Source organism: Quercus robur, chromosome 7, assembly GCF_932294415.1.
Source record: "Quercus robur chromosome 7, dhQueRobu3.1, whole genome shotgun sequence".
Lineage (NCBI taxonomy): Eukaryota > Viridiplantae > Streptophyta > Magnoliopsida > Fagales > Fagaceae > Quercus > Quercus robur.
The window spans coordinates 39,794,957-39,867,045 of record NC_065540.1 but is presented as its reverse complement, the minus strand read 5'-3'; the positions used below and the strand labels follow the sequence as shown (position 1 = coordinate 39,867,045).

Here is a 72,089-nt window from a genome sequence, read left to right as displayed (position 1 = left end):
ATACCAACTCATAAACAAATAGCATTTTAGAGTAAAAACATTGCTGGCTATAGTCTGAAACCCGTAAGCTCGATAGATCAAGACAAGTGTCAAGCTTTAATGAATCTCAACAGATCAAGCTTTTGTTGAGGAGGTATCGAGACCTGCAAATTGCACTTTTCTTGAACAGTTCTTGAGTAATCTTCATGTCTTCAATTTAACCACTTGTAACGATCATCTTGAACCTATTTGGATTTACCCAAATACAAATAAAGTACGTTTTGTTAGAGGATATGCCAATTACATAAAAATATGTCCTTAATAAAGCTCAATGTACATAATGACATTAAGGGAAGGTAATTTAGTAATTACACTCACACCCCATGGGCAATTAAATCAAGACACATGGACACATGAGCCAAAGTGTCACACCCACCAAATTCCTCTACTTCCAGCCTTTATGTATAAAAGGAATAGAAGAATGGAGAAAATTCAAGACTTCCTTGGGCACTTCTATGGATAAAAAAAGAGTTAAAGGTGAAAAGCTCAACACATTTCTTCTGCAGAAAGACTTCAGCAGATTGAAGCAAATTGGGTCAAAGACCCTTTTGATCAAATAAAGAGTATTTGACCCATAAAGGCCTATGTCCTTTTGCATAAAAGGATAAAAGCGAGAGAAGCCAAACATATCCCTAGCAAAGAGACATGTGGAAAGAAAACAAAAGCAACAACGATAGACAATGCATGAAGGAGAAAGAAACCAAAATTAGAGAAAAGACAAAAGTAGCAAGGCAGGTGAATAAGGTAATGTCTAGGCTTTGCCCTTCTACATACATCCCAATCATGTAAAAGAGTAGGGCCTATAGCCGACAAGGTACAAAGGGTGTGGTTTGGTTGGGGGGGGGGGGGGGGGAAGACTTATAGTTGGTATCTTACCAAGCCCACTTTTGGGAATCTACCTTGTTGGGAAGATATCTTTACCAAAAATGGGAAGAAAGGTAGGTGGGAACCATCTGATCCATGCTAGAAAGTGAGGACAAAATTAATTGGAGTTTTTGCCATTTTTGGGAGAGAGAGAGGTGGTGGCTTCGCGGCAGATTGACCTTTATCCAAAATGGGAGGGTCCTTTGTCATAAGGCATAGACTGAAACTCCCTGGTGGGATTGTGTCCAACTGAACACAGTCAGAAGATAGTGGGAAATATGTTGAATGAATGAATGCTTACAGCAGACAAAATGGTTGGTGAAAATAAGGGTAAAAAGGGAAAAGAGCATGGATTGAGTTGTGGTATAAATAGGAACAGTACCCATGAATATGGAAAAATCAACAACACAGTAACCAATGCAATCTGAATAGTGAGTTGAAAGTGAAAAAAAAAAGGGAAAAGAGAAAGAAAGTGACATTTGAGAGAAGAGAGAAAAAGTAGAGTTTATACGATATGAGAGAATAGCATGCATCACTAGGAATCCTTTCCCTCCCTCTGACTCATGTTCCAAACCACATAACTTTATAGCCTTATTTGGTAATTAGGTTGGGTGAGTTGGGATTGAGATCTTTTTAGTCAACATCCTACTATGAATACTCTTTACCCATGATTATTTCTACATAAGTATTGGAGAAAGATCGCTCTAAATTAGTTTTAAGCCAAAATTATTCATTTCTTCTACCCATTTTAGTTCTTACAATATCTGAAAAAGGAGGAAAGATATCTATACCCTCTCCTTACTTAATCTTTAAAACATCCAAATAAGGAGGTGAGATAACCATTCCTCTTTCCTTTTTCTCCCCCATCCTCTACTTCCTACTCATACCCTCTGCTGTCATCTGCCTCCAAAACCTCCAGACATATTTTTGAACTTTAAATATTTGTATTGTTGTTTTTAATGAAACATATAAAAATTTTTTAATTTCACATTATATATGTGTGTGAAATTTATTTTATATAAATATATATATATATATATATTATGTTCACATATATAAGAAAAAATAATTAGTTTTATATATATAATTCAAGAAGATAAATATTTTAATTCATTAAGTCATGAGTTTTAAATTAAATTAATCACAATTAATTTTATATAAAAATTTAGATCAATTTTTTTGGTTAAATAAATAAAAATTACAAATTGGACTATAATAATGCTTTTAAAACACATCAAATGTTTATAAATTAAATAATTTAAGATAAATATGTAATTATAATAATAATAGCTAAAATTTTTCTTTTGTTTATGAATGACAAAGTAAAATATATTCCAAACTTTTAACCATAAAATCCCAACATATCGAATTTTAAAATTATTTTATGCTTGCACTTATATTCTCACATTTCTCTTGTCATCTTGTTCTTTTATATTATTTTTTTAATTTTAATTGTTATTTTTTTTCTTGTGTGAGTTTTTGTGAATAAAGCTTCCTGTTTGAGATGTAGAACTACAAGTCCACGATCAATTAACTAAAACGGCAAAAAATATATAAGTAATAGGAATACATTGTAGAGTCTATAATTATAGGTTAGCAATCATGGACAAATGTAACCTTTTAAAATTTAGCTTTTCTAGTTGATTAGTGATGAATTAGTCCTTGGATCAAGACAAATCAAGTTCAGAACAGTTGAAGACTCAATAATACAGATTGGACTGCTGGAAGACTATATTTCAATAATACAGAAAACTGGACTGCTGGAAGTCTCAATAAAGCTTCCTGTTTGAGATGTAGAACTACAAGTCCACGATCAATTAACTAAAACAGCAAAAAATATAAAAGTAACAGGAATACAGTGTAGAATCTATAATTTTAGGTTAACAATCATGAACAAATGTAACCTTTTAGAATTTAGTTTCTCTAGTTGATCTGATGAATTAGTCCACAGATCAAGACTAATCAAATTGGACTGCTAGAAGACTATATTTCAATTGTAGATTAACATGTCGAAATTCACTTATCTCAAACGATTGAGATTCGTGCAGAACATATTCTCAGCAGTTTGATCTAGAAATTTGATGGAACTTAAGTACATATAAATGCAAACCCTACAGCACATTTTTAGACACACAAGAGGGCAGTGTTCTGTACACAAATCTTGAAATTTTCCAAACCCTTTTGACATTACAACTGGAGAATATGTGAAAACATCAAATCCATTTATTAAGCAAAGTTGTTGCAATTGGTTAACTACAGTTGCTGACTAAAACCTCTGAGCAGAGATCTTCGAGTCAAGAATAAGGCAGTTTGTGTGTAATAGTCCATTATATAGAAGAGTTCAAGTATTCGGAGTTACATGTGGTCACACCAGTAAGTACTACATATTGTAACAGTAGATTTAAGGTTAAGTATATTGTACAGACTTCAATTCTATTTAATGGATATGTTGCCTTAAGAATTGTTTAAGTTAAATCTTCCCAAGGTTTTTTAGGGTGAAATAGATAGCTTCATTGGTTTTCCTAAGTCATCATTATATATTTCTTATATGATTTTTATCTATGTGATGTTTAATTGATTCAGATCTAATGCATAATTAATATAATTAATTATTTGACTAAGGATTGATAAATATTGCGGCAACTGGAGTCTAAAAGCCAAACATATAGGATTGTTAAACTAATTAATAATGTGCAAATTGAAGAAACATTTGGAAAAAAAAAAAAAAAAGTTACTACTTTTGTTACATATCTTTGTTACATACATTACACTTCTGTACTCAATCTGTACTTTTGACTGTAGTAATAAGAAACAAACAAACAGAAAAGCATTACGATAGAAAAATTCAGCAGCAAGTCGAGCTCAAAAGATGTTCAAGATATATCAAAAGACGTAAAAGTTTTTAAGACATACCTTTGCCTTCTATACAAAGCAAACTAGTGTAATTTATAGAAATTGAAGTCCAGGTTTGAGTAGCAGGAGCCAGGAGATGTTAGAAAACAGTAGCAGAGCGGCACCAGCGAAATATTAATGAGCAAGTATAATTAAGGAAGAATCACGAGGAAAATAGACAACAAGAAAGTAATGTTATGAAAAGGAATATTATTGATCACCCTTATCTAGCTAGCAGCGTCTGGAACGAAACGATTTCAATATCATTTTTCTCAAGTCAACTTTTTGGAGAACTAAATGGAAAAAAGACAGGGAAAATTCTAGTAACACGATATTGTACACAACTTTAGGCCAACGCCACGTGGCGGGTTGTGAATGGAATATGTGTGGACCACCACCACACTTCTACTATACACAACGTACCGCATGGCAAAATTTGGCCAAAATTGTGTACAATTACATGGTTCTAGCATTCCTCTGAATGTAATGCTGGATTGAGGGACCAGTATCATTTTCTCAAGTCCACTTTTAGGAGAACTGTCAAAAAAAAAAAAAAAAAAAGTCAACTTTTTGGAGAAATAAATGGAAAAAAAAAAAGCCGAAACTATAATATTGGTCCCTCAAGTTTACCCTATGTGTGCAATTGGTCCCTCAAGTTTGAAGCGTACATAATTGGTTCCTCAAGTTTTCAAATTGAGTAATATAAGTCCTTTTACTAACTGCCATTAATGGTGTTACTTATGTGACTAACGGAACAATGACTTGACATTTTGTTTTAATGATGTGGCATATTTTTAATTAAAAAATTACAAACTAAAATTACACATGAGAAACATTATTTACCAAATTAAAAAAAAAAAAAACTATTTTCTACCAATTGTAAACACCCAGCCACGACTTAAAAAAAAAAAAAAAACACCTAGCCACGAGACAGAGAAGGGGAGAAAGGGAACAAAGCCCCAGTCGCCGCAACGCTACCGTACTGCAATGCTATTATGTCACCCTTTCCAAACCTACAACGCTACCATACACCCAATGATTTAAATCAGCACCCAACTTAGCACTTCAAGCACAGTCCTGTTGCTTTTATAGGTCTCGCCAACTATACCATTTAGCATACCTATAGGCAAGCTTGAATTGGATCTTAGAGGAGCCTTCCCTTTCAAAACTCTACTTATTGTACTACTTGAAGTAGAATCAAAAGCAGAAAAAGAAGAACCTTCTCTTTCATCAAAGCTCAACTGTCTATTCCGTAACAATGAAATCTCTCCCCTTCTTTGTCTCGTGGCTAGTTGGGTGTTTGTTTGTTTTTTTTTTTTTTAAGGCTGTAGATGGGTGTTTACAATAGGTAGAAAATAGTTTTTTAATTTGGTAAATAATGTTTCTCATGTGTAATTTTAGTTTGTAATTTTTTAATTAAAAATATGTCACATCATTAAAACAAAATGTCAAGTCATTATTCCGTTAGCCACATTAGTAACACCGTTAATGGCAGTTAGTAAAAGAACTTATATTGCTCATTCTGAAAACTTGAGGGATTAATTGCGCATGCTTCAAACTTAAGGGATCAATTGCGCACATAAGGTAAACTTGAGGGATCAATATTGTAGTTTCGCCAAAAAAAAAATAGACACATAAGGGTAAGGAAAGTTTTAGTATCATATAATTGTACAAAACTTTGAGTACAACACATCACGTGGCAAGTTGAGAGTGGTAAAAAAGTTGACTCACATAAATTCAACACTACACCTCAATTACTCATAACTCACCACGTGATGACTTGTAAAGCTGTTAATGTGAAAATGTTATTGTTGTAGAAATAATCTATTTTAATCTTAAAAAAAAAGTGAAATGTTTCAAAAGAATAATTGGATTTTCTTACTCAACTAAATAGTTCTTTACAATACTAAATGTATGTTTGGTAACTGTTTTTTCTTCTTATTTTCAGTTTTCAAAAACAATTTTCTATTTTTGAAACTAAAAAACTTGTTTGGCAATAAAAAATGGACAAAAAACAAAAATTGTTCTTAAAACTCAATTTGTGAAGAAAATTGAAAACAAACAAAATGATGTTTTTAGTTTCTAGTTTTCAAAAGCTAATAAAGACACGCGCCTGATTTAATAAATACATCCCATTTAATGAGTTAGTGCTAGAGTTCGTATCCTAGTAACAACATATTTCAATATTTTTTTTTAATCTTTTTTCTTCATAAACCCTTTTTTTTTCAACTAACCAAACGTGTTTCTAATTTCAAAAATACAAGAAAATATTTTTTTTCTTTTATTCCCAGAAACAAGTTTTTTAAAATACAAAACAAAAACTATTACCAAACATTAACTCATCAACCTTCTTCTTCTTCTTCTTTTTTTTTTTTTGAAGAACTAACTCATAAACTTAACATTATGATGACTCATAATTCATACTTATTCTCAATTTTTATCACCCAAAAATTGAGTTATGGGAACAAAACCAAAAAAGCTGAATTGTAGTGGGGCCCATAAATTTTGAGAATTGAGTGATGAAAATTGAGTTTTGAGTGATGATTTTGCCTAAATCAAATGCCCCCTATGGATAGAATAACTAGTCATTGTTTACTAGTAACTCTAAACTTCCTATTCAAAAAAAAAAAAAAAAAAAAAAACTCTAAACTACAAATCGTCAATTCTTCAATCTAAAACGACACACAGTTGACAAGATACTATCTAACACAACATGTCGTTTAGTACTAGACTCTTTTATTTTTGAACAACAAAGACTTGTCACTAAGATTGCCTATTTGGTCAAGTCACAATCAGGGACGGAACCAGGATTCATACTTTTTGGGCCGGGGGGGGGGGGGGGGGGGCAAAGCTTAGAACCAAATTTTTTTTTATGAAAATAAAAACTAACATCTATTTCATATTCAACAAAATACTACTTACAAAATAAGTATTTCTTAAATATTTCATATTATAAAACACATCAACAAAGTATAACATACAAAATAAGTGTTTCTTATTTTGTGTGTGATTTTTTTTTTAGTCCTTTTTTTTTTGGTTTTGTAGTTAAAGGGGCATGAATTTTATTTATTTTTTTGTATGTCAATATCTAAATATTTTAGAGGAGAAGAGACAAATATAAATAAATTTATATATATATATATATATATATATTTGTAACCTATTTATGCTTCCGCATTGAGACTACCCAGAACGACACTCTCCCCCCCTGTCTGTAACTTACCCCCCTTTTGGTATCAGAGCAAAGTTTGGCCGATAGTAAGTGTTGTAAGTTACTGTAATTATTTTCAGATTTCAATCAAGTTGGCCGGTTCAATCGCCATAGTTATCCATTATTTTGTGCATTATACATTATTTTGAGTATGTTATCTCTTACAAACATTATTTTGTTTTACATCTATTTTCTGATAGCACTTCCACTCCCATACATTGCATTCTTCTTCTATTACTTCATCTTAGTCAGTGTTTACTGTTCTTTCTTTTGGTGGTAGGCTGAGCCTCCCGTTTATTCTTTCTGTTTATTATCTTGTGATTACCTGTTTAAGCTTATCCTTTACTTCCCAGTTATCTTCTTTTTCCTATCTTTGTTTCTTGCCCAAAGTTTGTTGCAGATGTGTACTATTGAGAAGTGTCAGTCCGGTTCTATGTCAGTTTTGTTGCCCAATAAGACTAATATCCTAAGTGTGTCAATACTCGCGGCCAAGCAGTAATTCCCGTTAAGCCAGGAGAGCGTTAGGGTTTGCGTACGGTGGAGTTGTAGTACACTAGAATAGGAGTAAGCGGCTGTAAGTGGTAACAAGAGTCACAGAAGGCATCCGTCTCTTTGAACACCCTGTTTCAAATCTAAGGTTAGATCCAGAAATTGGAAGATAAAGGTAGTCTAGGTTGTAATTGATTTCTTAGGCTTTTAATCCAGAATGATAAATAGGATGTTTAGAAGGAGTGATTCATCCACCAACATTAGAACTAGTAGTACAACCCTCCCTGAGATTCTACAAGAAGATGGAATGATAAACTCGGAGTCGTACCAGCTCTCAGATCTAGATCAGAAGTTAGGAGATTAGAACATACCCAAAGTTCCCATAACCCAGGTCTATAAGTCATCATCGTGGTCCTTGAAAAAGACTTTCAAAACCGACTACCATGTTAGGACTATAAAGCAAATTTACAGCATCAACAAGGAGTATGAAACATGCTACTTGTTATCCCCTGCAGCAGTGAAAGCCCACAGGGAAAAAGATCACAAATTCCTCCACATTGGTCTTGTCCAAGTAGGAGTAAAACCATTGATCAGAGAAGGGTTGAACAACTCAATCCTTATGGCCCTTAGAGATACTCGTCATCTTAGGTTTAATGACAACCTCTTAGGTACCATGGAATCCAGTTTGAGCGGCAGACCAGTTCACTTTGACTGCTTCCCCAATCTCACTGTAGCATTTGACGACCCTCACATCTTGAAGGTCCTCACCCTCAACATCAAAACCCATGGAACTCTTGTGTTGCATGGAACCAGACAGCTCGCCCTTATATACAAAGTGTATTATAAGTGCATGAGAACAAACATGTCTATCCACGCCATAGACAAGAGAAAGGCTAGTGAAACCACCCTTATCCAAACTCCAAACGTTAGATCCACAATTCAGGTACCCAGAACCCTGAAATGGTCTAAAGTTACCTTCCCAGCACATTGGACTATTGATAATGAAAATTATCAACTACAGATCCAAAACCCTGTTAGGAACCTAGGTCTAGATTTTGTCCAGCAGTTAGCCGATGGAACAATTAGACTTAGCTTTGACCAGTCTAAGTATAGGTCACCTTTAGAATATGATGAACCCGAGCCCAGATCTTCGGTAGATCTGTACCAGGAACCAAGGTCTAGATCCATAGATCTACGCCAACCCTTTAGGCAGCCAACTATCCAACTGAGAGATAGACCTACATCCCACTTTAGTTTGTCTAGAATGCGAGCACCCTTTTCCTACGTCTAGAAGAGACCTAGATCCACAGTTTCAAGGAGTTAAAAACTACTCTCAGGTTAGTACCCCTTGTTACACAGCCAAGCAAGACTCAGTTGCTGATCAAGAAGAAGACAACACTAGTCAAGACAGTCAAAAGCCTCCTTCACCATCAGAAACTGATATGAGAAATCCTATTTAGCAAGAAAATGAATATGATTATCAGTTCTTAATGTTGACAAAAGAGTTCACCCCTAATATGGATGCTCTTGAAGAGGATTTTAACTCTGAAAGAAACAGAGCTAAGAGAGAAGCCTATAGAGCCAACTATACCAGAGAACAAAAAGAAGAAGTTTTGAAGAAATGGAAACTATTCATGAAAGAGGTATCAAGTGATTATCCTTTCTTTGAATACTTTGAGAAACATTTCAAATGGCATAAAAAGTCTTGTGTCAAAACCAAACTTCCTGCTGATCTTAACCAACCAACAAACGTTAGGAACCCACTACAAGAAGTGGACAAATCAATCTCCCCTTCACCAAATATGTCACCCAAGATAAATGTCTTAGAAGCTCACATATCCTCCAGTAGTTCTAGTTCACCCTCCTCAGAAGATGAAAAGGAGAAAGAAGAACTTGATGACCAGCTTCAAGATACACCCCCAATCCCTCCTAAGAAAAGGATATCCAAATATAGAGGAAAAGTAATGATTTCCACAGGAAGAAAACAGTTTCCAGACAATATAGAAAATAGAAGTTCAAAAACAATGATTTCTATAAGAAAGGAAACCCTAAGTCCATAGAAAACCTCAAACCTAAAGCAAAAGAAAGATGCTTTAATTGTGGAAAAAAGGGACATTTCAAGAAATAATGTCCAGGCATATCCCCTACCCACTCCCTAATTAGTGAAGAATTCTCCAGGATTTTAGAACTTGACCATCCAGAGTGTGAGTCCCCCAATAGTTCTATTAATCGAGAAATTTGTCAGATTCACCAGTTTCCATCCTCTCCTAGAGCTTTGACTAGCTCCTCTAGTGGCACAGACGAAATCCTAGCTTGCCAAGACAGTTGTTGCAGAAACAAGACTGTTAGTGTTCTTTCTAAGCAAGAAGAACTGCTCTTAGATCTTATAGAACAGATCGACGACCCAGTTGAGAAAGCTCAAAGACTCAGTGAGTTCCACAAAACCCTAGTTAAGGAAGCCAATACATCCAAACCTAGGATTCAAGAACCCAAAGTTGATTTGGAAAAAATCTACGATAGGTTTACCAAATCTAAAAAAGAGATAACTGTCCAAGATCTCCAGAAAGAGATTAAGGATACCAAGTCAGAAGTGAGAAGCCTTAAGCAAGAATTAACCATCCTTAGGGTTGATCACAGTCTCATGGACCATAGAGTCAAACAGTTGGAAAACACTTCTCATCAAGGCAATGAGGAAAGCACCTCATTACAGAACTCTTCTGATGAGGAAGAAGATGAAACAGTTAACCCTACTGCAGATATGGAGCCAGAACCATCCAATGGATTGTTCTTGCAAACCATCAGTAGAATTAACTTCCAGAAATGGCACTCTAAAGTCAGGATTGTCATAAGCAGAGATTTTGAATTTGAGGTAGTAGCTCATCCCCTCTAAATACTTCTGGAAAACCAAAGAAAGGTTAACTTCCACAAGTGGAGGAAAAATGCAAATTGAATTCAAAATCCCAAAAGCACAAGTTTCTCAAGACAATACGTGTTTCAAAATCACATTTGTTCTTGTCAAGAATATAACAGATAGGGTCATCTTAGGAAACCCATTCATGTGTTTGTTGTATCCTTTCATCACGGATAGTGAAGGAATCACTACTCATCCTTTTGGCCAACCAGTTAATTTTAAGTTTCTTAGGAGCCCAGAGCCTAAAGACATCAACAGTCTCCAAGGAGTCTCTATCTCCAAGACCCTTAGCCTTATCAAAGCCAAAACACAACACCTTAAGTACCTCAACAACGAATTGAGCTACAAAAGAATTGATGAGCAATTAGCCTGCAAAAGCTACCAAACTGAAATCAGAAAGTTTGAAGAAAAACTTAGGCAGGATCTCTGCTCTGATCTCCCCACAGCCTTTTGGCATAGGAAGAGGCATGGAGTTGCTCTACCTTATGTCAAAGATTTTAATGAAATGAACATCCCTACCAAAGCCAGACCTATCCAAATGAGCCAGGAACTCATGGATACTTGCAAGGCAGAAATAGAGGATCTTCTTAAGGTATAATTAGAAACTCTAGGTCACCATGTCTTGCCCAGCCTTTTACGTCCAGAAAAACGCTGAAATTGAGAGAGGTGTCCTTAGACTTGTCATCAATTACAAACCCCTTAATAGGGGTCTTAGAATGGATAAGGTACCCTATCCCCAACAAAAGAGACTTAGTTAACAGGCTTAACAAAGCAGTGGTTTTCAATAAGTTTGACATGAAGAGTGGTTTTTGGCAAATACAAATCAAAGAATCTGATAGGTACAAAACAACCTTTACCACACCCTTTGGCCATTACGAATGGAATGTAATGCCCTTTGGCCTTAAGAATGCACCTTCTGAATTCCAAAACATCATGAATGAGATTTTCAATCCATTTTCCAGTCATACCATTGTGTACATTGATGATGTACTCATTTTCTCCGAATCCTTGACTCAACATTGGAAGCATCTTAGAACATTCTTCCAAACCATCAAACTTAATGGTCTCGTAGTCTCAGCTCCCAAGATTAAACTCTTCCAAACCAGTGTTCGATTCTTAGGTTTTGATATAAGACATGGTGTCATCAAACCCATAGATAGAGCCATTCAGTTTGCAGATAAGTTTCCAGATGAAATCTTAGAAAAGACCCAACTTCAAAGTTATTAGGATCTCTCAATTACATTTCTAATTTCTATCAAAATCTCAGGAAAAAATGCAAACCTCTTTTTGATAGGCTTCGGACAAATCCTCCTTCTTAGACCCATGAACACACCTCTATTGTCCAAGAAATCAAAAAATATGTCAAGACACTCCCTTGTCTTGGAATCCCCTCAGAAAATTCCTTCAAGGTAGTCCAGACAGATGCCTCTAACATTGGTTATGGCGGCATTCTCCTCCAGCGTGCTAGTCCCACTTCCCCAGAACAAATAGTTTGTTTTCATTCAGGAATTTGGACTCTCACTCAGCTTAATTATAGTACCATTAAAAAGGAAATTTTATCTATAGTACTATGTATTTCAAAATTTCAAAGTGATCTTTTGAATCAAAAGTTTTTATTAAGGATTGATTGCAAATCTGCAAAACATGTTTTAGAAAAAGATGTTCAAAACATTGCATCAAAACAGATTTTTGCACAATGGCAAGCCATCCTTTCAGTTTTTGATTTGGACATAGAATTCATAGCCGGAACTTAGAATAGTATCCCTGACTTCCTAACTCGTGAATTTTTGCAGAATCCAGTTCAAAATGTCCGGGAAGAAACCCGTGCAACCCCAACCCCCAAAGATGCCTAAACAGCAAACCACTAGAAGTACTAGTCAGGCAAAGAACCCTAGCCCTTTAGTACCTTTTTCCAGTTCACCAAAGACCTTACCTGTGTCACCATCCATTGTTGCCAATCGTTATTTGGTGTCTACCATTCCAAAACCAAATTACCAAAGGCACCAAGGACAACACAGTTATAGTTCTGCTTCAGCCACACCCCCTCCCAGGGCAATTTCTCCATACACAGTGGAAGAACCCTTTGGCCCAATAGTGCCCAAGCAACCTTCTTCTTCTTTTCCTCCTAGAACAGGAAAAGCTTCTTACATCAGAAAGCCTTTTGTCTAGTACATCTCTTATATTGAGCCACATTTGGTTCACGTAACAGATCCGTTGGCATTAGTAATGGAAGTACTGCCCCATGAATGACATTTCCTTCCTAAAAGCCCAGAAAAGAATATTAAATTCTATAAAGGCATTCTCACCCAAGAAAAGTCTGCCAGAATAGAAGATATCAGAGACAAAAATAACCTTTCAAAGGTTGTGTACCATAAATTCATAATTCAGAGTTTTGTGAGCTGCGAAGATTGGGGACACCCCTCCACACTCAGAACACTTACAGTACTCAAGGGATCAGAACCCCTGTATAACTATTATGATTATATGGATGCTTTCGAAAAAGTGTTATTCTTCCAGAATGAGAACTATGATCACTCTTGGTTCATGCAGTTTGACAAGAAATTCAAAGGCCAGATACCTTCATGGTTCCTCAAGTGGTGGGAAATGTTTGGATCAATTCCATAGAACTTCGCAGAACCTCTCCAGGATGCATTAAGGTATTTCAGCTCCAGATTCCAAGTTGACAGACATTCTTCCCAGTTTCCAGCAATCTTACACATGACAGTTTTGTACAAGATTCATTGGATTAGCATGTGGAATTATGTTATCAACCAGAACCTGCTAGATAAGGAATTCTTTGTGAAATGGTGGGATAGTTTCAAAACCACTAACATCATCTCCAAATTACACAACGACTTTCCTCCTCCAGTTCTAAGAGCCATTGCTCGTTGTACAAGATCGCAATCCAGTCTAGACTCCGTCCAAACCGCCAGAAAATCTAGCAAAGAGCTCAAAGATCTTGCCCAGCAGCTACTTCTCCAATCAGAATAGTTAGAGTCAGAAGAAAAGAACTCTCCTGCCTCTTCAGAAGCATCAGTTAATCGTGCTCCAATTGACCAATTTCAGGACTCCCAAGATCCCTATGATGGTTATAATCTGGATAGCGATTAAGAATAGCTCCCAAATGCTCCAGAACAGCTCCAGAAGCCCCAGAATAGCTCAAGAACCACCTTTGCAACCCGGCTACTATTTCAGGAACAGTACCCGCATTATCAAAGCTGCCGACAAAGTACTATTCACTACACAGTACCAGAACACTGTGCAAGTTACTATTCAGAAAAGCAAGGGAACAGAACACTGTTCATGAACAGTAACCGTTACTGTTCACTAAACAGTACCCCTGACAGAATCATTGAAGTTACTGTTTACTTTCGGCTGAAAAGATATTTACCTGAGAGTAAAAGCATTTTACCTTCCGTGATTTCCGCAATCTCCTGAACGGATCCAAGGCTTCCTCCAGCTATAAAAGGAACCCTTTGCTTCAGTCTTCAGTAGGTTCAGTTTGTAGGTCCAGTTTACACACTACCTCAGAGCTTCAGTTTGACTCTGTAATAGAAATACTTAGTAAACCAAATGGCTCTCTTCTCTACCTTAGTTTACACTTGTAACAAAAATACATTTGTAACCTATTTATGCTTCTGCATTGAGACTGCCCAGAACGGCACTCTCCCCCCTGTGTCTTGGAATCCCCTCAGAAAATTCCTTCAAGGTAGTCCAGACAGATGCCTCTAACATTGGTTATGGAGGCATTCTCCTCCAGCGTGCTAGTCCCACTTCCCCAGAACAAATAGTTTGTTTTCATTCAGGAATTTGGACTCCCACTCAGCTTAATTGTAGTACCATTAAAAAGGAAATTTTATCTATAGTACTATGCATTTCAAAATTTCAAAGTGATCTTTTGAATCAAAAGTTTTTATTAAGGATTGATTGCAAATCTGCAAAACATGTTTTAGAAAAAGATATTCAAAACATTGCATCAAAACAGATTTTTGCACGATGGCAAGCCATCCTTTCAGTTTTTGATTTATATATATATAAGGGCAAATCTTAATTTTTTTATACTAGTTTTTTTTTTTTTTTTTTTTTTTAAATTTGGGGGGGGGGGGGGGTGGGGGGGCAATGGCCCTCCTCTTGCATAGTGTAGGTCCGTCCCTAGTCACAGTAGAAAGAGATACAGTGACTTGATTCTCAAAAAAAGAAAAAGAAAAATACGATGACTTTGAAGTGGTGGCTGGAAACTGGAAATAGATTCTTGTGTCATTGACATTTCATACACTATGATTTGATTTTAATTGACTTGAGCATCTCTAGTAATTTAGTCAAATTTTTCACACTGTTTGGAGAGCAAACAATTTATTTATCTACTTTTTCTAATACATTTTTCAACAGACTTTCTATCTGTGCATTCTCTATCAAATTTAAATATTATTTTTTCATTATTTATTTAATATATATTTTTTATTCTTAATGCACACAAAAACAAAGAAAGAGTGGTAGGATATTTAAATTAGTGGAGAGAGAGGGTTGAATATTTTGGCCAAAATGGGCTTTTGCCCCCTTTTTTTTTTTTTTTTTTTTTTTTTTTTTTTTTTTTTAATATCTAGCAAAATGCCCCATGTCTAAAATTAATTAGGGAAATACCCCTGTTTAGAAACTCGATTTTCTAAAAATCGAGTTTCAAATGTATAACTCGATTTTTGGAACATCAAGTTAGCGAACGTGGACTTGAAATTTTTTTTTTTTTTTTTTGGGAACTCGAGTTCCATGTAAAGTACTTGAGTTCATGGAACTCGAGTTCCACTTGAATTTTTTCAAGGAACTCGAGTACTTCACATGGAACTCAAGTTCATGGAACTTAAGTTCCTTGAATAGAACTTGAGTTCCAGAATTTTTTTTTTAATAGTTTGCTATAACTCGATTGTCCAAAAATTGAGTTTTAAATTGAAACTCGATTTTTAGAAAATCAAGTTTCAAAATAGGGTCATTTCCTTAAATAGTTTTAGATATGAGTCATTTTGCTGAAAAGTTTTGGCGAAAGGGGTAAATACCAATTTTCTCCTGAATATTTTAGTTATAAAAATTCATTTGGAGAGCAACAGTAACTCTCCATGTGTACACATGTGGAGAGTATTGTAGCTAATCTACTCTATTTTTTACATTTTAGAGAAATTGTTGGAGTTGATTTTGTGGATTTGCTCCCCAAACTTGGCTTTAGAGAGTTTATTGAAGATGCATTCTAGATCGTCTAAGATTTTAAAAAAAAAAAATAAAAATAAAAGGCTGAAATGTTGGTTTTGTCTCTAAATTGTACATGAAGTTCTGATTTTCGTCCCTAATTTTTTTTTTTAAAAAGGTTTAGAGTTAAGCTTTTTTCTTTTTTCTTTTTTTCCTTTCATCGGAAACTTCCAATTAATTAAACTATTAAAACTATTAAACACCTGTGGCTAGAAACTTTTATACATTTTTGTTATTCTTGGTAGTAATGAAATAAAGAAAAACAAAGAACTGTTGATAAAACCTTGGCACTTCACATAATTAACCAACTTCAATCTTTTGGCATAGGATATTTATTTTCACCTTTTCACACTAAGTGATGTTTTTATGCTCTAAATGTAGTTTGTTCAGACCATTGTTATTAATTCCGTTCCGTTCCAGCTGGAACGGCCGGAAAATACCATTCTAGGATGCAAACCGGAATGAGAAACCCCCCTATTCCACCTTGGATTAAATTTTGGGTCATTCCGGTCAATTTTGACCATTTCGGGATATTTCTGTGAATTCCAGCCGAAATTGAAGTTTTGGCCGGAATGAAGTTAGCCTATTTTTTTTTAAATTCCTTCACCATAAATGTGAACTCCAGATCAGATCTGCTACCAAGTCATTTCAAAGAAAAAAAAAAAAGATAAGAAAAAGAAGAAGAGACCAAAAGCTCAAGTTTTTTTTGAAGTAACCCATTTGAAATTGGTCTTCTTCACTTCTACAATCTGCACTACTTTGAAATTGGTCTTCCTCAGTTTTGCAACCTGCATTGCTGCTGCGTCTCTAAACTTTCTAAGACATAAAGTGAGGAATGAAATATAAGTGATAAGTTTTGAAATGAGGAATAGGAGTAGAGACTCAATGATGCACCTGGCAAATGGTGAGTGGAGCTTAGATTGAACGGAAGCTTCTAGGAAGCTTCATGGTTTATAAGTATCCCACTATGTTTGTTTATTTACCAAAAAACCCCAAACTTTATTTTTTTAATAATTAACCCAATCACTTTATATCTTCTCAAAAAAAAAAAATCACTTTAATATTATGATTTTCTTTTAAAAAATTATATTAAATTCATTAATTTATAACATTTGGCTTAATAATAGAAATGAATAATAAATCTTTTTTTTTATTAATTACTATATATATATATATATATATATATTTATAAAACGGTAAATTCTGAAACGGTACTCGAAATAGGCTGATATCGAAATATTCCGTTCCAATAGACAAACCGGAATGGGCACCAAAACGGTATTCATAAAATTGGTTCAGACTACTCTCTCTGTTCAATAGTTATAAAATTGATTTATGAATAAGCCTATGTCAAATATAGAGTTTTTATCAATAATTGTTTATTTTCTTTGCTTTGTTTCTACCTAGAATAATAGAGATAAATAATGACAATGAACAAAAAATTTTAATTGAAATGATTTCTTAAGTTTAGGGAAAAAAAAATATAAACTTGAAACCTCATCTAAAAATATAGTATAGACCTTGAGCCTTTCTAAGTAAGTTCTCCTAAAAAATTTATCTATAAGCGAGAAGGAATGGAATAAGAAAATTTGAAAATAACTTTTTAAGAATCAACTAAATTGAGTGGCTGAGAAAATGGTCATTCCATTTCGGTCATTTTATAATTGTAGGGGGTATTTTGGTCATTTTTAGGTTTTGGGGATATTTTGGTCATTTTAAGTTCTGGGGTATATTTTTTGTAATTTTTAGGTTTTGGGGTTATTTTGGTCAATTTTTAGGTTTCAGGGTTATTTTGGTCATTTTTTATGTTTCGGGGGTATTCCGGTCATTTTCTTAGGTTTATGGAGTATTTTGGTAATTTTTAGTTTTCAGGAGTATTTTGAACAGTTTTTATGTTTCGAGGGTATTTCGGTCATTTTTTAGGTTTCAGGGGTATTTTGCTCATTTTTGGGTTTTAGGAGTATTTTGACCAATTTTTAGGTTTAGCGGGTATTTTGGTCAATTTTTACCATTTTGGGGGTATTTTGGATAAGTTTTAGATTTCATGTGTATTTTGGTCAATTTTTAGGTTTCGGGGGTATTTTGGTCATTTTTTAGGTTTCAGGGGTATTTCGATCATTTTTTTTTTTTTAAAGTTTAGGGGGTATTTTGGTCATTGGCAAGTTTTGGGGGTATTTTAGTCATTTTAGAGATTTCGAGGATATTTTGGTCAATTAGGTTTCAGGGATATTTCGATCATTTTTTAATTGATCATTTTTAGTGGTTTTTTTTAGCATATTTGGTCTTTTTTAGGTTTAGGGGGGTATTTTGGTAAATTTCAAGGATTTTATAAGTCCTTTGGTCATTTTCATGTTTTAGTAGCATTTTTGTAATTTTGATTATTAAGTAATTGGGTGGATTGGGGTTTACCCATAATAATTGGGTTGAGTTTGAGTTAGAAGTAATTAGTTAAATGAGCAAATGGGTTTTATATATCAAACTCAATAATGCTCACCCCAAATCCACTCACTTGACACCCCTGTACACTCATCACTTTTAATTATTTTTAGAAAAATCAAGTATAAGATGCACATACATAACAATAAAACCATCCATTTAATAAAGGTTATAAGTTTTCTATAATGAAATCCTTCAATCCCAATTGTTTTAAGTCCTTTAAAGGCTCAAACCCTAAAAACTTATGTCTTATTGCCTTGGGTTTTTTATATTTTTTATTTTTATAAATCATAAGAATTATTTTTGTAAAATAAAAAGTTTGGTTATAAATTGTGGTTGTGCCAAGTAGGTATTTCCTAGCTACTTCAGTAGCTAGAGGCGAGTGCTTTAATCAAAGTCACTGAATTTCCTTCCACAATTACATCAAAAGGGCATATATATAATTAATTAAGCAACAAACTTAATAGCAAGGAGTGCAGCCAAAGCTTCTGCATCTTTAGCATCTGAACCCATCACTTCCAGTGAACACATTGGTGTCTTTGTTTGTCTAGATCTTGTTGACCCCTGTACTGTACTGCTTTATATTCCCCCAATTCCAAATTATCTATTCTCATGCTTCCTTCGCCACAACCGACAGAAAAACAATTGGCCCATAAGGGCCATTGTATATTTTTATTTATTTTTCACAAACAAACATACTCCTTTCCTTTCATCACCCTCCAAATGGTTTACTTTACCATTACTCTCTTTCTCTCTCTCTCTGAGTCTATGTGTTTGTTTTTTCTAAATTTGAAAGGCTTCACGGAACTGTAGTATGAGCAGGCCAACACCCGAACACACATTAGCGCAATGAGGGAATTAAAACAATCTTGTTGTTTCTCTTTTAGACATTAACACTACAAAAAGAACCAAAACCGAATCTGATACATCAAGACGACAAGAGTCAAAAGGTGATGTCTTTAGAGTTTATGACATCTAATAAATACCTCTAAGTAATGCTGCTACGTAGTAATTTGATGCTAAAAGTTAATATATAATGCCCTTCCATTAATTGCATATGATAATTCTTTAATAAGAACTATCTTTGCTTTTGGTATTGCCATGTGAGAGTAATATTGCATGTACGTACGTAAGAAGACTTTCTTTTTCATCGGAAAGCTTGGCTTCTTGATGCAGATTGGTTAAGGGAGAATAAAATATTTTAATATTTTATGTTGTTTTCTTTTTCCTTGTTGAATTAGGATTTTAATTGTTTTTCTTTTCCTAGTTAAATTGTTTTTCCTTTCTCAAGTAGAAGTAGGTTTATTATTTCTTTTCCTAAAAGGAGTAGGAGAAATTCTATTCCTATAAATACTCTTTATAGAGGGGTTGATTATTTTGTTATGCATCGATTAATAAAAGTTTGTTAGAGATGTTTTCTCCATTATTTTGCCTACTAGCCTAGTGTTCTTGTGGAACTTAGGTTTCATGGAAGAGTTGTAGTAATTGTGTGTTACAGATTCTGCTTCTACACGCCTACGCTGCATCAGTTGGTATCAGAGCAAGGCTAGGTTCCTACCATGGCACAAAGAGGAGCATGTGGGGGAAGACTTGTTGCCATAGATGACGTGTATGAATGCGATGAGGTTGCACACGATACGCAATTAGAAGCATTCTTTCAACGAACAGAGGAGTGGTTTGATGCGCTTTCAAAGTAGCTTGCCGCCTTAACCATTGAAAACCAACCTCAAAACTGCCATCCAAATCCATGTTATGTGGAGGAGGAGGAGTATTTTGATGTTGAGGACGAGGACTACAATATCAAAAAGGAGGATGAATACATTGAAAGAGTCTATGTAATAAATTGGGATTCTCCACCAATTTATGATGACTATCCTGAAGATTTTAGTCAAGAAGACAAGATTGAGCTTGATAAAAATAAAGTCATATACATACAAGGTGAGCCCATAACTCACACCATTGATGAGACTTTCGACGTTCAAAGACAAAAGGTTATTGATTTTACTGATTACAATCATAGGTTGGTACAATCAGTTTGTTTAGTAGTAGACGAGTTCTCAATTGATGAACAAAGTTTCAATCTATTAAAGCTTGAACTTGAACACATTAGACACTATGATTTCATTGGGGTTGATGAGCTTCTCTCAAATTTCTTCGGTAATACAGTTAACATCAATTTGGAAAGATTAATGGAAAATGTTATTGATCCCTTTTGGGAGGATTTTATTGAACAAGAATTGATAGAGGTCAACAAGAGGCGTGAACAAGTGATATTAAGTAATCTTTGTGGAATAGGCAATATGAAGTTTATGGATGTGTGCATGGATTTTTTTTTAGTACTTGCTTCATATATCCCACCGTTGCAAAAGAAGTCAAGAATAAAAATCCGTACATCAAGATTTATTATGAGTGAGAAAAGATTGATAAGTAGTATACTGATTCGTCTTGTCTTGCACAGAAGAATAGGATGGAGAGGATTATTCGGGGTTCCAATTGATCGTGGAAGATTGCCACAAAACTCGAGGACGAGTTTTCCCCAACCCCGAGAGAATGATGCAGATTGGTTAAGGGAGAATAAAATATTTTAATATTTTACGTTGTTTTCTTTTTCCTTGTTGAATTAGGATTTTAATTGTTTTTCTTTTCCTAGTTAAATTGTTTTTCCTTTCTCAAGTAGATGTAGGTTTATTATTTCTTTTCCTAAAAGGAGTAGGAGAAATTTTATTCCTATAAATACTCTTTATAGAGGGGTTGATTATTTTGTTATGCATCGATTAATAAAAATTTGTTAGAGATGTTTTCTCCATTATTTTGCCTACTAGCCTAGTGTTCTTGTGGAACTTAGGTTTCATGGAAGAGTTGTAGTAATTGTGTGTTACAGATTCTGCTTTTACACGCCTACGCTACATCACTTCTCTTTAACGGTGACTTTAAGTTTGTCATTAAGCACTAAGCAGCATGAAAGTGGCTTCTGATTTCAGTGACAAATCAAACTAGAAATCTGGGGATCAGAAGGTAATATGATTTAAAGAGTATATATTCAGATAATGTCAGATCAAATATGGTTGCAATATGTTTACTTGTGTTTGAAAAAAATTTTTAGCAGACCAAAGTACGCGAAGGCGAAAGGAACCTTAAGGCGCCAAGGCCTTGTATCCCAAGGCGCGAGGTGCCAAAAATTTGCTAGCCCGAGTAAAGTAAGGTGCCAAATTCTAAATATATTTATTATACACAGAACTTAAATCATCTGTATATAGTGTATTGAAATATTATAATAAAGTGTTTTCAAATGTGTTGCATAAAGAAATTAGGTCTATCAAATGATTTCAAAATAGAAGTTACATGGTTTAGGCTCTATTAGTTACTCTAACAATAGGTTTTACAACAAGATTCTACTATTAAATTTATTAATCTAACAATTAGTTTTACAACAAACTTTTGTCAATTAATTTATTTAACAATAGGTTTTATAACATGTTCTTTAAAATTAATAATCTAAAGATAGGTTTTGCAACTACCTTCTATTAAAAAATAAAAATAAAAAAACTCTCACATTAGTGCATGGCTTAAGGTGGTCACCTTGCTCGCCTAGGCTCTAAAGGTGAACTCCTCACTAAAGACACCTCGGCTTAGAGCCTTGAAGGTGCCTTGATGGTGCATTGCCTTGCCCGGCTCGTCTTTGACTACAATGAGCAAATGTTATGCTGGCTTGCTCAAAATCATAGGCACTTTTTTGTGATCTGTTCTTTTTTCTTCACAAACATTGTTGTTACTGTTATGTTGTTGTGCCATTAATTTATAGATTAGTTGTTGCCTATTCTGGAATGCTAGCTGCTCTATCTTTTAATAGTTTGTGTATAAGATGCAAAAAATTGGTTTTCAAATTTTCATTTTTTATTTAAAATCTTTTTTTAATTCATTTTTTAGGCACATTTAACAACTTGAGAGAAGCCGCATAAAGTTAACTCAACTAGAGCAAGAGCTCCAGCGAACCCAGCAGCAGATTTGACAACTTTATCTTCTGTCAAGTGCTGTACTTATTTTATCCTTTTGCCTTCTTTATTTATTTTTTTTTTTGTGCCTTCTAGGGCATTTTCATTTTTATCTTAGGAGACCAATCCCATTCCAAGTTTGGAAATGGTATTTGACCTTCTATTTACTTTTGATTCTATAAGGACGTTGTGCTTGGATTTGAAAATTTGATCACAGAATAAATGTCTCTAATTACCTTAGAATCATATTTCTTAGTTTTTTTGTGTTTAGGTCCTCAAAACTGAGTTTTATGATAAAAAATAGCTTAAATTCCTAGTTGCATGTGCATAATACGCCATAGGCAAGCTCAACATACAATTTGATATAATATGGGCACCTCAATTGGGTTGCTAATCTTAACCCACAAGGGTTTTAAACATTCCAAGATTTTCATGGTCATTCTATTTTGTAGCTCATTCAGATTTCTTTGATGTGACTAGCTGAGATGAACTCAAACCTGCATTGCAGCTTTATTTTGAAAAAAAAAAAATCTCAAACAGTTTGCAGGCTTACCTACTTGAAATCAGCTTGACATGTAGATTCATTTAGATTTTTTTTTTTTTTTTTTGTCTTAATTGGGGTATGCTCCAAAGGCCCATAGTTGGCAAACTAATTCTGTCACAAGAAAATTCTCTGAACATCTATCTTGATGTCACTGTGTTTGTCCTTCTTTCATGACCTTCATGGGTTGCTCAACTGGAGTCTCTTTGAATCTGAACTCTTTTTCTGGCAATGAATATTTAGCGATTAGCTTTTCCCCCCTAAATAAAGGTTAGAAATTTAGAAAGATTAGTTGTTAAAGTATTTGTAATTAGTTAATTAAACATGAATTGATCTTATGAATCATTTATGCTCATTGAATCATTGACAAACATTTCATGTGCTATATATAGTTCAGATTCTGTGTGAGATTATTTCAAGATATTTTCATTTTTTTTTTCTCTACATTTATCGCCTTTTCTAATTCTATAGCATTTTGGGCTTCTGGCTTCAATTATGAACTTTTTTCTTGAGGGGGCAATAAGTAATGGTAAATGCTTTTCCAATCTTGACTATCTCTATTTGCTCACTCTTGACCTAATGGTAGCACATGTTTCTTTTTACTATTAATTCTTTGTTTTTATTTTATTTATTTTATTTTTTATTGGGCTTTGATGTAGGTGTTTGGTTTTTAGTCTGTATAGGACTGAAGTTTGGCTTTTACACACATAGCATCATGTCTTAGAGATGAATGGAGCACCCTATGTCAATTTGGTCTTCCACTGCAATTGGATAGATTCTAATATATTCAATCTAGGATTAAATGATCTAATTTAATATCTATCTGCGTTTGAGACATCTACTTGACATTGTTTTGCCATAGATATTGATAAACTTCCACTTGTTCCAAAATCTTTCTCTGCTAAAACGAATTTAATCACTTAAACCATTATTTTAACACTTTCCCTAACGTGGGCTCTTATTTAACATGTGGAATCATTTGGAGTCCTTAACTGAGCAACAATTGGTAAGAACCTACATCTAGCAGCAGTCATCCCAACAGGCTGGAGATGCTCTGTCACTATTCACTTGGCATGGAGGCATTTCATCAATCCCTGGCTGAGAGATTGGTCAATGGCTCACCTAGCCCATCAGGATCATTTGGGAATGTGGCAAACTATGGGTCAAATGGCCATGGCCATGGGAAAGCTTGGAACACTTGAGGGATTCCTTTGTCAGGTAATTTTCTTTTCTGATTTGATCCCACTTATTTGCATGTTTAGTTCCTGCACTCATTGCTAGGAAAGGAAAGAAGATGAAATGGAACTCATTCGTGAAACAGGCTGGATTTGAAGTGTTAGGATAATCCTTACATGTAATAGAATATTGCTTCCTAGCACTGCTTTAAAATTCTTTTGGCTTTGATATTGTCATTAAAACTGTGTGAAATCTGTTAATCTAATTGTTTTCAGTATTTTATGAATTGCACAATTATAAACTTTTAATTCAAGTTCTTTGTCCATAATTAGCCAATTTGTGTTCGTCCCATAGCATTAGGATTAGTGTTCCTAGATCTGCACTTTTCTGAATGATTGAATACTTTGGTCTGTTTTCTGGTATTTGGAATCTGAGGAATAAATCAAATCCTACATGTAAATGTTTTATTTGTATATGTTCTTCAATGCTTTATGCATTTAATTTTTATACTTTTCATTAACTTCCCTTTATTTATAAATAAATAAATAAATAAATTTGCAAAAACATTGGAACATGGAAGACTTTTTCCAATCAAATAATTGTTCACCTGCTGCAGGGGGGAAAAAAATCTTGATGATAACATCAAATGAAATTATTAGTAGAGTTGGCTATGGTTGGTTTCGTCAAAATTATTTAATTCTTTCCTGTAATAATGAATGTACAATATCTTATGTTACAGTCACATTTTGTTTGTTTGTTATTCTGTATTAAATTAGTAAAAGAAAAAAAAAAAAGGAAGAAGTGACTAAAAGTTCGGGCAATGGAAATATGAAGTTATGAACAAGACATAACCCAAAAAAGAAGGAGAAGGGAATGTAGAGGTTGATTAATGGTTTCGCAAAATATTGATCTTATTAAAAACTGTCAGGTGGTGTGACATTCTAAATGATCTGCACCACATATAACTTGATTCTATCTCAAGGATACTAAATAACTATAAGATTATCAAGAAGATAAACTAGTAGGAATATGAGTGTATTTACTTGAGAGTTAAAAATGAAAATAAATGTATGACATTCACATATAGAACCCATAGACACATTTAGTTTTTGGGGTCTTATGGATAAAATCTTGAACATAGACAAAAACAATAAGAATATTTTCACACATAACAATGCTCTTTAAATACATGTTCAAATATAGAAAAGAAAACAATGTAAGGCCCTGCACGAAATGAGTGTAAGCTTTAGATGGGTTTTTCATACGCTTTGTGACAATGCTTCCTAAAACTACGCCAGCATTATAGTCTCTTATTAACTTGAAGTTGAAAAGCATGCAGTTGATACCACCTGTTATCATATAAATGCAAATGAGACTTCATCACTTTTATAAACATATGATCAAGGAAAAATAAAATCTATAATTTAATGAGTTTAATTAGTATCCTCTTTTAAAGATTTCAACTTAATTTCTAGAATGTGGTGTTTTTGTTCTTATAATAAATGTAAAATTGAGAAAAATGATCGGGATGAACCTGTGAATCTTTTCTAGACAATGGAATGAAAACTATTAACCTACCAAAAAAATAAAAAAAAACTATTAGCACACTAGAAGTTGGTGCACAAGTAATGATATTATGATTAGCCACATCTGTCTTTTTGTTGAACAAGTTGTATTTGGGCTCATTGTTCATAAGATATTTTTTAAAAATTACTATGTATCATAAATATAAATTGGTTCCAGTGTGTATAATAATTTGATAACCAGAGTCAAGTTGCATTGTATTTGTGTGGTTTCCACTGCAAATGTGTTTGGGAAGGTAAATAGATTTAGTCAGTAATTAGTATTAACCATAAAGGCAGTGGAATAAGTTTTGATTGAGTCGATGATCAGCAACCTGCTTGCATGCCTTCCTTAAACAAGCTCACATCTCTTAGACACCTTATATATGTTAGTTATGATACTTATTTGTCTGCTTGGTTGATGAGCACCACAGAACCACCAATGCAGTGAAATATGGAAACTTTTTGGGTAGAAAATCACCCCATTAGTATATGATATTGCAGTAGATCAAAAGAAAGCCACATACCTAGGCTTTGAAAACCGTAGCTCTTTCAATAAGTTTTGACATTGTAAGCAATTGAATAATATATATTCTCACTTCATCATTGAGCCTACAAAATACAGGTAGTTCTAATTAGCATCTTTCTTTCTCAGGAAAATAAAAACGTCTTTCTTAACAATGAGTGATTTCTAATTCTACCAAATTCTACATGCTTTTATCTTTAATGGTTAGCTGCTCACGAAAATATTTCTTGTTATAAAATCGTATGTGTTTTTAATTTTCTGCATTTTTTTGATGCAAAACCAAATACGTAATTGATATAAGAAAAGGTAATATGCTCACCAAATGTCTTGTCCAGCATCACATATCCTCCTCAATCTCAGTGATCACCATTTGCTCTTGTTGTTGTGTCTCATGATCCACCTGTTTTTCCTGTACGAATAAAAAATATATATGTGACTTAAGTAATTATAATATTTGCAATTGGCAAAATGATAGTAGCTATGTGATTACTATTAATGCTGATATAATTGATCGAAAGAGAAAAAAGTTACTGTTTGTCAAAACATTTTCTAGGTAAACAAATCTTTTTTTTTTTTTTTTAAAAACAAAACCATTGTCTAATTTCTGCAAATTTTTATATTGAAATATATATATATATATATATATATTTTTACATTAGTATTGAATTCTCCCCATAGTGAGATATTTGTAGTCAGAGTGTGCCATACCTTTCCTTTGTATATGTGCTCTATGGTAGCATTCAGGTTTCCCTCCCATTGGCGTGTTTTGAATTCTTTGTCTGCATATACACCTTCCAGCTCAGGTGTGTTTAGATTGGCCTGAACAAATGTCCTTAAATTGGGACATCTAATTATTGTCATTTTCTGTAGGGATGGCCACTCAAAAGCATTGGCTTCATTGCAAAAACACTTCAGATTCGGCAAGTCCTCGAGCAAGATCGAGTTCACTTTGTAGAACAAAACCTCTTCTTCTTTCTCTTCTTCTCTTGATCTTGCAAGGATTTCTTGAATTTTTTCACACTCAAGAACTTTTATTTGCTCTAACATCACAAGCAAATTCGCTATAGATGGTGAGAACAAATTTGTTAGATTGTTACATTCCCTTACTTCTAACAATCTCAGGTTCTGGAAGCCCATGATCCTTTCTGGACCGCTCTTCCATATGTGCATCAGTTTATCTAAATGACATAGATTCAGTTCCCTTAACTCCGTAAGTACTGATGCCATGTAACTTTCCTCAACATTTAGTTCCTCAAGTTGAAATATAACTTCTACTGAAGTACACCATCCCAAGTAAATTGATTCTAGATTCTTTAAGCTCGTAATCATATGGAGTGGAAAAAGAGACCACATATTTGAGGGGTTGTCAATAGAATCATAAAATCTTGGATCCTTCAATGCAATCGAAGTACCCTACAAATAATCAAATACTGTTAAAGAATCTACCGTTTATTTTATATATTAAAAAAAAAAACCTTTAAAGAAGAAAAAGAATAAAAATAATCATATCCATCAAAATTATTTGGATCCATGGGCTTAATAGCAAAACCTAACAAAACATATCCGTCTACAAAAGAAGATGGTATAAACAAAGTGGATAAACAAATAGAAAATCAATCAATGTTATTGTTTTTTCATCACTATGTTGAATGCGTTAAGGTTAAGATATACAATTGATTAATTGGATACACTGGGATAACTTGTTAGATGCATACCTCTTTGTTCACCGAGGAGCTTTCTTGGGATTTGTTGGTGGTTCCTCGGTCTGACTCTGACACAACTATTGGGCCATTATTCTTTCGACGTGGTACGCACTCAAGGCATCGTGCAAGAATACCAGGGGAATCCCGTACTAAGGAGGACTTCAGTCCAGACTCTTGGGGTCTTGAAACCGATTCCCTAGTACTGATTTTCTTTTGCTTTCTTGGGCTCCAAATTTCAGAACCAAATGTTTTCAATTTGGGACATTTATACAGATGTATCACCTTAACTTTAGGGAACACAATGATATCTGCTGCCTCTTCTTCTCCGTCTCTTTGAACAATGTTTTCGATTGCGGAACACTTTCTTATGTCAATGCTTCGAAGTTCCACAAGTAGTTTTGCTACAGATGGTGGGAATAAATATCTTAGACGGTCACAGTCTTCAACTTCAATTGATGTCAGGTTTTGAAAGCCCTGAATTCCTTGTGAAACATTATTCCACACATGCATCAATTTATATAAATTCCGTACTGTCAAAGTTTTCAACCCAGCAAATACTATGGTTTGCTGGTAGTGGTGGTCGACCTTTAGTCCTTCAAGATCAAATACCGCTTCTAGTGAATTAGCTTCATCCAATTCAAGTTCTTCTAAATTTGGTGCCCACAAGTTGGTCTTGGATGAAAAGAATTTATGAGAGACGGGTGTTGATTTAGGAAAGGAGACGCTCGCATGCTGCTGAATGTCCGTCATCTCATGCTTTTCAAGACTAGTCACTTCATGATTGTCGATTTTTCCAACCTAATGAATCAATCAAATTACTATTATATTTATATCAAGATCAGGACATGAATATTTTCAAATTTTCTAGTTTTATTAGCACTAGTAATAGACTCAAGCGTTGTGCAGGAAAATTTGATATGATTATTTTTTATTTGATAATTAATTAATTATTGAATTAATATATTAGATTGCATATTTTTTAAAATTCAATATGTGTAATTTGAAATTATGTTTTAAATTGGAAGTTTTTTGTAGTGTAAGAAAATATATTTTGTAGTCAGGAATTGTATATAGTGAGATATGTATGAAAATACAATACAATAATTTAAAAAAATATTAATAATAATAGTATGAGAACTATTAAACCAAGTTGTCACTATGTATTCTTTGTTTATTACTATAGAGATGTATGCAATTCAACTCTTATAGGTATATTTTTCTCCAAAACATAGATCCACATATCTTTCTTGCTCACAATTGAAACTAAGTGAAAAAGTAAATAAAGATAGCTATGCAATAGATCATTATCAATAAATCATATATCGTAAAGTGGAAATATAAAATAAAATAAAAATGCAAACAGAAAAAGCTTACCAAGAAAGTTCAAATTAACTAAAAATTTGATGGTGGAGATGCTAATTATTTGTAATAAATTGATCAAAATAAAAATAACAAACAGATTTGAGAAAACACATAAGATTTCTAAAAGAAAATTTACCAAACACATGAGATGCAACAATACAAAATTACAACACTGGATAATTTTTGACTTTTTTGATACTCTACAAATAAACGAAGAGGCAAGGTTGTGAAAATCAAAATTTTGGAAGAGGAAAAACTAAGAGGCACTAAATGCATCTGGTAATGATTTACCATTCAAACCATTGGTAGACACATTCAAATTTGTAGCCATGTATATTTTTGTTTTGATATAAACTCAAATTTCTATTAAAAAAAAAAAAACTAAGTATTAATCCAAACCAAAATTCAACCAAAGCTATAAGAGTGATTTGTGGTGGGAAATTTTAAAAACACAACACAAAAAATTAAATTAAAAAAATCAACCTAAATTAGAGTTATAAGAAAGAACAAAAATCCACCGAGAGAGAGAGAGTACTCATAGTTTTTGTGTTGAAAAAATATGAATTGAATGAAATAAATGATATCAAATTTATACAAAATAAAATGGGGAAAAGAAGAGTCAAAATACAAAAAAAAAGATGAAATGATGAAGGAAATTTAACAATAAAGTAAAGAGTATTAGGGAGATAAAGAAGCAAAAAGGGTGGGGAAAAGTTGGAGGATGAGAAGAAAAGGGTGTTTTTTTTTTTTTTTTTCTTCTTCTTCTTTCTAAGAATAAGAAGATGAAAAGTTTAAATATTCAATTTTAACAATTACTTGATATTAAAAGAAAAAAAATGAAAAGTTGAATCAATTTGGATTGCTAAATATAGTAAAAAATTTGCATATATCTACTAAAATGATAATGAATTATTCAATTTTAACAATTACTTAAAATTAGAAAGAAGAAAATGAAAAGTTGATATCAATTTGGGTAGTTGAATAGTCAAACATTTACATTTAAAACAAATGAATAGTAACATGTTGAATAGTAATGGAGTGGATTAACAGGTTTGTTTATGAACTATATTTAATTATTATATATAAAAAAATAGAAAAATCATAAAGGAAAATTTTTTTTTTTATAAAAAGTATGACGTGGCTGATGAAGTAGTTCAATGGGAGTATGACAAGATTAAATTCTACGCTATTATACCAAGAAAAAAAATTATAAAAATAAAAACATTCAATAAGCTTGACATAGGTTGGCGGCTAGTTTATTATTGAAAAAAAAAATAATGATATGACAGCTGATGTGGTTCAATAAGAACGTAGTTGCAATAAATAATACATGTAGCTTTTTTTTTTTTTTTTTTTTTTGAGAAACTAATACATGTAGCTTTTATATATATATATATATATATATATATATAGATAGATAAATTAAATCCATACCAAAGCTTGAAAGGTTAAAAAATTGAAAATTTTGTTTGATAAACGTAAAATAAAAAGCTTTTAAAGGGTTAACTATCCCACAATTTATAAAATATTAATATTTCAGAGGATTCAAATCATACCTCCGGATTCAATGACTGTTGGACAAGCTCAACAAGACCCACGTCAGCACAGAAACCAATGAGTCTTGGTAGAGAGGATAGCTTTATAGATCTTAATGTCGGAAACAGGATATTTTCAACTACATGCTCATCTCCTCCTTCCTTTGGGAAAATTTCTTCCATGTCTTCACACTTTTCTATATGTAACTGTTGGAGTTGAACCAAATCTCTCGCTATGGACAATGAAAAGACATTTTTCAAACGGCTACATCTCGATAACACAAGAAATCTGAGGTTGCCAAAACAATCAAGTTGTGCATGGCTTAAGGATCCCTCTGGGAATTGGCTATGATATACTATTTCTTTCAAATTACCCAAATCAGAGAGTTGCAGGGAATTCAGGATAGGGAAGGCAACATGAGGTGTCTGATATGATGTGGCATCGATTACATATTGTACAGCTTCACTTTTTGAAACTCGCAGAACCTTCAAGCATTGAAAACCTTCTTGGTCTAACTCAAACAAAATGTTTTTTAAATCTTTTATTTGTTCCAAATATAAGATTCCAGATTTCGCTATCAGTTGAAGAAGCGTCCCACTCTCCAAAATATTACTTGCATCACTTCTTCCAAGTACCAACTTATTTTCAAACAAATAATGACCGGTTTCCCTAGAAACAAAATCATCATCCATTCCCCCAATATCACCTGCAAATATCTGAAATTTGATCATTTGATTTCTGAAGAGCAAGTCTTTTGGCAAGACCTCAATATTTGGTATATGAATCTTTAAAGCCATCAAATGGTGGGGCAAATCGATCACTTTAGCAAGGCTTGTGTTTCCTCCCTCTTTATTGATTTCCATTGGTTCCCAATTCACATCGACTCCGAACATGTACAACTCTTCTAGTTGATTTAAACTCGATAAAAGATCAGGTGGAATTTTTTGAAGAGTGGAGCAATTTGACAGATCTAATAACTTCAAATGACTTAGATTTCCAATTTCACCTGGCAATTCCTTGATTTTAGAACCAAGAAAGCTCAATATTTCTAGATTACCAAGTGCTCCAATTTCTGATACATCGTCAAAGCTACAATACTCCAAATGTAGTGTCTGAAGGTTCTGAAGGACCCGGATTGATGGTGGTAGTGCCTGAAAGGACATACCTTGCAAAGACAAAACCTTTAATTTGTTCATCCCTTCAAAAAAATTGTCTTTGAGTGTCGATGAAGTGAATTTGCCACATGATAGCTGTAGAAGCTCAAGTTTCGGACACTCCAAGCCACCAGGATATCTTTTCAATTCTCGAGATACAAGTGAAATTGCAGTAGAATGCTTGTATGGATCTTTCTTTCGCCATTCTTCCATTTCATAATCAAATTGTACCAAAAAGCCGTGATTATCAGCAATTGACATGGCCACATCCCTTACAACATTATGCATTTTGACACATTCTTCTTTCTCGCTATACAACAATAGAGATGATCTTTTAAGATACTCAACCATTGCATGGACTCTATTTCTTGCTTCTGCCACAGTATCAATATTTTTCAACAACCTTTGTCCCATCCCATACCTCACTAAATATTCAATGAGTATATCACTATCTTCCGGAAATAAACAGCATAGCAAAAAGCATGACTTGGCTTCATCACTTTTTAAAGAACTATAACTAAGCTCTATACTGGAATACACCACTGAATCCAGACCAGGAATATTATCAGGGATAGCTCTTTTAAGCTGTTCAAGTGCATCACTCCACTCAAATACCATTTTGCTTGCTAGAGCTCTTCCAACAGTTACAATAGCAATAGGTAGACCTCCACATTCCTTTGCAAACTCTTTTGCTATTGAATGTCCATTGGGACCAGAATCAATAGAATCAGCTACCTTCTCCTTGAAAAGATTCCATGCTTCTTCTTCAGATAAGACTTCCATTGTAAAAATCTTTTGAGTTTTCATCTGAGTGCAGACTACTTCACTTCGTGATGTCAACAAGATTTTGCAACTATTGTGTTGACCTCCATAAGGAATTCCTAGAGCCTGTAAATCAAGTGCATCCCAAACATCATCTAATATTACAAGAACACTCTTACTATCCACTAGTCTTTTTCTTAATCGAAATGCTCTTTCTAGACAATCTTTTTCAATGAGATTCAGACCTATCATCTCCGCAATTTGAAACTGAATCAGTCTGAAGTCTCGATTCTGGGACACCACTGCCATCACAATTTCATCAAATAACTTATCATCTTTTGCTCTTTTCGCTACCTCTTTTGCCATCATTGTTTTTCCTATCCCCCCCATACCGCATATCGCAATCATGTTGAGCTTGTCATCTCTTAGTGCCTCTAAAACTTCTTTCATCATTTTTGTTCTTGATGACATATTTTCATCTTGATGTTGTGTCTCTTGATCGACTTGTTTTCCCTGTATGAATAAAAAGAAAATTTATGTGATTTGAGTCGTCATATTTGAAAGTGGAAAAATGACAGTTGCCATGTTGAGTGAATCAAATTACTGTTTCTCAAAACATTTTCTTGATATACGCAAATTGATTTTTTCCTTTCTTATGACTTTTTAAATAAAATTGGGTTCTAATTTTTGCTAATTAATAAAACTGAAATATTTGTAAATTCTTTGATGTGGTGAGAATGAGCCATACCTTTCCTTTAAACATGTGCTGTATGGTGGCATTGAGGTCTCCCTTCCACGGAAACATTGTTCGTTGATCCCATTCAATTTGATCGTAAACTCCCTTTAGCTTAGGTGTATTTAGATCAGATGGAACAAATGTGCTTAAAGCAGGACATCTAATTACCGTTATTTCCTTCAAGGATGGCCACTCAAAAGCATTGACTTCATTGCAAAAACACTTCAGCTTTGGTAAGTCCTTGAGCAAGATTGATTTCACTTTGTAGAATGAAATTTCCTTTTCTACCTCTTGTTCTCTTGCTCTTTCAAGGATTTCTTCAATTTTTTCACAGTTACTAACTTTTATATCCTCTAACATCACAAGCAGTTTTGCTATGGATGGTGAGAACAAATATGTCAAACTGTTACATGCCCGTACTGCTAAGAATCTCAGGTTTCCAAAACCCGTGATCCTTTCTGGACCCTTCATCCATATGTGCTTTAGTTTTGGTAGATATGACAGATCCAGTTCCCTCAACTGATCAAGTACTGATGCCACATGAGATTCCTCAGCATTTAGTTCCTCAAGTTGAAATATAACTTCTACTGAATCACACCTCCACAATTTAATCGATTCCAGATTCGTTAAGGACTCAATCATACGGGATGGAAAAAGAGACCATATCTCAGTGGGCTTGTCTGTACCACTAGCTCCTGGATTCTTCAACTTAATCAAAGTACCCTACAAAAAAATCAAGTACCATTAAAGAAGAATAATCAAAATAATAATTTCTATTAGATCCATCAAAATTATTTGGATTAATGGGCTTGACAGATAAACATAACATATCTATCCACAGAAGAAGAAGATGGTATAAACAAAGTGAATGAACAAATAAAAAAGCAATCAATTTTGTTGTTTATCTTATCACTGTTAAGTGAACGTTATGACTTACAATATTTTTTATGATATTAATGTGATTGTCGGTGACCGTTGTGATAAGTGCATAAAAAATGGGGAAAGAATTTATTATTGTTCAGATGCGTACCTCTTTGTTTACCGAGGAACTTTCTTTGGAATTCTTGGTAGTGCCTCGATCTGACACAACTGTTGGATCATAATTCCTACCAACACACTCAAGGCATTGCCCAAGAAAACCAAGGGAATCTCGTACTGAGGACGACCCAAGTCCAGGTTTTTGGGGTCTTGAATCCAAAGCCCTGCTAATTTTCTTTAGCTTTTTTGGTCTCTGAATTTCTGAACCAAATGTTTTCAATTTGGGACATTTGGCCAGACTGATCTCCTTCATGGATTGCCATCTAAAAGAATAAGCATCAATACAGAAACTCACAAGATTTGGCAGATCTTCTACCGTGAAGGAAGTAACTTTAGGGAACTCCATGATATCCTCTGGCTCTTCGTCTCCGTCTCTCTGAACAATGTTTTGGATCACGCCACACTCTTTTATCTTAATGCATTGAAGTTTCTCAAGTAGTTTTGCAACAGATGATGGTAATAAATACCTCAGACCGCCACAATTATATACTTCAATTGATGTTAGGCTTAGAAAGCCCTGCATCCCCCGTGGGACATTCTTCCACATGTACACCAAGTTAGGTAACTCCTGTACCTTTAAAGTTTTCAATTGACCAAGAATTGCATTGTCAACCTTTAGTCCTTCAAGATTAAATATTTCTTCTAGTGAAGAGTCTTCTTTGAATTCAAGTCTCTCTAATTTTGGTGGCCACAAGATGGTCTTGGATGAAAAGAATTTATGAGAGCTGGATGTTGATTCAGGAAAGGAGCCAGTATGCTGTTGAATGCCTGTCATCTTGTGCTTTTCTAGACTAGTCACTTCATCATTGCCGATGCTTCTAACCTGATGAATCAACATTCAACTTTTTAAGTATTAATGCAAGAAGCATCATGTCCAGACCAAGAGAATCTAAGAAGCATGTAGTGAGCCTCTCACAGCACATGGGTGGCCCACATGCTGTGGTAGGCTCGCCACATACACCTGCTACACATACTGTTCAATGATAGTCAAGCAACAATACATATAGACACTAATCTAGTGTTCCATTAGCGTCTAGGAAGCACGGGTGTGGATTCGGGTTCAGGTACAGGTGCAAGTGTGGTGCGACAATTGGATAATTTTTGAAAAAGTTGGGTGTGGGTGTGACGGGATACCGGGATACGTTTATTAACAAATTATTAAATATATTTTTATTTATATTTTCTATATATTGCTAAACATATTTTTTCATATAATATTAAACATATACTAATTTAAAAGCAATAGTAGATAATAAAGTGTGTTTTGACAAAATTTTTACCTTTTCTTTTAAACACTTATTTCAGCCAAAATTTTAAATTCTGTTCAACAGGCCGTGCCAGATTGGCTATTGGAATGGAATATTTCAGTACCGGCGTGCACCGGTTCACCATTTTGGGATTACGCACCAGAGATTTATATATATATATATATATATATATATTATTTTAAAAAAATTCAAATAAAATAATATTTTCATTTTTTAAAAAAAAAAAATTTACCATGTTTTTTTGTAAGAGAATTCCTAGCAAAAGAGATATAAAAACTATAATGCTATTTTAGCAACTAAACATTAAAATGCATGCTACAACAAATATGCTATACTTAAAAAAAAATAACAACAGAGCTATAACAACTTACTGTAGCAACAAACTTATAATAAAATATAATATTTCTTTTTCTTTTCTTTAAAAAATTATTTTTCTTTTCTCTCTCTTTCTTCTTCCTCTTTCTTAGAGCATCAGCATTGAAGAATGCTACTCTATCTTATTTTACCATCCCAAAAAGCTACTTTATCAATTATACCATACCATTTTACAATACACCATACATCCAAAAACTCTATTATTTTACTTTTTCATTAAAATATTATTTTTTAATCTTTCTTTATTATTTCTTTCACATCATCCCTTTTTTTCAACTAAGGATCTGATTCCAACGAAAAAGGGGTGGAATAAAATATATAATTTTTTTTTTTTTTACCATAGTGCTACTGTACAATTCTACAGTAGCACTATTGCAAAAAATTTTGCAATAGTGAGGTATACCATTTTTTGATGCAAATGTTTTTGAGCTATGAAATGCCAAAAAGGCCTTAGATATAGCATTAGCATTCTTCAATGCTAATGCTCTTATCTGTTTAGTGTAGTGTTGTTTTTCTCTTCTTCTTTTTTCTCCTCTTTTTTCTTCTCCTCTCATTCACTTCATTCTCTCCTCTCATTCACATTGGTGTGCAGCACGGAGTTTTTGAGTTGTTAAAATCCGGTTGAGATTCAGTTGATGCAGCATTTTGGATTCATGGGTTTGGTGGGTGGTGGAGTTTTGGATTCGATTGAGATTAGCGTTGGTTTTTAGGATTTGGTTGAGATTGGCGTTGGCATTGGATTTCGGCGTTGTTGGGTTCATGGATTTGGTGGGTGGTGGAGGTTGCTGTTTTATGGGTTGTGGGTTTTGAGAGTTGTTTGGTGGAGACGGTGGATTTCGGTGGGTGATGGTGGCAGTGGTTTGTGATGGGTGTTTGTGGGTTATGGTTGATGGTGTCAGTGGGTTGCGGTGGGTGTTTGTGGGTTGTGGTTGATGGTGGCAGTGGGTTGTTGAGGTTGATGGTGGTAGTGAGTTGTGGTTTATTATATTGATTTTATTAATTTGTTTATATTATTTTAATGTGATATATGTTAAAATAAAAGTTTTGATGTTAGGTGTATTGTAAAGTATGTTATTAAAATAGATAAAATAATTTTTTAAGTTGCTAAATACTAAGGACCTATTTGACATCCCTATTCAAACACTAAACTACATATTTTAAATAACATCACATACTTTTTTATCCACACGTATATCAAAAACACTCAAACAATATTACTCAAACAAACTCTGCCTAAAAATTTTAATTCCTTTACTTTGAATGCTCTAAATAAGACTCACATATTAGAGCATCCATAGCAGTGGATCTATAATTTTAGCTATTTAACACCAATAAAAGTTACTTTATTTATTTTACCTACACATATACTACAGCAGTGGATCTATTTTAGCTTTCAACACAATAAAATAATATAAACATCATAATAAAATAATATAACCACTACAATAAAATAATATATCCCACTAGCCAAAAAACACATACATAGCACCAACCACCTCTACTATCAGCCATAACTATAGCCGCCACCACCACCACCGGCCACAACCACCACTCTACTTTGGCAACCACAACACAACACAGAAAAAAAAAAAAAAAAAAAAAAAAAAAAAAAAAAAAAAAACAAAACCACAACCACAACCTCATCACCACAGGTCACCACAAACTCATTGTCAAAATCATCCACCACCACTACCATAGCCAAAATCAACCACCACCACCATAGCCACCAAACCTATATGAAAATACATTTAAAAAAAAAAAACAAAACAAAACTCAATCACAGTAAAGAGAACAGAGAGATGGTGTGGGTCTGATGGGAGGACTGGGCGGAGGCGTGGATCGGCGGAGTGGGGAGGATTGGGCGGCGTGGGTCTGATCGGAGGACTGGGCGGAGGCATGGATCGACGGCTTGGGGCTTGGGCCGGTGACGTTGAGGTCGGCGAAGGGGCACGGACTAGGCGATGGGGCTTGGGGAGATCGGCGATGGGGCTTGGCATGGGTCGATGAGCTAGGTCGGCAGAACAGGTCAGCAGTGAGGGAGCTGGCCGGCGAGTTTAGGGATGAGGGAGATGAGGGAGGCCAGTGAGCTAGAGAGAAAAAAAAAATTGAGGAAGAAAGAAGAAAGAAGAGAAGCTAGAGAGAGAGAGAGAGAGAGAAAAGGAAAGAATTATTTTAATGAGAGAGGAGAGAGAAGTGTAATAAAAAAATATTTTTTTAGCTTTGAGTTACAGTGCACATCTAAAGATAGATGTGCACTGTAGCTGAGGAGCTAAATCTTTTAGATTTAGCTCTACTGCTGCATCATGGTTTTTTGGTGTTTGAGAGCTAAAAAAATACTATAATACTTATATAGCATCACTACTGTGAGTGCTTTTAGATAATACTAAACAATCCAACTAATTACTTTTTCCTAATTCCTAAATGCACCCACGTGAAAAGCACCCACGTTCTGACATCCTCACCTGCTCATTTTCTTTACTTAAACTTGTAACCTTGGTCTTTCTTTACTCCCTAGTTTCTTCCAGCCTTTCTTTTTCTAACATCTTTAGAGCATCCACATCAGTTAGTGGATACTCTTCTATAATACAAAAACTTCCTCATTTTACACATTTTGGCCAAAAAACCTCCCACATCAGCTCATGTAAACCTATGTAAAATCATCTAAAAATTTCCATGAGCTACAGTAACCGTGCATATATACACGGTTACTGTAGCTTGTCTATACATTATTATAATAATTTCTAATTTCGCTCGTTTTTTTCTCTCTCTTTTCCATCTGCACAACCAACACCCTCATCATCATCTGCTTCTTCCTCTGATACACACACTCCCATAGTCAAAATCAAAAATCAACCACAAAATCAACAACAAAATCACCCAGAAACACCACAAAACCAAACACACCTACACACGGACACACCAACGGAGACAGAGAGAGTGGATCGGAACTTGTGGCAGATCGGCGTGCTTGGATCGGCGTTCTTCTCGCCGTGCTTGGATCGGAGACAGAGAGAGTGGATCGACGCTTGTGGTGGATCAGCATGCTTGGATCGGCGTTCTTCTCGCCGTGCTTGGATCGAAGACAGTGAGAGTGGATCGGCGCTTGTGGCGGATCGGCATGCTTGGATCGGCGTTCTTCTCGCCGTGCTTGGATCGGAGACAGAGAGAGTGGATCGGCGCTTGTGGCGGATCGGCGTGCTTGGATCGGAGTGCTTGGATCGGCGTTCTTCTCGTCGTGCTTGGATCGGAGTTCTTCTCAGCGCCGCGCTCCCTGCTTGGATCGAAAGTTCAGAATGTTTGGAATAGAGAGGAGTGAAAATCTTGGAATAGAGAGGAGTTTCAGAGAAACTCTAGAACAGAGTCTCGTGAGTGGAGAGAGAGAGAGAGGCTCGTGAGTGGAGAATGGAGAGAGAGGGTATGGAGAGATAGACCGAGAGGGAGAGACCGGGTATGGAGAGATAGAAGAGAGAGAGAAAGAAATCAGAAAATATGATAGAGAGAGAGAGAGAAAGCACGTATAAAAACGGGTAATGGGTTAGGTGAGAAATAATAAAATAATTAAGAAAATTGATTATTTAAATAAGAGAGGTGATAGAATAGATGAACTGATGTGGGTGTTTTGTAAAAATGATGGTGTAAAAGAGAAAAAGTAAATTTTTGGTGTAAAATAGACGGAATCTTTTAAACGAGCTAATGTGAATGCTCTTATCGTGGATCTATCTACTTCCCTTCTTCTTCATCTTCCTTTCACAAGTAAAATCGTCTCCTTCATCTTGCCCCTGTTTTTAATACTTCTATTCCTTCATTTTTACTTAGCGGTCTGGAATGTCGATATCGCCCGGAATGCCAAAATCCTGGCACAACACCGGTTCAGGTTGGTACAGTCCGGTATTGGTGTCCTAGTTCAGCCCGTTTTGGAACGAATTGGACCAAATCGAAAAAAACGGATTCATCACAGACGCGCGTGCAACCGTGTCGGATGCGGCACGGCACATAGAGATAGATTGTCACATTGTGAGAGATAAAATACAAGCTGGTGTTATAAAACTGATGGACATTAGAATAGTCTCAATTGGCAGATCTCTTGACAAAGGCCTCGAATTTGAACTAATTTTCTAATCTTCTTACTAAGATGGGCATCTCCAATATTCATTCTCATGATGCCCATCTCGAGGGGGAGTGTCAAAAATCAAAGAAACAAAAAGATGAAGCTAGATCAGACAGACCAGAAGTTATAGAAGCTGCAGAAAAGAATGAAGGCTCGACGACAAGTAGCTTAAGCAGTTTTGATAAAAGCTACATGTATTTTAAGTTTTAACCTTCGTTAATGAACACGTAAGCAGCATGTGTGTGATTAGTTGTACAGTGTATTTAGTTAGTTAGAAGTTAGTTATACTTCGCTGTTAGGTTTTCCCTGTCTTTGCTTGTATATAAACACCTGTGTGTAATCATTATTTTCCAAGTTAATGAGAATTCACTCTTAACCAAAATTTCATATTTTTAGTGGTATAACTATCAAATGATTAATAAAATAATGTTTTACAGGGACAATGAATCGTACCTCCTGATTCAAGGATGGTTGGACCAGCTCAACAGGACAAAAACCAATCAGTCTTGGTAGAACGGATAGCTCTACGGATGTCAATTGCGGAAACCTGATCTCATCAAGTGCGTTCTCATCTTCTCCTTCTTCAGAGAAAATTTCTTCCATGTCGGAACACGAATTTATGACTAATTGTTGGAGTTGGACCAAACCTCTCGCTATGGACAACGAAAAGACATTTTTCAAACAGCTGCATCTCAATAGAAAAAGAGATCTGAGTTTGTGGAAACAAGCAAGTTGTGTATCGCTAAAGGATCTCCTTGGGAATTGGCTATGACATATCTCTTTTAAACCGCACAAATCAGACAATTCCAGTGACTCCAGGATAGGGAAGGCAGCACATGGAGTCTGATGTGATGCGTCATCGATTACATATTCTACATGTTCACTTGCAAAAACTCTCAGAATCTTCAAACATTGAAAACCCTCTTGGTCGAACTCATACAGAATGTTTTTTAAATCTTTTATTTGTGCCAAATATAAAATTTCTGATTTCTCTAATAGTTGACGAAGCACCCGACTCTCCACAATATCACTTGCGTCACTTCTTTCAAGTGCCAAACTATTTTCAAATAAATAACAACCTGTTCCGCTCAATTCCCTATAAATTCCCTTCTCACATGCAAATATTTGAAATTTTAGCTCTGGATTTTTGAAGCGCAAGTCTTTTGGCAAGACCTCAATATTTGGTATATGAATTTTTAAAGCTGTGAAACGGTTCAAAGACATTAGCTCAGCAAGGCTTGCAATTGCTCCCTCTTTATTGCCTTCTATAGGTTCCCAATTCATATCGACTCCAAACATGTACAACTCTTCTAGTTTATGTAAACTCGATAGAAGACCAGGTGGAATTTTTTGAAGAGCAGAGCAATCTGACAAATCTAACAACTTTAATTGACTTAGATTTCCAATTTCTCCTGGCAATTCCATGATTTTAGAACCAAGAAAGCTCAAAATTTCTAGTTTCCCAAGCGATCCAATTGCTGATACATCTTCTAACTTACAATACTCCAGAAGCAATGTCCGAAGATTTTCAAGAACATCGATTGACTCTGGTGGTGATTGAAAGGACATACCTTCCATTGACAAAACTTTTAGTTTGTTCATCTCTTTAAACATATTAGGTGGGAACTTCTGTGCCTTTGTATGGCTTTTGCCACATGCTAGCTGCAAAAGCTCAAGTTTTGGACACTCCAAGCCATCGGGATGATTGTTCAATTCTTGAGATACAAGTGAAATTGCCGAATGCTCATATTTATCTTGCTTTGGCCATTCTTCCATGTTATCATTACATCCTACCAGAAAACCATGATTTTCTGCAATTGATATTGCAACATCACGTACAACAACATGCATTTTCACAAAATTTTCTCCTTCCTCACTATCCAACAGTAGAAATGATCTTTCGAGATTCTTAACTATTGCATGGACTCTATTTCTTGCTTCTGCCACAGTATCAATCTTTGCAAACAACCTTTGTCCCATCCCATACCTCACTAAATGTTCAATGGGAATATTACTATCTTCCGGAAATAAACAGCATAGCAAAAAGCATGACTTGGCTTCATCACTTAGTATGTAACTATAAGTAAGCTCTATGCTGGAATACACCTCTGAATCAAGACCGGGAATATTTTTTGGCATAGCATTTTTAAGCTGTTGAAGTGCAGCACTCCACAAAAATGCACTTCTGTTTTCTAGGGCTCTTCCAACAGTTACAATAGCAGCAGGTAGACCTCCACATTCCTTTGCAACCTCTTTTGCTATTGAATGTAGATCGGGAGTATCGATACAATTACCAGCCATCTCCCTCAAAAGATTCCATGCTTCTTCTTCAGAAAAGAATTTGATTGGAAAAATCTTCTGAGTTTGCATCTGAGCGCAGGCTTCTACATTTCGTGATGTCAACAAGATTTTGAAACTATTGTGTTGACCTCCATAAGGAATTCCTAGAGCCTCTAAATCAAGTGCATCCCAAACATCATCCAATATCACAAGAACACTTTTACTATCCATTAGTCTTTTTCTTAATCGTTCTGCTCTTTTTATCCAATCTTTTTCAATGAGATTAAGACCTATCATCTCCGCAATTTGAAACTGAATCCTTCTGAAGTCTTGATTCTGGGACACCACTGCCATCACAACTTCATCAAATAACTTATCATCTTTTGCTCTTTTCGCTACCTCTTTTGCCATCATTGTTTTTCCTATCCCCCCCATACCGCATATCGCAATCACGTTGAGCTTGTCATCTCTTAGTGCCTCTAAAACTTCTTTCATCATTTTTGTTCTTGATGACATATTTTCGTCTTGATGTTGTGTCTCTTGATCGACTTGTTTTCCCTGTATGAATAAAAAGAAAATATGTGTGATTTGAGTTGTCGTATTTGAAAGTGGAAAAATGACAGTTGCCATGTTGAGTGAAACAAATTACTGTTTCTCAAAACATTTTCTTGGAATACGCAAATTGATTTTTCCTTTCTTATGACTTTTTAAATAAAATTGGGGTCTAATTTTTGCTAATTAATAAAACTTAAATATTTGTAAATTCTTTGATGTGGTGAGAATGAGCCATACCTTTCCTTTGAACATGTGCTGTATGGTGGCATTGAGGTCTCCCTTCCACGGAAACATTGGTCGTTGATCCCATTCAATTTGATCGTAAACTCCCTCTAGCTTAGGTGTATTTAGATCAGATGGAACAAATGTGCTTAAAGCTGGACATCTAATTACCGTTATTTCCTTCAACGACGGCCACTTAAATGCATTGACTTCATTGCAAAAACACCTCAGCTTTGGTAAGTCCTTGAGCAAGATTGATTTCACTTTGTGGAATGAAATTTCCTTTTCTTCCTCTTCTTCTCTTGCTCTTTCAAGGATTTCTTCAATTTTTTCACAGTTACTAACTTTTATATCCTCTAACATCACAAGCAGTTTTGCTATGGATGGTGATAACAAATATGTCAAACTGTTACACGCCCATACTGCTAAGAATCTCAGGTTTCCAAAACCCGTGATCCTTTCTGGACCCTTCATCCATATGTGCTTTAGTTTTGGTAGATATGACAGATCCAGTTCCCTCAACTGATCAAGTACTGCCACATGAGATTCCTCAGCATTTAGTTCCTCAAGTTGAAATATAACTTCTACTGAATCACACCTCCACAATTTAACCGATTCCAGATTCCTTAAGGACTCAATCATACGGGATGGAAAAAGAGACCATATCTCATTGGGCTTGTCTATACCACTAGCTCCTGGATTCTTCAACTTATTCGAAGTACCCTACAAAAAAATGTAGTACCATTAAAGAAGAATAATCAAAATAATAATTTCTATTAGATCCATCAAAATTATTTGGATTAATGGGCTTGACAGATAAACATATCTATCCACAGAAGAAGAAGATGGTATAAACAAAGTGAATGAACAAATAAAAAAGCAATCAATTTTGTTGTTTATCTTATCACTGTTAAATGAACGTTATGAGTGGTTCAAAAAAAAAAAAAAATGAACGTTATGACAATATTTTTTATGATATTAATGTGATTGCCAGTGACCGTTGTGATAAGTGCATAAAAAATGGGGAAAGAATTTATTATTGTTCAGATGCGTACCTCTTTGTTTACCGAGGAACTTTCTTTGGAATTCTTGGTGGTGCCTCGATCTGACACAACTGTTGGATCATAATTCCTACCAACACACTCAAGGCATTGCCCAAGAAAACCAAGGGAATCTCGTACCGAGGACGACCCATGTCCACGTTTTCGGGGTATTGAATGAAAAGTCCTGCTAGCTTTCTTTGACTTTTTTGGTCTCTGAATTTGTGAACCAAAGGTTTTCAATTTGGGACATTTACCCAGACTGATCTCCTTCATGGATTGCCATCTAAAAGAATAAGCATGGATACAGAAACTCAAAAGATTTGGCAGATCTTCTAACTTGAAGGAATTAACGTTAGGGAACTCCATGAAATCCTCTGGCTCTTCGTCTCCGTCTCTCTGAACAATGTTTTGGATCGCGCCACACTCTTTTATCTTAATGCATTGAAGTTTCTCAAGTAGTTTTGCAACAGATGATGGTAATAAATACCTTAGACTGTCACAATTGTATACTTCAATTGATGTTAGGCTTAGAAAGCCCTGCATCCCCCGTGGGACATTCTTCCACATGTACTTCAATTTAGGTAACACCTGTACCTTTAAAGTTTTCAATTGAGCAAGAATTGCATGGTTAACCTTTAGTCCTTCAAGATTAAATATTTCTTCTAGTGAAGAGTCTTCTTGGAATTCAAGTCTTTCTAAATTCGGTGGCCACAAGATGGTCTTGGATGAAAAGAATTTATGAGAGATGGATGTTGAGTCAGTATGTTGTTGAATAACTGTCATCTTGTGCTTTTCAAAACTAGTCACTTCATCGGTGCTGATTCTTTTAACCTGATGAATCAACATTCAACTTTTCAAGTTTTAATGTAAGAAGCATCATGTCCAGACACTCATGTGGAAGGTGCATGGAGTGAGCCCCTCACAGCACACATGCTGTAGTAGGCTCACTGCATACACCTGCTACACATTTTTTTTTCCCTAGCCGAGAGCATGAAATGTTAAAAACTAGATAGATTAATTTAAAAAACATATGAAACAAGCTTTTGAGTGGTATAACTATCAAATGATTAGTAAAATAATGTTTTACAGGAAGAATGAATCATACCTCCTGATTCAAGGATGGGACAGGCTCAATTGGATAAAGAGTTGTACAAAAACCAAAGAGTTTTGGTAGAATGGATAGCTTTATGGATGTTATTTCTGGAAACCTGATCACATCAAGTGCCTTCTCATCTTCTCCTTCTATAGGGAAAATTTCTTCCATGTTGGCACACGAATCTATAGCTAGCTGTTGGAGTTGAATCAAACCTCTCGCTATGGACAATGAAAAGACATTTTTCAAACAGCCGCATTTTGATAGCAAAAGGGATCTGAGGTTGCCAAAACAAGCAAGCCGTGAATTGCTAAAGGATCTCTCTGGGAATTGGCTATGAAATATCTCTTTTAAATTGCACAAATCAGAAAATTCCAGTGACTCCAGGATAGGGAAGGCAGCGTGTGAAGTCTGATGTGATGTGGCATTGATTACATATTCTACATCTTTACATGCAAAAACTCTCAAAATCTTCAAACATTGAAAACCCTCTTGGTCTAACCCATACAAAATGTTTTTCAAATCTTTTATTTGTTTCAAATATAAGATTTTAGATTTCTTTAACAGTTGAAGAAGCACCAGGCTCTCCACAATATCACTTGCGTCACTTCTTTCAAGTGCCAAACTATTTTCAAATAAATAACTACCTGTTCCGCTCAATTCCTGATAATTTCCCTCCTCACCTGCGAATATCTGAAATTTTAGCTCTGGATTTTTGAAGAGCAAGTCTTTTGGCAAGACCGTAATATTTGGTATATGAATTTTTAAAGCTGAGAAACGCTTGGACAAAGACTTCAGTTCAGCAAGGCTTGCAATTGCTCCCTCTTTATTGCCATCCATAGGCTCCCAATTCACATTGACTCCAAACATGTACAACTCTTCTAGGAAATTTAATCTCGATAGTAGACCAGCTGGAATTTTTCGAAGAGCAGAGCAATTTGACAGATCTAACAACTTTAAATGACTTAGATTTCCAATTTCTATTGGCAATTCCTTGATGCTAGAACCAAGAAAGCTCAATATTTCTAGTTTCCCAAGTGCTCCTATTTCTGATACATCTTCTATCTTACAATAATCCAGAAGCAATGTCCGAAGGTTTTGAAGGACAAGGATTGACTCTGGTAGTGATGTAAAGGACATACCCTCCATAGACAAAACCTTTAGTTTGTTCATCTCTTTAAACATATTAGATGGGAACGTCTGTGTCTTTGTACAGTTTTTACCACATGCTAGCTGCAAAAGCTCAAGTTGTGGACACTCCAAGCCATCAGGATGCTTTTTCAATTCTTGAGATACTAGTGAAATTGCAGAATGCTCATATGTATCTTGCTCTGGCCACTCTTCAATTTTATCAGTACATCTTACCAGAAAACCTTTTTCTTTTTTAGCAATTGATATTGCAACATCCCTTATAACATCATGCATCTTGACACATTCTTCTTTCTTTCTATCCAACAGTAGACTGGATCTTTGAAGATTCTTAATTATTGCATGGACTCTATCTCTTGCTACTGCCACATTATCAATCATTTCAAGCAACCCTTTTCCCACTCCGTATCTGACTAAATATTCAATGGGAATATCACAGTCTTCTGGAAACAAACAGCATAGCAAAAAACATGACTTGACCGCTTCATCTTGTAAATTACTGTAACTGAATTCTATGCTGGAATAGACTGTTGTATCTAGACCGTGAATACATTCTGGGGTAGAGTCTTGAAGTTGTCTAAGTGCAACACGCCACTCAACCGTGCTTTTGTTTTGTAGCGCTGCTCCAACTGTTACAATAGCTTGGGGTAGACGTCCGCATTCCTTTACAACATCTTTTGCTATTGAATTTATATCGGGAGTATCAACACAATCACCTGCAACTTCTCTGAAAAGATTCCATGCTTCTTCTTCAGATAAGTCGTCAATTTTAAAAATTTTTAGAACTTTCTTCTTATTTATCAAGATTTCTTCGCTTCTTGATGTCAACAAGATTTTGCAGCAATTCACTTCACCTCCATAAGGAATTCCTATATCCCCTAGATTAAGTGCTTGCCAAACATCATCCAGGATTACAAGGACACTATTGCTATTCCTTAGCCTTGAAGATAACTTCTTTGCTCTTCCAGCTTCATTATCAAAATTCAGACCTAGCATAACTGCAATTTGATCTTGAATCTTTGCCAAGGTTGGAGTTCGGGACACCACAGCCATCACAAATTCATCAAATAACTTACCATCTTTTGCTCTTTTCGCTACCTCTTCTGCCATTGTTGTTTTTCCTATCCCCCCCATACCGCATATCACAACCATGTTGACCTTGTCATCTGCTAGTGCCTCTAAAACTTTGTCCTCCATTTTTGTTCTTGACTCATAATGCTTAATACCTTCACTGGATGAAGATCCAATTCCAGTTAGAGAACGAGAATAGGCGGTTTTAGTAGGAAATTTGTCTGTTTCCTCTAGAAGCTCTTTAATTTTCAGACTCTTCTTCTTAGCTTTCCTACTCAAGTAATAATCTGGACCCCACCCTTCAATTTCCAGACACTTCTTCGGAGCTTCGTCTTCTTTATCAAGGATATTTTTTGCGTCGTCTACCCACTTCAAAAGATCAGATGCGGGTGTCTTGTTATCCTTCTTATCTTGTTCAATTTGTGTTAGTAACGTATTTCTCTTGGCACGCAGCTTCTCAATTTGATCTCTGCGATTCTCGATGTTGGTATCGTAGTGAAACAGATAGCCACAATGTTCTTTGATTGGCTCCACAAAGCATCCTCCCAGGGTCGTTATAATTGATAAAGGATCCATTTCTTTGCTTTCTTCTTCTGGATTCTCTGCAAGAGAAGACGAAATTTTAAGTTTTAACTTTCATTTATAAAAAACCAAGTCAGTAGCGATGATCGCACTGAAATGGACCTAGTGATTAAATATTGTTAGCGCAGCGATTATCACGTAACTTTTTAAAATGGTGTTCTTTAATTCTTTTTTTTTTTAATTTATGTGAAAACAGAGCCATCCAATATTTATATTAAAATTTAAAAAAAAAAAAGGTCAATCCGATACAAGTTGGGTTCCATTTGATGAGAATTTTTTTTCTCTTTTTTTTTTTTTCTTCACATTACTTAAACTCATTAATAATAACTAAACCAAACAAAAGTGGGTGGGGGAATCATAAGAAGGAAATTGATGTTGATGTTTGGTTACTTTGATAAACTCTGGTTTGGTTGGCACTTAACCCTGATAGAAACCGATCCACAATCACCATTTTTCTTGATCGAATCAGCTAGAACTTTGCCTGACCGAGCAAGCAACCACCTGAGCCCACCGCCTTAACCTTGTCTTCACCGTCTGAAGATTATCACCGGGTCCTAATAAACTTGTGATAAGTTTGTTTTGTTTTTGTTTTTGTTTTTGCTTTTGTTTTTTATTTTTTTATTTATTTATTTTTTTTTTTTTGTTTAGAATTTTTATTCATAATTTTGTGTTTTACCTATTACACGTTAACAAATTTATTTGTATTTTATATTTTTAGTACGTATGATCATTTGCCTACGATATGTTTGAATTGTGTTATGAATAGTATTATTTCAATGGATCATTACAATGAATACACAAATTTTGGCTAATTTTTTTTAATTATCTAACTTATTTCTCATGATATTTGGGAATGGGAAACACGATTTTTGATTGATAGGTATGATATTTTTCTTTGTATTTGTATTTGGGATTACATCTTAACTTGATTTTTTTTATGTTTACATATCACTTAACAAAATGTCAAGTTTCTTTTCCGAAAAAACTCTAGTTCAACAACAAAGGAGCAAAAAATAAATAAATAAATAAAAACCATGTCATGAAAAACACGTGAGAAACCCACAAGAAAAATGAAATATCTGGGACTAGAGTCCTGAACAAAATCAAGAGAGACAATACCATTATATATGACTAGTCATAAATCCACGCAATACGTGAAAAACTAGAAATAGATAATCATTTTGTAATCGTAATTATAATATAATGTATAATATGTACTCTAAAACTTGAACATAATTTTGTTATTTCTAAAATTTAAACAATTTCTAAAATTATTTTTCATCTTTCTATCTCTACCAATATATCATTTTATTATTTTGAGTGTGTTTGATTGATATTATTCATGTATAAGGTGGTCTGTATTCTTCGAAATTGTGTTATAGTATGCTATTTTTTTTTTTTTTTTCAACTGAACTTTTTAAGTTTCAAATAAATTATTCAAACTCTTCATTCTCTTAAAGAAGATTATTATGATAACCAAAACTCATAATAAACTTATACTGAATATGTATACTTTATTCTCTAAATTCTATTGTTTGTTCTTCCTAAAAATTAAACATTTTCAAAAAATAATTTTCATCACTCTATTTTTACAAATATATAATTTTTTTTTATTGATATTACTATTCTTTTTTGAAACGATACATATTCTTCTAACTATTGTTATTATGCATGATATTTTCCCAATTTCTTTTAGTATAACTAAAATTTTAAGTTTTAAAATTATTATTCAAATTCCCATTGGAGATTATTATAATAAGTTATGTTGGAATGGCTTGAATTTTCAAACTTAGTGACTTGATATTAGCCAACAAGCCATTAAAAGGCTTGCATGCCCGTGTGAGAAAGTTTGGATGATATTCAACCAAATATCATGCATGAAGAAATACAACAAGCTTGCATTAAATGTTGTCTTGCTGGAATTGTCAAAAAGGCAAGGAACAACACCTGACATGCAAACCAAATTCATGCTTTCTTCTTGTAGCTGAAATGGATGACTCCATTGGCAATAAATACTTGCCATCTTCTTTTGGCCTGATAAGTTTCTTGTGCTAAAAGTGAAACTACTAATATTTCGGGCCATCTTCTTTTGGCCTGATAAGTTTCTTGTGCTAAAAGTGAAACTATTAATATTTCGGCTGAACTTTAAGCTATAAATAGAGGTGGAGCAAGAGAGAGTTCTTACGAGAGATAGCAAAGAGCTTCTTCTATGTGTGTGCTCCAAAGATAGGAAGCTAGAGTATCCTGCAACTTTTGTCTAAATACAACCGGGTGTTCTCTATTTATTTGTGAGAGAACCAAGGGTGTATTAGAGGTTTGGGTTTGTGTGAGAGTGTCTTCAAGCTATTGTTGTAATCTCCAAAATTATAGTGAAACTTTATAAAGTCGCCTCCCATGAACATGGACATATTGCCAAACCATATAAATCCCTTGTGTCAAATTTTCTTCTCTCTCTTCTTTAACCTTGTGTAAACAGAGTATTTCACAATTTTTCACAAAAATTGGTATCAAAGCTCCAGGTTGATTCATTTAATGGAGATCAACACTCCTATTGCCAAGGTAGACGTAGTTAAGTTCGACAGAACTAGTAACTTCAGGTTATGGAAAAGAAGGGTGAAAGATCTAATGGTACAACAAGGTTTGGTGAAGGCTTTGTACGGGAAAGCAAAGAAACCAGAGACAATGATGGATGACAAATGGGAAGAACTCAATATGAAGATGGTCAGTACAATTTGACTATGTCTGGCAGACGAGCTTATGTATGATGTCATGGATGACATGTCTACTTTGGCTATATGGTTGAAGTTGGAGAGCCGGTATATGTCCAAGTCCCTCACAAATAAACTAAATCTTAAGCGAAAATTGTACAAGCTTAAGATGGTAGAGGGTGTAGATTTGGCCATTCAATAAAATTATCATTGACTTGTTGTGGATCGTTATAAAATTCGATGATGAAAACAAGGCGATGATGCTTCTATCCTCCCTCCCGGCTTCCTACGAACACTTGGTTACAACCCTAATTTGGGGGAAAGAGACTCTGAAATTTGAAGAAATCTCAGGAGCCCTGTTGGATCACTACCAACGGAAGCAAAATTTGAGTGAAAGTTCTAATAAAGGGCTTCTGGTAAAGGGTAATCAAGATCGTCGAAGGAAGAAAGACAGATCACAATTCTGCTAGGGGACATAGCAAATCCAAATCCAAAAGCAAGACAGTGAAGTGCTATAAATGCCAAAAGAAGAGGCATATTAAGCGAGATTGTCTAGAGTGGAAAAGAGGCAAGGACAAAGATAAGGAAGGGTCCTCAAGATCTGCAAACGTTGTAGTAGCAGATTCAGATTCAGATGGAGATATGATTTCTGTTTCATCTAGTGCCAACCGGCTGATCGATTCTTGAATTCTGGATTCAACATGTTCTTTCCACCTGACTCCTCACAAAGATTGGTTTGACACTTACAAGTCGGTTAATTATGGTTCTGTTCTAATGGGCAACGATGCTGCTTGCAAAGTTGTTGGAATAGGAATAATTAAGATAAAGACTTTTGATAATGTAGTGAGGACATTAGGAGAAGTACAACATGTTCTAGAGGTGAAAAAGAATTTAATTTCATTAGAAACCCTAGACTCTAATGGCTATTGCTATAAGTCTGAGAATGGGTTAATGAACGAGTCAAAGGGCGCTATGGTTGTAATGAAGAGGTAGAAAGTAGAGGGTAATATCTACAAGTTATTTAGCAACATCATTGTAGGTGGAGCTATTGCAGTGACTGAATCTAAGCAGGATGATACATTCTTGTGGCATATGCGACTAAGGCATATGAGTGAGCGTGGTATAAGGGAATTGCAAAAAAGAAATCTATTGGCTGGAGCTAAGTCATATAAGTTAGATTTCTGCAAATACTGTGTCATGGGAAAGAAGTGTAGGATGCGATTCAAAACAGCCATACACAAGATAAAGGGTATATTGGATTTAGTACACTCCGATATCTGAAGGCCAGTGAAAGTGGTCTCTAAATAATAATTTCTATTTGATTCATTTTAGTGTTGAATAGGATTTTTTTTAATTTAAAAATTAAAAAAAAATATTCAAAATTCAAAAACAGAAAAGTATTTTTTTGTATTGCACATCACTTAGTGTGTGATTAAGGTTGGCCAACGAAACTATGCATTCATGACTTTGTACCTTATTTAGCTTTGATAAGCTTTGATTTTGCACTTTACTAGTATGTGCTACTTTATGCTTTATTGTGTGATTTGTTTATAGTCTTTAAACAAACAATCTTGATTTTAATGTCACATATTTTGGTTGTAAGGACTAGAAAATCCTAGGAGAAATGTATAAATAACTATCTCACCACTGTTACTCGCCAATCTTGAACACCTATTTGCAAATCATAAAAGCTGTGCTCAGTAAGGTGTAACACTTGCACAACAAGACAAAACAAGGTGTTATTTAAAAAAAAAAATGGAAAAAGTTTGGAACAAGGGTATTTTCTTTTCTATCTCCTATATGCCCATGCATGATATCTTTGATTGTGCTTAAAAAAAAAAATCAAAATGTTTTTATATGATTGCAAGCGTGTTTACTAGGAGATGTGGGAGTTATATGATGTAACTTTTTAGGAGATAGTCACTTTCAAAACAATGTAATTGATAATATAGAAAATTTGTTTAATTTCTATCTACTTATCACCTTTTTTTTGTTTTATATACTTACTAGTTGCACACACTACTCACAAATCTTTGCTAAGTCAAGTACATGAGAATGTGTGTGTTGTCTAATCTGGCCATCTTGATTACTTATGGAGTGATTTTTGATACACATTTCTTGAATAGGGTGGAATTTGAAGAAATATGTTTAGAAGTTGTTAAATCAAGTGATTTTTACTTCCAATTTGTGATAAGTTTGAAAATTTGAGAGCAAAAAGTTTTTAAAATCTTCTGGGAGTGTTCATGTGCATTACATATCATAAAAATTTCTTTCCAATTGTTTTTCTACAAAACTTCCAGGATTACTGGTTCAATCGGTCAAAGCTGATCTTTGACTGATCGAAAATGTCCAATTTTTAGGCCAAAAGTTTCTGTCTAGTTCGATTCATACTCGATCGATCCCTAATCGGTGGAAAATTTTAATCTTACTCTTTCGATCGCTGCTCGATTCCTCTTGACCGATCGAAATTCGAAAATTTTGGAATTTTTAAGGGTTTGACAGATCAATTTTTTCCTTTTCTTACTTTTTCTTCGATCCCTCTTAGAACACAATTTTTTTCCTTTTCTTACTTATCGCCTATTTTTTGTTTTGTATACTTACTAGTTGCACACACTACACGCAAATCTTTGCTAAGTCAAGTACATGAGAATGTGTGTGTTGTCTAATCTGGCCATCTTGATTACTTATGGAGTGATTTTTGATACACTTTTCTTGAATAGGGTGGAATTTGAAGAAAAATGTTTAGAAGTTGTTAAATCGAGTGATTTTTACTTCCAATTTGTGATAAGTTTGAAAATTTGAGAGCAAAAAGTTTTTAAAATCTTCTGGGAGTGTTCATGTGCATTACATATCATAAAAATTGCTTTCCAATTGTTTTTCTACAAAACTTCTAGGATTACTGGTTCGACCGATCGAAGCTAATCTTTGACTGATCGAAAATGTCCAATTTTTAGGCCAAAAGTTTCTGTCTAGTTCGATTCATACTCGATCAATCCCCAATCGGTGGAAATTTTTAATCTTACTCTTTCGATCGCTGCTCGATTCCTCTCGACTGATCGAAATTCAAAAATTTCAAAATTTTAAGGGTTAGACAGATCAATTTTTTCCTTTTCTTACTTTTTCTTCGATCCCTCTTACTCTTAGAACACAATTTTTTTTTTTTTGGTTGTCTTTTAGAGTCAAAGCTTCAAGGGTTTTCATCTACAATATAAGGTATGACTCTTTTACCATTTCTTTTTTATCAAATTACATTCATTCATGCATAAATCATAAATTTTCTTAAAATTTTTAGGCTTAGAAATTTTGGGGATTTTGATAATTTTGAGTGTTTTGTGTCTAAATGATCAATGGCTTTTTGTTTATGCATGCGATTAACATGATTCATATGCTTTAATTTCAAAATTTTCATGATTCTTGAAATTTTTTGAAATTAGGGTTCATGTATTCTTGAGATATTTGGGTTTTTTGTTTAGGATTGCATGCCATAACTTATTTCCTCTCTCACATGTGCTTACAATTCCTATTGATAGGTGTATATTCTTATATGCTCTTATCACTGGTGCTTCCATGTGTTTTCCCTCTTTGTTCATTCAAATAATCGTTGAGGTCCATAGGAACAATACTAAAAAACAAAGACTCTACTTTCCAGTTTCTATCCTTAGGATCTTAGAACACCTCGAGTTTGAGTGTCTCTCCTCTTCTGAACTTGTTCATCAGATGGCATCTATAGGAGCTACTTTTCTAAAGCAACGCAATGCACAAAAGAAGACAGCAAAACCAAGTGAAGGAACTGCAAAGAGACAAAGAGTTGAGCCTTCATAAAAGTATGTGCCTATTGATCCTACTGCTATTGCTGCTGATGATGATGATGATGATGATGATGCTGATGATGATGTAAATGTTACTGCTACTTCTGGTCATTCTAAAGCTTCTCCTTCTCTTCGTTCCATGCTTGAGAGAGTTCTTGAGACGCAATCATCACAGCATGCCATAATGGAAACATTCACGATGACTAAGGCGACTCATGGACAGCTTTTGGACTCATTGATATTTGATTTAGCTGCTTTGAGACCTGATTTTAGTGAGTATAGGAGCTCTTTTCCACCACCTCCGCCATCGGTTGATTAAGATGATCGCCTTTGGCAATGCGTAACAAAAAGGGGGGAGTAGTAGTGAGAGAGAGTTGTTATACTTAGGGGGAGTTTTTGTACTTAGGGGGAGTTTTTGTTTGAGTTGTTGGAGATGATGTATATACTTAGGGGGAGTATTGAGTTTGAGTTTGAGTTTATTTTGTTTGATGTATTTATATAACTTGTGTCAAAAACTTGATGATATTGATAAATTGATGATTTTCTTTGGATATCTTGTTTTAGTTTGGATTTGTGATACTAAGTTATGTTTTTACTGTGTTTTGCACACAAGCATTTATAGTTTGTTTTTAGTGTTTTAGGAATTTACAAGTTGATTCTTTCATGATGTTGTTGCCTATAGATAGTAGATTATGATTGAATTGTAATAGGCAATAACTTGTATTGGGTTAATTCTTGAATTTGAGCAGTTCATGTGTAGGTATGTTTTGTCATTGATTGCCAAAATGGGAGATTGTTAGGTTCTAAATATTTAAGGATTAAATATATAGGTTCTAATTTTATGTATGTTGGCAAACCAAGTACAATAACATGTCTAATATAATATATCTATGTCTTAGAATATTTTTAGACATTGCTCAAGTTGATATAATTCAATATTCAAGAACATACAAGCTGTGGAAAGAAGAATTCAGAATTTTCTAAGCTCGACCGATCAAGAGAGAGGTTCGACCGATCAAACTTCAATTTCTGCAGATTTTAAATCAGGCCCGAAAGCCCACGAAACATTTAGGGTTTGAGTCCAACACTGCTAGGTACAAAAGTAAAACCTTGATAAACATTTTTCAAGTCTTGTGAGTAACTCCTGTGAGATCTGTAAGGTTCTGTAACCTTCTAACTCAATAAGCATCTACTAGAAAGAAGATCCAAACACAAGTACTGGTGGAGATAAGTTGCTGCAACAAGATCAACTAATGCTAATGATCTAAACCTTTGAATGGGATCTCAAAGTCACAAAAAGGAGTGTTTTTGTGCAATAAATTCAGAATAGAAGAGTCCGTAGATTCGGAGTTGCGTGTGATCACATGAGTAGGTACTACAAGAGATAGTATTAGATTTAGGGTTAAATTTATTTTGAACACTTCCATTGTATTTAATAATTTTTTTCCTTGTGGATTCTTTAGGTTAAATCCTTCCTAGGATTTTTACCTTAAAACTGGATAGTTTCATTTGTTTTCTTGGGTCATCATATCGCTTGTGTTCTTTACTTTTCTGCTTTATGTGATATGATTGATATTTGTTTAACCTAGATCTATTCAATCTGAATTTGATGTAGAACAAACAAGTCATGCGTTCCTGGAGCAGCAAGGGCGCCGAAAGTCACAACTCAAGATCAAGGGGGGGTGCCAGTAGAGGCTATCGGGGTGACAATGTTGGAATTGCATGAAATTTGGCAAGTTGAAGAAAAACGGCATTCTAATCCGGACTCGAGGCCCAAGCATCGTCTAAATTTAAGCAAATTTCTTCGTTAAGGCCCCAAAAACAGTGTTTTTGCTATTTATAGTAATATTTATTTTTCCTTAATAATTTTTTGTTTAAAAGTCAGAATAAAGTCTTGTCTGTTTTGGGATGACCCTTAAGGTTAGTAGTTTATGATTTTGCATTTAACTCAATTTTGCCGTTTTTGGTAATTTTTGGTATTTTGTCACATAATCGAGTAATTGGTGTGAATTAGAGTTTTAGTCATTTCCTAATCTTCCTAGGGTTTTACTTTCTTAGTATTTATATTTTTTGTAGCCGTCAAAGGTAAATCAAACCATTATCAATAAAATACAAACTTTTGTCAAATTCTTTCTTCGGTGGGTTCCAGTTTATCACTTTGTGAATTCAAGAAACCCCTCATGGATTCGAGGTTTACTACCAAGAAAATAACAGTTTAGTTTCTGTCCATCAAAAAGAGTATCGTGTATGCTTTCTTTAGGCTTCCACGGCATCAAAATTCCTGGGGTCTAAATAATTAACACCATGTTTAGGATGATCCCACTACCAATCACACCTAAGAGAACCATTTAGTTGGCAATGTGGTGGCATTTATGGGTCATGCCTTAGGGAGTTAGGGTGCTCATACATGTAAAATTATTCAAAGAGTAGTTTGCATGGTAGTGTAACTTTTTTTTTTGGCTAGAACCCATATTACATCCTTTAACTTTGGGTGATTCTGCTTCTTTAAAAAAAAAAAACGTTGGGTCAATGCTGTTAGGTTTAGAGTTGGCAAATTCAACAGTCAAATTTGATTGATCCAAATAGACATATTTTGTTGAAACTAAAAACTGAAAACTGAAAACTCTATAGCAAAATAATTTTTAAATGTGTAAATAGTACCATGGGACCCATTTTTAATGAAAAAATTGATAAAAAGTGGAGTTTGTGGGACCCATGAACAGTGCATTTATGCACTGCTCACAAAAGACCGGTCAACAGTTGCAGCTGAAAAAAAAAAAAAAAAAAAAAAAAAAAAAAGGAAAACGCAGACGCAGCACTTAAACGTGCTATCCAAACATAGACTAACGGTTTAAACCTTAAATCCAAATGAATTATGTCTATTTGGAATTTTCACTATCATTTTATCAATAAGACGGTGTAGAATTAGAGCATTCACAACACATTATGGCCAAATCTTCAACACCCTCGTCCCTCATGGTATCAAATTATCAAATTCTCACCCTTCTCTTGTCTTCTTGTTCTTTAAAAAAAAAAATTTATTTTTGTATTTTTGTATTTTATTCTTTTGTGTGTGTTTGAGACGCTGAACTAAAAGTCCACAACTAATTAACAAAGCCAGTAAAAATAGAAAAGTAACAGGATTCTGAAACTAATGTGCAAATTAAAGTAGCATTACCGGTTGTATCAAAGCAACGGGGAAAAAGATCCTCTGTTAAGCTGCAGGATATGCAAATATGGCAGTCCTCCTTTCTAAATATTATTTGGTCGCCGAGTGATTACTGATTAGGCCTGCCTTCCTGTGTTTTTCTACCTTCCTCACATTTTTTTTTTGTTTTCTTGACGCCCACTTTGTTACATATCTTTGTTATATTGCACTTCTGTACTCGTTCTGTACTATGAAGCTTTAACTGCAGTAATAAGAAAACCAATTTAAGATGAAAATATCAGCAGCAACTTGAGCAAGAAAGATGTTCAACAGATATCGTAAGGAAGGAAAATTTTCTAGGACATACCTCTACCTTCTATACAATGCGAAGAAGTGAATTATTTAGAAAATTCGCCGTAGGTTGGGGTAGCAGAGAGATGATAGCTACAACTGCTAGCAGATTCCCACGTGCGATTCTTGAACAAGCTAGTATAATTAGGGAAAATTTCAGAGAATCACAAAAATGATAGAAATAGAGAGCAAGCAAGTAATGTTATTATGTGAGGGTGGAAAGGGAAAGGGATTTGATTCTTCCTTGTACACAGTGCAGAATTTTTTTTTTTTTTTAACGTCATTAACAAACTTAAATTAAATAAAATTTAATAAAAGAGTGAACTTGAATATATCAAGTTATTGACACCAAAAAAAAAAAAAAAAAATACATAAAGTTTTACAATTTCTTTCGACAAGTTTTTATATCTTGAAATCGTTACATGGTAGTTCATTATTAGTTGTCATTATCTATGGTCAATGTAGCTAGATATAACCATTTTATTTTGTAAAGTTTGTATAACAGTTTATTTTTATTTTTATATAGTTGTCATTATTTTATACAATATATTAAACTAAATGAAAAAATGCAATCTACTGGTACTATATTATTTATTGACCTACATAACCACACTAATTCATACATAAATATTATATTAAGTGTCTACTTAACTAATTAAATATTAAAACAAGCTCAACGACTTTACAGCTCCAGCATCAATAATTACCATCTTATCCCCCTCAAGTAGAGAGACACTTAGCAAGGCCGTGACGGAGAACAAGAGTTCAATCGAGGCTTGTGGAGCCATACCGCCATTGGTTTCGTTGTTACTGAACGGGTCCAATAGAGGGAAGAAAGATGTGTTGATGACGATGTACAAGCTTTGTTCGATAGAGTAGAATAAGGAGAGGGCAATGAGTGTAGATGCGGTGAAGTTGTTCACCGCTGGTGGTGGAGCAGGTATCGGGTATAGCGAAGAAGGCAATGGTGGTGTTGAGTAGCTTGGCTGGGGTTGAGGAAGGAAGGAGGCAAAGGTTGCTTGTGAGAGTGGGACGTTGAAGGGGAAGGAGTTTGCGATGGTAACTTTGTTGTAGAGGGTTGCTGGTGAGGGAAGGGGCGATAGATTTTAGCTTTTTCACAAAAATTTAACTTGTGAGAACTGAAATTTGGTTTTTTATTTTATTATTTTAACATGATGTGGCTGCATAGTTAACAGTTGATGTGGAATCACCTCATTCACCTATAGCTGAGTGTTGTGAGATACGAGTTTAAAGGTTTGGAAACTTTTGGTGCCATTTCAAATCCAATCTCGAAGGTGGCTTTCCGTTAATGGTTCAATGGTGGTGTCTCTGGCAAGTTAGTTGCTAGCAGGAGTTTAGAAGGATAAAAAAACATAGGGGTATATGGGCTTGGAGGGTTCATAGTCTCTCTTGTAATGCAACTATTCATCTAGTGGAGATTTTTTGATGATGCCACGGGTTGCTTTACTTTCCACATTTCCATATTGCTTCTTTATATTAGTTCTTAGTTGTTTATGCTTGCAATATGGAACTTGGTTAATCACGTAACTAATTGGTAGTTTAGTTTAAAAATGATTAAGCAGTTAAAATAGATTATAGGGGTTCTAAATACATGCTAGGGTGTTAGTAGCATTTTTTTCAAACAATATTTTAATCACCTTAAAAAAATGGAGTGATAGATGCCAATTTTTTGTGCGAACTCAACAGCTCTTCTAGCTACTAAAAGCTCCACCATCACCACAGAGGAAGGTAGCGGAAATTTTTCCAACATAGCAGCCAAAACTTCACCTTGAGAGTCTTGAATAGCCACAATAATTCATTCTTTGTTAGCATAATCCCATCATAATTTGTTTTAAAACCATTTGTAGCAGGTGGCTTCCACCTAGGCTTGGGAAGGTGGTATAGCTTAGCTGGAGAAACTCTGAACTGCTGGAACTCGGCTAAATAGCTCTTGGTTGAATCAAAAAGCCTATTTAACAAAAGATAAGGCTCATTCAACTGCACCTTATTCCTTTGATTCCACATATACCAAACCGTTACAGCGAACATCTCCAACAGTTGTTTTCTCTTGCTAACCAAACCGCTAAATCTGCAAAAGAACCATCTGGATTCAACCCATTATCCACCCACTTAAACTCATGAGTCCAAACTGACTGTAAAGCTTCACGCTCCTATAAAGCATGCAAAGAAGTTTCAGATCAGGGGAAATAATTCTACTGCTGTTATCGCCTAGTTTTCTTTCGATCCCCCTTTTGGTCCCACCAAAATTTTCAGATCATCATTCCAATATCATAACAAAGCTAGACCAGCCGGCAAATAGATACAACTCATAGAAAATGTAGGTATAGCTTGAGCAACATATCAAAATTTCCCTTCTTGCCTGAGACAATAATTTCTCTTTCCAACCCTGTAGTTTCCCCACACCCTTTCTTTTATGTAGTTAAGACTAGCTCTTTTATTCCTTTCCCCAACAGCTAGAAGAACAAGGTACTACTCATATTCTTTTATTTCAAAAACCCCAAGTATATCCTTTATTGAATTTTTAGTAGCTTTAGAAATGGATTTACTACAAAAGAGGATTGTCTTGTCCGTGTTGATCTATTGGTCCAAAGCTTTCTCATACAAAGCTAAAATCCCTTGAATAGTTTGAAGATCACCCATGTTATCACAATAAAAAAGCAAACTATTATATGCAAAAAATAAATGAGAGATCTATGGACCATTCTTACTAGAGGTGTCCAACCAAGCTGTGGACTTGACCCACCCTCCTAAACTATTTGGGTTGCCCCGTAAACTAGCTATCCCATCGATAGTGGCTCTCTGCCTCTAGGAACCGATACTGACAATTCAATTAGTGGGTCTGCCAATGAAATCCCAACTCCAACTGACCTGACTAATATCCACACTAAAATATTGCCTATCTCCATAAATAAGAGCAATTCTCGATCAATTTTGGTCAAATTTTATGAGATCCAACGAGATCTCGTTGAGATCTATCTAGATAGAGCGAATTTTGGCTAGATTTGCGAGTTTCGGCTAGCCCAGCTAGATCACTACTGAACCGACTCCTCTTACTAGTCGGCTGGGAGTCCAAATCTTAGGGACCTGAAGTGATTGGGCTAGTACCGATTTGGGTACAAACCTGACTTGTATGGACTCGTGGACAACCCTAATTGTTACAGAAAAATAATCCTCTAGAATCACCCCTATTGATGACCTTCTAAATCAACCTCGTTAAGCCCTTAGAGCAAAGTAAATATATATAATGGGATAAGAGGTCACCTTGCCTCAAGCCTCGAGACGATTTGATATTACCATTGAGTTCACCATTAACGAGGATAGAATAAGACACAATGCTAACGCATTCATAGATCATCTCAATCCACTTCTCATGGAACCCCATTTTTCCCATTATCTTCATTAGAACTTTCCATTCAACTCAATTATACCCATTGCTTATATCTAATTTGTGGGTCATAAAACTCGATTTACTAGACTTCATATGATGCAGTGTCTCAAAAGCTACCAAGATATTGTCTAAGATTGACTTATTTTCTTGAAAAACACTTTGAGATTTTGAGATAATCTTAGGCAACATTCTCTTAAGCTAGTTAGCTAACACTTTAGAAATAACCTTATAGAGAATATTACAAATGGCAATAGGAAGGAATTTAGCAACAAGAGTAATATAAGTACGATTAGGGCTACATAAGATAGACCCCAAATTAAGGCATGAAAAAACAGCCTAAGAGACATCATCTCCAATGTTACTCCAATAGTGTTGGAAGAAAAATTGGAGGCATACCATTAGACCTAGGTATTTTAAGATGAGTCATTTGCTTCAAAGAAATCTCAACTTCTTGCCTAGTAAAGTCACCAACCAATCGAGAATTCATATCATCGGTCACAACTCTTTTTATAGTCTCTAAGAATTATTAGTTTGGCCAGGATTTGGTGAAGTAAAGAGTTGTTGATAATGCTCCAAAACCTATATGAAATTTCATCTTCTGTACATCAAGATCCATCACAATTTCGAAGCCCTTTAATAATAAGATTATGATGATATCTTTGCGAAGCTCAGCTATGAAAATATCTTTTATTTTTATCACCATCTTTCAACCAAGGAATTCTTGATCGTTGATGCTATAACTTCTCTTCTTTTGCAGGTAACTCACTGATCTCGCCCTTAAGTTGAAATACCCGATCTGATTGTCCACCACCTGTAGAAATTTGTTCAGGTTGCTTCAATTACCTCTTCTTCTCAATTAAAGTCTGAATAATATTGCCAAAAGAAGCCCGCCTCCACCATTGAAGCATAGACAAAGTTTATTTCTCTTTAACTCTCTACATAGGAGAACTAAGAACATCCTTTTGCTAAGCTAAAGCCACCGTTTCATGACCCCCTTCCTCCCTTTAACCACACTTGTTCGAATCTCCAAGGTTGTTGATGCCTCAAAGGAATGCCTAAAGGGTGGATGACAATAGGCTTATAGTCTAAAGTCCCACACTCCAAATGAACAAACTTAGACAAGGGAAGGAGTGAGACCCCTTCATTTGAACCCATAGCTCTATCTAACCTCTCCCAAATAGTAACACGTGTAGCTTGAACCTTACACCAAATAGAATTATCACCCATAAACACCAAATCCATAAAATCACATTCATCTAGAACATCTCGAAAGTATTGCATCTTCTTATTTTGTATTAATCTTTCACCAGGATTCTCGTGAGACTTGGTAATCTCATTGAAGTCTCCAGCACAGAACCAAAGAAGAGAATGATGGTGATTTAATCTACTTAATGGGTCCCAAGATTCATGATGTTTATGGGTTTCAGGTGCTCCATAAAACCTCGTCAGCCTCCAAGAATTCTCTTTCCAATTATTTATAATAGCATCAGTATAGTTAAGAGAAGAGGAGTCAATATTCAAATCAATTTTTTTTTTCCAAAATAACACCAAACAACCACCACAATTATGTCTAGTCACACAATACCTCCAACCCTTGCTTCATCCAGCCATGTTTCAGCTCTAAACATGACTGTGGGTTCTTGTGCCCGAACCAAATTCACAAGCTCTTCAACCATTTGTGGGTTCCCAAGCCCACAATAGTTCCAACATAAAAGACTCATTGCACTTGATAGGGTTGGTAACTAGCCTCCACCAAAAAATCATGATTTTTCTTAGAGAAGTACTACATCCATAACATTTTCATAATAAATCATAAGTGGTAAATTGTTATTGGTTCTAATTTGAATCTACCATTGAAATTACTTTTTTTCCTATTAATGACCGCCAATAACAATTTGGAACTTGGATTGTAGTGAAAGTATTATGAAAATATTATGAACATAACATTTCTCTTTTCGTTATCCTTTGAGATTCCAATCTCTCTTTACTAGGTAACTCACGGAGATTCACATCAGCTAGCAATCTCTTTTTGAACCTAGGTAACTCAACCAATCTCTTTTTGGACCTATAACCTCACCCATACTTTCATCAGCACCATATCCTGTAAGAGGGAGTCCCATCCATTTTGCATTTTTTGTGCGCGACCTTGGTGATGGGATGCCCAATGTATTAGAAACTTCATGCAACATGTTGGGAGAGCTCTGAATATCTGATGGAGGCAGAAGCAAGTCACATGAAAAATTATTACTCAAAGAGGAGTCATCCACTTTTTCCTTAATTCCTAGCAAGTCACGTGAGGAATTATTAGTCAAAGAGGAATCATCCACTTCTTCCTTAATTCCTTCTCCATGATTTGGTGTAAATTCCTTAGAAGATACCCCAATAGGTGCGTGATTTGTTCCTTCAAAATCATCGTATTTCCACTCATGGTCAATTTCATTAATCCCCTGTAGGAGATAGTCAGTTAGATTATGTTGACCCAAAAAATCAGGAAAAGGATTTGTACTAACATTTGAGGAGTCCAAAATAGAGTGAGACTTTATGGGGGCCACAAAATCCGCACTATCCCAATCAATAGCCACTATAGCTGGAGTGGAGTCAACTGTATCCTTTTCCACAGGGATGGCAATGGGGCAGGGCGAGTCTGAAGGATAGAGTCTTCGCCCCCGTCCTGCATGGTTTTGTCTTACCCCATCCCCTCTCCACCCTGTCCTGCATGACGGGGAAAATTTTCTTGCCCCATCCCTACTCCCTGGAGCCTCACGAAGCCCTGTCCCATCCCGTAAAACTCTACTTCTTGTTAATTTGCCCACAACTATTATAATTGTTTTTAATAAAACCTATTTCATTAATGAAAATATACTTGAAATTACAAATAAATTTATCCTATCAAATCAAACTAATTTTTAGCAAAAATTTAATAATATTATTAAAATGTTTAACAAGGCAATATCACAACAAAAACAAAAATCTCAAAATACAGAATCAATAATTCAATAGTATATAAATTTGTTTATAATAAAGACAAAAGAAAATGTTAAAATTGGTACCTTATTTCCAACCTTGCTAGAGGAAAGCCTTGTTGAGTAAAATAAAATAAGTTGATAATATGTTTTTTAAATAGTAGAGTTTTAAGGTATGAAAATTTTACAATTTATCCATTATCAATGCGGGGCGGGGTGGGGATGGGGCAGGTCGGGTCAAGTTGGGTCTAAAAAGTTTCAACTCATCCCCGCCTTGCCTCGTGGTGTGAAACTAAAATCTCATCCCATCCCCGCCCCATCATCTTTGCGGGGCAAGGAAAACCCGCATGGGGTGAAGTAGGGCAGGGTGGATCAAGCGGAGCAGGACAAAATTACCATCCCTACTTTTCCATATTTGGTGGCCGTTCATCCTCACCACCATCCTTCCTCGATGAAACACCACCAATCTTTCTATAGATGATACCTTAAAGGCATGAAGCCATGGCCCAAATTGTTGTATTAGGAGATAAAGTATCTTTACTCCAAATCCACAAATCAAAATCCTTATCAGCATAGGAGAGGCAACCACACCAATAATATTTTAGGTTGATACTTGAATGAAACCCAACCCTCCTTATCTTTATACACATGACGACCCTTTCACAACCCAAAGGTTGAGTAATATCCGGAGTTACTCAAACACGCATAAAACCACCTCCCTCATCATCCGAATTACTGTTACATCGAACGATTCACCCTATTTCCTCACAAATCCCTTTGCATCATGATTCATGTGCCTCACTGGAATGTCATGAACTTGAACCCAAAAGGTATTATGATCAAAGTTTAAATCCCTAAAAGGAACATCTGTTAGGTTTTGTGCCTAAATTCCAATATATTGGCATGTTATAAATAATTAAAATTGTTTAATTATATGAGACTATTTTTATATGAACTAATTGGAGGCATTATCATTTAGTCCTTGAGATGTATTGTATGTGATTTATGTGATTTAGTTACAAAAAATATAAATCACAAGTTATTGTAAACTCAAAACTATAGTTTGTAGTCGATGATGAAATTGGGCATTTCATCTGTAAAGACTATAACATGTCATCTACGATGATTTGACTTGATCATAGAAGTGGAGACTTCTAGTTGATGTGTTAGTGTGTCTTAAGTGTGTAAGACACATTGAACTGGACCGCGCATTGTGAGATTAATTATTCAATTAATAACTGTCATCTAAATAATAAATCTCACTACTTCTATTTTCATAAATACTCAATCCTGAGAGGATTGTGAACCTGATCATGAAATGTAGGTTGTTTTGATATATCAGGAGTGAGATAATATAATGGTCGAAATCTCAGTATGTTGGGTAACCACACGAAGTGTTGAGGGAACACATATTCTCAAAATGTAATTCATAATCCCCTTGAGATAAGTTTAATGAGAACTAGTTATTTAAGGTGTTGGGCCCAGCCACTTTAGTAAAGAGTTATTAAAGTTTAGGGGTAGTGGCTTCCTAAGAGGTTGGACAATTTCTAGTCTGGGACAAGATGTTTTTATCCCTTTCTTTCCTTATATTGTACACATTTTTACTATGAATAAAAGGATTTCTATTTGTTATTTCAACCCAAAAAAAAAAAAAAAAAATTTATAGTTAATGAAATTAGATTTCATAAAATATATGAATAACTAAAAGATTAAACCGGGGACTCAATGAATAAAATAGTGATTTACAAAGTGACAGTTTATTATGACTTTATTCACTATAGATGTTTCATGGAGAGGTCAAATGATATTATATTAAAGTTTTGTTAATAACGCCTAAAGTGCAATTATATTTCCATAGTGGTACTTGTTATATGATTAATAATAACTTTAGGCTTATCTAAAGTTGATGGAAGCCTGAAGCCCATTGGAGCTAGAGCCTTATTTGTCCCTTTGGCCTAAAAGACTAACCCAATTAGATAATCAGTTATATATTTCTATATCTTGTTTTTTATTTTCGCTACATCAAGGTATGCTTTCTATTCTCTATTTTACAATTCAAAGTTGTATGTTATCTTCACATGAATGGAGTACATCCTTGTGTTGCTTTCGCTGCTGGTTTTGTATGAGATGCAAAACTACCTTTTTCCAACATCTTCATTGTTTTGTTGTAAAGCAACCAAATTCTTATCAAAACTTTATGGCTCACTCATCAGAATCCTATTAATATCAAGTTCATTTTCAAAGATAAAGAAAAACCTTATGATTACCCATATCTCTGATCTTGAAACCATTTCGTGCTTGTCATAAAGCCTTAAAAGTCCTAGCCATGACATCAATGTTTAACTTAGCAGCATGATACTACAATAACACTTAATAGAACCCAATCGAAAACCTCTTCCTTCCCACAGAGAGAGAGAGAGAGAGGCGGGTCCAATGTTTAGTTAAGTAGCTACCTTACACACACTGCTTCCTAAAACCCTAGGAAAAAAAAATAAAAACCACAAGCCCTCCAGGTAACCTTGTTGCAAAAATTTAAAAGAACAAATATGATATGATTTAATATAATAATATCTGTTATATGATGGTTTTTTTTTTTATTATTATTATTATGGGATTAGGGACAGAACCCACATTTAATCTCGAAGGGTCTTCCTATCAAAAAAAATCTCGAACTATAGTATGAATAAAATATTTTTACCGTTTAATATTGAGAATAATTTAAATATATTCAAGAAACTAGTTTAATCCCTACCTAATAGGCTAATACCTACCAAGGTGTTAGGAGCTTTGCAAGTTGCTGATGATGGCATGAGGAAGTGGAGTGCTTGGACAACATCAGGCCAGTCACATGGCTCAATGTTTTCTCAAGACACCAATAGCTCCTCATGCCTATCTAGTGAAGCTCCTAGGTGCTCTTTGAGGGGGACAAGCCCAGTCCTCCTGCTGGGATCAGTTTGATGAGCATGATGAGGGGCAGCATGTGGAGGCACCTTGCTCCACATGATGCCCCAAGGCCATGGCAGAGGAGGGCCATGGTGGGCAGCAACGGTTTGTTGATGATGAGCAGCAACAGGTGGTGCTGACCCTACGTGGTAGTGCATGGCATGATGGCTTGGCTATGGGTTGCCTCGTATGTGGGCTTGGTGGCTTGTGTGCAAGGCAGTGCTGGGCTGCTGATGTTGATGATATGCTGTGCAAGACATTGGGCTGGTTGGTGCTGGCTTAATGTGTGGACTGATGTGAGTGGGCTGATGGCATTTGCTTAGTGTGCTGCTGATGGACATGATGTGTGGGCTGTGATGCTGATAAGGAAGGGCTTGGGTAGAGGGCCAAGGCTTCTAAAACGTGATGGGCATCACGTGTGGGCTGCTGGAACATGGGCAGAAGACCCATGATGAGATGCTGAGTGTTGGGCTAGCATGTGCTGTGTGTGCAGCAGCAGTTGGTGGCAGTTACCAACGTTTCCTAGCATTGTGGGTGCATCAGACATGCAGTGCAAGGGCTGGAAACGTGTAAGGCAGCAGCAGCAAAGGTGTCCTAAGTCAGACTACATGTGGCAGCAAGTCCAGGAGATGGGGCAGTTACTTGGTAGTAACTGCCATGGCAGTTTATGCTGAATATTATCCTAGGCTGTTGGGGATGTCAACAGCATAGAGAGTGTATTATTTGCTTTGAGAAATTCGTGTGGATTCTCAGGCTTCCTTTGTACTTGATATTGAGTAATGAAGGTTGGGGTGGGTGCCCTGTAAATACTGTGTGTGCTGTGTGTGTGTGCATTCTCTTGATAATTCTGATCATAGTATTCCTACAGTGCGTGTGTGTGGTGTGTTGGCTGCGACTAAGTCAGTGGGCTTAGTGCCATCATAGGCAGAAAATTTGAAAGAAAATTTAACCCTGTGACAATTGGTATCAGAGCCAGGTTTGTCCCAAGTCGCAATGTCTTCAGACACGAAGGCAAGGTTGACGGTTGTGGAAAACATATTGGGAGTTCCTGCAGATGGGGAAGAAGTCTCCGTGTGTGACAGGCTGGTGGCTGTCTCTGCAGAAACCGCTGTAGTGAGGAATGATCTTGCAGAACAGAGAGAATTGGTGTTGAATCGTGTTGAAGAGTTGGCTGCTGCAATGGACGCCCAGAACCAGGCAGCAAGAGAGACCCAACGTGAACTTGAAACAGAAATTGCTCTGCTGAAGAGAGCAATGAGTGGCCTGCCTAGGGAGGGGGAAGTGGCCACCAAAGTAAAGGTCCCTGAACCAAAGCCCTTTAATGGTGCCAGGAATGCCAAGGATTTGGAGAATTTCCTGTGGGATATGGAGCAGTACTTCAAGGCTGCCAGGGTGCCTAGCCAAGAGATGGTTACAATTACTAGCATGTATCTTTCAGGGGATGCCAAGTTATGGTGGAGAACCCGTGTGGAAGATGATGCAGATGCTGGTAGAGGGAAAATTGACTCGTGGGAAGCCTTAAAGAAGGAATTGAAGGATCAATTCTTGCCTACCAACACTGCTTGGGTTGCAAGAGATGCTTTGAAGAAGTTGAGACAGACTGGTACAGTGAGGGAGTATGTCAAGACGTTCAGTTCTTTGATGCTGGATATCAAGAACATGTCTGAGGAGGACAAACTGTTCAACTTCATGTCTGGCTTGCAGCCTTGGGCACAGATGGAGTTAAAGAGGCAGGCAGTGCGTGATCTGCCTACTGCCATGTCTGCTGCAGATGCCTTAGTGGACTATAAGTTTAGCAAGCCCAGTGGGGATGAAGAGAAACGAAAGTCCAAGGATAAAGGCAAGGACAAGCAGAAGAAGGATGGCAAGAAGAAAGATAAGCAAAAGAAAACGTGGGGTAACAAGAACAAGGGGGAGAGTTCTACCTCTCAACCAAGCAAAGAACAGCCTAAGCTTAATGCTGGTTGCTTCATTTGCAATGGCCCTCATCGTGCAAGAGACTGTCCAAAGCGTGAGAAGCTTAATGCCATAGTTGCTGAAGATGGTAGTGGGCAGTCCGATGAAGAAGTTCCCAGCAGAATGAACCCTTTGCAATTACTGAATACATTGAGTGCAGGAGGTAATTCTAGGGGTTTGTCTTATGTTCAAGTGGAGATGAACGAGAATGGGGCTGAGGGTATGCTTGATTCTGGTGCTACCCACAACTTTGTTGCTGATCGAATGGTCCAAAGGCTTGGTCTTAAAGTAAGCAAGAGCCCAAGTAAGATCAAGGCTGTGAACTCAGAAGCAAAACCTGTGTTGGGAATTGCTTATGGAGTGAAGCTTAAGGTGGGCGAGTGGATAGGAAAGGTGAATTTCCTAGTCATGGAATTGGATGACTTTGATGTTATTCTGGGTGACGAATTCTTAGTGGCTGCAAAGGCTGCGTTGCTGCCTTTTATCGGAGTTTTATTGATCCTTGATGATAAGCAGCCATGCTATGTTCCTGTGAGGCGTGGGGCAGGAAATAGCAAGACTAGCAAGGGGAAAGGACCTATGGTTTCAGCCATGCAGGTTGAGCATGGGCTGAAGAAGGGTGAGATAACTTACTTGGCTGCACTGATTGAGATGAAGCAGGATAAGTATGTTGAAGTTCCAGATGCTGTGGCTGGTTTATTGGGGGAGTTTGTTGATGTGATGCCCCCAGAACTACCTAAGACCCTTCCACCAAGGCGTGCTGTTGATCATAGAATCAAATTGGTTCCTGGATCAAAGCCTCCCTCGAAGGCTCCTTATAGAATGTCCCCAATGGAGTTGGCTGAAATGAGGAAGCAGTTGACAGAACTGCTTGATGCAGGTTATATTCAGCCCTCCAAGGCTCCTTATGGTGCCCCTGTGCTGTTCCAGAAGAAGCATGATGGCTCATTACGGATGTGTGTGGATTATAGAGCCTTGAACAAAGTGACTGTGAAGAACAAGTATCCAGTTCCTTTGATTCAAGACCTCTTTGACAGATTGAGCAAAGCTGTGTACTTCACAAAGCTGGACTTGAGATCAGGATATTGGCAAGTGAGGATTGCTGAAGGGGATGAGCCTAAGACTACTTGTGTGACCCGGTATGGTTCTTATGAGTTTTTAGTTATGCCTTTTGGTTTAACGAATGCCCCTGCTACATTCTGTAATTTGATGAATGATGTCTTTTATGAGTATGTGGATCGCTTTGTTGTGGTTTATTTGGATGACATTGTGATTTATAGTGAATCCTTGGAGGATCACTTGGAACACCTTAGGAAGGTGCTGTCCAAACTGAGGGAACATCAGTTGTTTGTTAAGAAAGAGAAGTGTGAGTTTGCCCAGCAAGAGATTATGTTCTTGGGGCATAGAATCAGCAAAGGCATGGTGATGATGGATGAGGGGAAGGTGCAAGCTATCCTTGATTGGCCTGCACCAAGCAAAGTGACGGAATTGAGGTCTTTTCTTGGTTTGACTAATTACTATAGAAAGTTCATTCAAGGATATTCGAAGAAGGTTGCTCCTCTCACAGATTTGCTGAAGAAGGACAAGAAGTGGGTGTGGACAGATGCATGTCAAGGAGCATTTGACAAGTTGAAGGTGGCTGTATCTAGTGAACCTGTGCTGCGTCTGCCAGACTTTGGGTTACCCTTTGAAGTCCATACTGATGCTTCTGACAAAGCAATTGGTGGTGTTCTAGTGCAAGAAAAGCATCCTGTTGCATATGAGAGCAGGAAGTTAAATGAGGCAGAACAGAAGTGTTCAGCCCATGAAAAGGAGATGATTGCAGTGATCCATTGTTTGTTGGCATGGCGTGTGTATCTGCTAGGACCAAGGTTTGTGGTGAAAACAGACAATGTGGCTAATACCTTCTTTAACACACAAAAGAAGTTGTCACCAAAGCAAGCTAGGTGGCAAGAGTTACTGCAAGAATATGATTTTGTGTGGGAGCACAAACCAGGCAAGCACAATGAAGTAGCTGATGCACTTAGTCGAAAACAAGTGCAAGAGCATGTGGCTGCCTTGACTAGGGTGGAGTCAGAATTTGTGGATAGGATCAGGGAGAGTGCTAAGCTTGATGCTACCTATCAAAAGCTGGTGCAGGATGTGACTGCAGGCCTTGTGAGGCGTTATTGGCTGGAAGATGGGTTGCTGTATGCCAAGGGTGGCAAGCTGTTTGTACCAAGTGGAAAGATCCGAAGGGAGTTGCTGAAAGAAACTCATGATCCACAGTGGGCAGGACATCCGGGTAAGGATAGGATGTATGCTTTGTTGTCCCGTTCTTATTTTTGGCCTAAAATGGAGTTAGATGTTGAGTTGTATGTGAAAACCTGTCTAGTTTGTCAACAAGAAAAAGGTTTAACTCAAAAGGAAGCAGGTTTGCTACAACCTCTTCCCATACCAAAAAGTCCATGGGTTTCGGTTTCAATGGATTTTATTACTGGTTTGCCAAAAGTTAAGGGGATGGGTTCAGTGTTTGTAGTGGTTGATAGATTCTCAAAGTATGCTGTTTTTATGGCTGCACCGAGTACATGTACAGCAGAGGTGGCTGCTGATTTGTTCTATAAGAATGTGGTGAAATACTTTGGGTTGCCTGAAGATATTGTAAGTGATCGAGACTCTAGGTTTACTGGTCGATTTTGGACTGTTCTGTTTGGTTTGATGGGTTCTGAATTGAAGTTTTCTACTGCAAATCACCCACAAACAGATGGGCAAACAGAAAGGATTAATGCTGTGTTGGAGGATTATTTGAGGCACTATGTGACTGCCAGCCAGAGGAATTGGCTAGACTTGCTGGATTCTGCACAGTTTGCTTATAATCTGCACAAGTCTGCATCAACAGGGATGAGTCCCTT

The 72,089-nt window shown here is 35.6% G+C and overlaps 1 protein-coding gene across 1 annotated transcript; it reads right to left on the bottom strand.

The window, feature by feature from the left end:
* Positions 1-24,904: 24,904 nt before the first annotated feature.
* On the bottom strand, positions 24,905-47,905 carry LOC126691392 (uncharacterized). Its single transcript, XM_050386440.1, has 12 exons — positions 45,122-47,905; positions 44,029-44,847; positions 42,989-43,696; positions 40,370-42,754; positions 34,158-34,988; positions 33,140-33,850; positions 30,496-32,904; positions 27,590-28,375; positions 26,583-27,287; positions 26,194-26,283; positions 25,876-25,960; positions 24,905-25,135 (listed from the first exon to the last, which is right to left on the bottom strand). The coding sequence occupies exons 1-10, from the start codon at positions 47,903-47,905 to the stop codon at positions 26,212-26,214; spliced, it is 12,210 nt and encodes a 4,069-aa protein (XP_050242397.1). The 3' UTR covers positions 24,905-25,135; positions 25,876-25,960; positions 26,194-26,211.
* Positions 47,906-72,089: the final 24,184 nt, after the last annotated feature.

Coding starts and splice junctions, on each gene's coding strand:
- LOC126691392 (XM_050386440.1), bottom strand. CDS start 47,905: ATGGATCCTTTATCAATTATAACGACCCTGGGAGGATGCTTTGTGGAG. Junction 43,697..44,028: donor GTTCCTCGGTAAACAAAGAG/GTACGCATCTGA, acceptor ATTTTTTTGTAG/GGTACTTCGAATAAGTTGAA. Junction 32,905..33,139: donor AGCACATGTTTAAAGGAAAG/GTATGGCTCATT, acceptor TTATTCATACAG/GGAAAACAAGTCGATCAAGA.